The sequence below is a fragment of the Salvia splendens genome, chromosome 17, assembly GCF_004379255.2.
Source record: "Salvia splendens isolate huo1 chromosome 17, SspV2, whole genome shotgun sequence".
NCBI classification, from domain to species: Eukaryota; Viridiplantae; Streptophyta; class Magnoliopsida; order Lamiales; family Lamiaceae; genus Salvia; species Salvia splendens.
Window position 1 is genome coordinate 18,254,713 of NC_056048.1, and position 62,463 is coordinate 18,317,175.

The window sequence follows — 62,463 nt, forward strand, 5'->3', positions numbered from 1 at the left end:
TTGGGAGAGTTAGAAAAAGGATTCAGTATGCTCACATGTAAAACTTGATTGCAAAAGCTTGATCAATTTGAATGACGCAAGTATGATAGAAACGCTCAATTTCTAAACCAACTGTGAAGCCTCTCTATAGGTGAGTTATAAGCCAAAAGTAGAACACTTTCTACTATTTTTACAAAAGAAAAATTATGAGAGGCAGATTTTTAATATTGAGATGAAAATTGCACAAGTAGTAATGACTAAAGGCATTAGGACTTAACCATTTGAGCCGTGTTCTTCCTTCGTTCCACAAACCCACCTCATTAGTCAAGGCACCCCCTAGTTAGCCAATTCGAGCTTATACACTCTTTCTCTTTCCTTGAAGCCTTAAAACCAAATTCAAAGTTTCATATCACATGAGGAAAGAGGGTCAAAGAGATGGAGTTTGTCAACGGTAACGAAAGGGGATAGCAAGAAAAAGGAGGGGCAGCCAGGTTGATCAAGTTAGACAATCGGGTTGATCATTGATCATACAAAAAAAAGGGCTGGAAATAGTTGTAACCTGACCCAGAAAATCAAAAGCAAAAAAATAATATAAGGCTGAAGGTCGAAATCTGACCAAGAAGGAGCACCAAAGAAAAAAAATATCCCAATTCTGATCCAGCGAGTCTAGGCAAATCTTTGGCTTTTTGACTCATGTGATTATTCTTTAAAAATTTTATTTTTTTATTTTATATTTTTGAACTTAGAACCCCTAGGACCCCACCCTAATACGTTACTAACCTTGAGCCTCGTTACAACCTTAAAACAAAGACCTTAAGGAACTATCTTGTGCAGTCCGATTCAAGGTATTAAATTTATGGCAACATCGAGTGAACAGCCCTAACTTCTCAGGTAAGGAATGAGTGACTGAGTGAATCCAACAGTGGTTTTTGAATTGAGCAATCTTGACAAGCTGACACCGTGATCAAGCAAAGGCGAAAGAGAATGAACACAAGCTACTCACAAATGGATTGACCTCGACCTCGGGTATGATTGTTGGAAAATTATTCGGTCTAATGAATACATGTGAATACGTGTCTTTATCTTAAGGTCTTGTTTTTCTTTTCGTCTTTTCTTTTACTTAAAAAATAAATAAATCATGCCTGAAATTTGCCCTATCTTTTTCTTTTCTTTTTCTTTATACTTGGGGACAAGTATGTTTTAAGTGTGAGCAGTTTGATAGGGCCTATTTCATGCATTGGTTTATGGGTGAAATACATGCTACTTGATCGGTTTATCGCGCAAATCAAGTGTTAAATGTGCAGAATTACCACTTGACCAAGGCTTCAAGGCCGACCTGATCAAGCAAGTACAAAGGCGATAAAAGGCTCAGAATCGGAGGAGTCATCAAGGGGAGCGATCAAGCAGTTAGGAGGGGACGACGGGCTTCTAGAAGAAGAACACGTGAGGAAATGAGCTGGATACAACGCACCATTCTAGAAGGGGACACGTGCTGGAATATGAGACGCAAGGACGAAGCTGAGTCACGAATTTGTTACCAAAAAGCGTCGACATTCTAGAAGAACAACACGTAGCAATCAATGAGTCGCTCATTCTCAGAATGAGTGAATATTCCCTGACAAGATCGTTATCCAGCTGGAGGCCGAATCGAGCTTATAAATAGAGGGTGTGCCACCACAAGAAAAGGAGAGACACTTTACTTTCCACCTAGTTTAGTTTAGCATAGTTATCTAGCGTAGTCCAGCTCTCTATCTTAGTTTAGTTCAATTCTCTAGCTTAGTTAGATAGCTTAGTTAGAAGGGCGACCAAAGGGAGCGCTGCAGAATACTCATTTCTGTTAGCGTGACTTAAGTTTCCCGCTGAGATTCTTCTCAGTTTACCGCTTTCTTAGATTCCAGGTGTTAGCTTAGTTTAATTTCACGCTGTAATCAGTTTTTAGTTTAATCAAGTTATTTTCGCTTTTAAATCCGCGCATTTACTTTTCTGTTGTTTCCTGCAAATCACTTGACCCAATAGTTAGAATTCCGTTGATCAAGCTAGCTAGTTTAAATTCTGTCTAGATTAAAACAGTAGTTAAAACTCCCAAATTAAAGCGTGGCAACAGCCAACCCCCCTGTTCACTACTCACACACTCAACCCCGAACTTGCCGCTTTACTGTTAAAGTTGTGCAAAATTGGGAGTTATAAATTACTTTGGCAAGGCGGAAAGGGCGAGAGCTAGAGTGCATTGATTAAGTGGCAACGACATTTGCTAACTGATCCAATCGGTTCGGTTATCACTCCATATAACTTGATCCGCATTCTTTTCGTGTTTTCGATCTCTTTCCTAGTCCCTCCAAAGACCTACCCACATTATCAGTAAAAATGTTGATCGAACAAATCTCAACTTCATCCTCATCTTCTAGTGCCCGTGCCGACAGTGATAGCCAAGAAGCCTCCTCCCAAGCCCAAATAGAAAACCCTAGCCCGCCATCTGACCCTTGCTATACGACCACCGCCTCCCTCTACAATCTCTCCTCCAACCCGGCGTCCATCATCCTCCAAGTCAACTTCCCAGGAAACCCTAAGTACAACCCCCCGATCTCATCTTATTTTAATCTCAAAACTTTTTTTAGTTTTAATTTGTTTATGGTATGTATAAATGTTATTCTGCTCCATATCACACATAGACCTGTGTTGGGTCTAAGTGTGAGAAGTATGCATGCCTATTTTTGCTAATTTTGTTGTTTGCATGTCCATATGTGTGTTTTGGTTATTGTTTTATCTTTTGGCATGTTTGATTGTTGGCACTGTCTCACACTTAGCCCAGTGTCTGGTCTAAGTGTGAGAAGTTTTCCTTGTTTGTTGGTGTGCCGTTGCCTGTACCTAACCCTTTTTCCACTGCATCCAGTCCCTCGAGGACGAGTTCATATGTAGAGGGGAGGGGGGAGGGTTAGTTACACATAAGTCATGCATGTAAACAATTTTCAAAAATACAATATTTTACCTAGTAAAAACAAACAAAAATAGGCAGTATACATGAAATTTGATGAATGGAAGACTTGATTACTTTGTGGAAGAGTAAGAAAAAGGATTCAGTGTGCTTACATGTAAAAACTTGATCAGTTTGAACGACGCAAGTATGATGGAAACGCTCAATTTTTAACCAACTGTGAAGCCTCTCTATATGTGAGTTATAAGCCAAAAGTAGAACACTTTCTACTATTTTTACAAAGAAAATTTTTACGAGAGGCTAAATTTTAATATTTAGATGAAAATTGCACAAGTAGTAAGGACTAAAGGCATTAGAACTTAACCCTTTGAGCCTTTTCTTCTTTCGCTCCACGAACCAGCCTCGTCAAGAAGGGCACCCCCTTAGTCAGCTACTTTGAGCCCATATACACTTCCACCCGTTTCTTGAAGCCTTAAAACCAAAACTTACGATTTATATCACGTGAGGAAAGACGTCAAAGAAATGAAGTTCTTTTCAGGGGATAGCAATAGAAGAGTCAAAATAAAAGGGTAGCTAGGTTGATCAAGTTAAGCAATCAGGTTGATCAAGTTCAAAAAAAAATAAAAATAAAAAATAAAAAAATGTGCTAAGAAAAGTTCGAGAAAAAGCGAGCAGGAAAAAGTTTTAACCTGACCTACGAAATTGAAGGTTCGGAAATAAGCCAAAAGGCTAAAGGTCGAATTTTGACCAAGTATCCAATAGGAAAACAAATATCCCACTCTGATCCAGTGAGTTTAGTTAAATCTTTGGTCTTTTGACTCATTTACAGTTTAAAATTTTAAACTTAGAACCCCTAGGACCCTACCTCAATGCACTACTACCCTTTAGCCCCATTACACCCGAAACAAAGACCTTAAGGAACTATCTTGTGCAGTCTGATTCAAGGTATTGAAATTGTGGCAATACCGAGTGAACAGTCCTAATATCTCTGGTGAGAAATGAGTGACTGAGTGAATCCAACAGTGGTTTTTATATTGAGCAATCTTGACGAACTGACACCTTGATCAAGCAAACGCGAAAGAGAAGAAACATAAGCTACTGGCAAATTGATTGACCTCGACCTCGGATATGATTGTTGGAAACTTATTCGGTCTAATGCATACATGTGAATATGTGTTTTTGTTTTCAAGACCTGTTCTCCTTTTTCGTCTTCTTTTATTTTTGAAATGAGTAAACCATGCCTGAAATTTGCCTTATCTTTTTCTTTTCTTTTTCTTTATACTTGAGGACATGTATGTTTTAAGTGTGAGCAGTTTGATAAGGCTCATTTCATGCATCGGTTTAAAGGTAAAATGTACGCTACTTGATCGGTTTTATCGCGCAAAACAAGTATTAAATGTGCAGGAATGTCGTTTGACCAAGGCAACAAGGCCAAACTGATCAAGCTAGTACAATAGGTGAAAAAGGCCAGATTTCGGGGGGAAGTTGATCAAGGGGAGTAATCAAGCAGTTAAGGAGGGGACCGCTGGATGTCAGAAGAAGGACACGCGAGGCTATGAGCTGGATGGTGCGCAACATTCTGTTATCAAGGACAACGTTCTAGAAGGGGACACGTGCTGATATATGAGACGCAAGGACGGAGCCGAGTCACGAATTTGTTACTTAAAAGCATCGTCATTCTAGAAGAAGAGCACGTAGCAATCAATGAGTCGCTCACGCTCAGAATGAGCGAATATTCCCTGCCAAGATCGTTATCCAGCTGGAGGTCGTACCGAGCCTATAAATAGAGGATGCGTCACCACACAAAGAGAGTCGATCCTTTACTTTCCGTCTTAGTTTAACTTAGTTCAGTTCTCTAGCTTAGTCCAGTTTTCTAGATAGCCTAGCTTAGCTTAGATAAAGTGTTGCTTAGTTAGAGAGGGCGATTGAAGAAGCGCTGCAGAATACTTGTTATCTGTCGGCGTATTCTTAAGTTTCCCGCCGAGGATCTTCTCGGTTTACTTGCTTTATTATTTTCCGAAGTGCTAGCTTAGTTTAAATTTTACGTTGTACTGTTCTAGTCTAATCAAAGTTGTTTTCGTTTTCATCCTCGCATTTACTGCTTTAGTTTCAGTTTAGTTACGATGCACTTGACCCAGTAGTTAAAGTTACCTTGATCAGGTTAGCAAGTTTAATCCTGCCTAGAGTAAAATCAGTAGTTAAAAACTCCCAAGTTAAAGTGTGGCAGCAGCCAACCCCTGTTCACTATTCACACACTTGATACACCAACTTCTCTATGGGATCGACCCCGAACTTGCCGTTTTACTGTTAAAGTAGTGCAAAATTGGGAGTTTACAAATTACATTGGTAGGAAACGAGTGAGAGCGAGATTGCATCGATCAAGTGGCAACGACATTTGCTAACTGATCCAATCGGGCGGTTATCTTCAATATAACTTGATCTATTCTCGAAACCATCTCGTTTGAGGCCTTCCAAGGCTGATGTGGGATCATCATATCTTCTGGACCTTCATTTTGTTGTTTGCTATATCTCTTATTAAAACGACCTCCTCCATAGCTTTGTTGATGGTAGCTGGAAGGTCCATACTGCTCTGGCTGGTTCTGGGGGAAAATGATTCTGTTGGCTCCCATGGAAATACTGGTTTCCTCTTTGGTACGGTGGGACATGATTCACCAGTTGATTATTTGGCTGGCTTCCCTAGCTGCTTGGCTGAGGGCATTGGTGTTGGTATCCCCAATTTCCCTCCTTTTGTTTGCTTGACCAGTTGGACTGTCCTCCACTGGACCAGTTCCATTGAGGTCCATTTGACCAACCTGTCTGACTTCCCTACATTATGTTCCCTCTAGTGTTTGGTCTATCCTGGATCCGAGCAGGCCAGTTAGGCTTCCCTTCGGTGAGTTGTAAGTATTGTTGCGCTGGTTGCGGTGGTCGGCTTTGATTTGGATAACTCCACCTGAAGTTAGGATGGTCTCTCCATGGAGCGTCTCTCTGTTTACCTTGGATCCAGTTGCCATTCGCATTCCAGTGGCCGACGGCATGCACTTGGGCTTGCGGTCCCGCCTCATGGGAAAACTCGCAATAGTAATAGTGATCCTCTTCTGGCGGAGGCGGTGGCGGCGCATACTGCGTCTCTTTTGGTGCAGGTGGTGGAGGCGGTCTGGCTTTCTCCACTGCCTCAAGCAACTTCTTCTCCATTTGCTCAAATCGAGCCTCCAACTTTTCATCACTGCCCATCTTCTATACTACCCTCGAGATGTCTCATATGACCGCTTAGTCTTGATCAGCCTCTCCAGTATATTTTTGGCTTGGCTAAATGGGATTTTCGAGAAATCCCCTTGAGCTTCGAGGTTTAGGTCGTTCTTGCTGTCGACTGTCAGTCAACCATAGAAGATCGAATAGATCTCCCGCTCCCCCAGCTTGTGGTTGGGGAATGCTTGAAGCAGTCCTTGGAATCTATCCTAATACTGGCCGAGGGGGCTCATCGTACTCCTGTCTGGCTTCCGTGATCTCCATCTTGAGAACACTTGTTTTTTACGCTGGAAAGAAATGATCAAGGAATATCATTCGGAACTCGGCCCATGTTTTGATGGACCCTTCTGGCAGTCTCGACAGCCATACTCTAGCTTCTCCTTTCAAAACGAAGGGGATGGCCTTCAGCCTGTAATCTTCAGATGTAGATCCAGCCGGTACAGGCTGGATATCACAATATCGGCAAAATTCCTTCAGGAAGGCGTACGGACACTCTTTTGAAAGGCCGTAAAAATGAGATAACACGGCCAGTACTCCTGACTTAATCACGATAGCCCGCTTTCCAGGAGTAACGGCAATGGCATGTGTGGGCTCCTTCTCGTCATGAGCGTACAGAGAACCGATTCCAGAGTCGTTGTCAACGAGGGCCATCTCTGCTTCTGCTTGTTCAAGTGGCGGTGGTTTAGGTTGCGTGTTCTACTCTCCTTCTTCTTCGCTGGTTAGTTGATCAACGGCTGCTGTTGCTGCTAGTGCTGCTCTGTAACGAGTGGTAACGACGCCGGCTTCCTGGACTCTCCAATGCGCGTTAGTTTCTCTGTATAAAAAGGGATGATTCCAGTGTCCACCGCGTTGGTACCTTCTCATCAACAGTAAGAAAAACAAATGAGAAAAGAAAGAAAAAAGATTATATACACCTACACACTACACACAAACATAAAATAACACCATGCATCCCCGGCAACGGCGCCGTTTTGGAAGGCCTCTAACGAGAGGTTGCGTGAATGGATCAAGTTATATGGAAGATAACCGAACCGGTTGGATTAGTTAGCAAATGTCGTTGCCACTTGATCAATGCAATCTTGCTCTCACTCGATTCCTACCAAAGTAATTTATAACTCCCAATTTTGCACTACTTTAACAGTAAAGCGGTAAGTTCGGGGTCGATCCCACAGAGAAGCTAGTGTATCAAGTGTGTGAGTAGTGAACAGGGGGGTAGGCTGCTACCACTCTTTAACTTTTGGAGTTTTTAACTACTGATTTTAACTTAGACAGAAAAGTAACTAACTACTTGCTCAAGGGAAATTTAACTACTGGGTCAATTGAATTTCAGACAGGAATGAAAGTTTAACTACGTAAGCAGTAAACACCATGATGAAAAAGAAACAACTTCGATTAAAACTAAACTCAGAACAGTACAGCGTGAAATCTAAACTAAGCTAACACTTCGGAAAATATGAAAGTAAGTAAAACCGAGAAGATCCTCGGCGGGAAACTTAAGAAAACGCCGACAGATATCAAGTATTCTGCAGCGCTCCTTCGATCGCCCTTTCTAACTAAGCATTACTTTATCTAAGCTAAGCTAAGCTATTCTAGAGAACTGAATTTATAGGCTCGGCACGACCTCCAGCTAGATAACGATCTTGGCAGGGAATATTCGCTCATACTGAGAGTGAGCGACTCATTGATTGCTACGTGCTCTTCTTCTAGAATGACGACGCTTTTCATTAACAAATTTGTGACTCAGCTCCGTCCTTGCGTCTCATATATCAGCACGTGTCCCCTTCTAGAACGTTGTCCTTGATAACAGAATGTTGCGCACCATCCAGCTCATAGCCTCGCATGTCCTTCTTCTGACATCCAGTGGTCCCCTCCTTAACTGCTTGATTACTCCCCTTGATCAACTTCCCCTGAAATCTGGCCTTTTTCTCCTATTGTACTCGCTTGATCAGTTTAGCCTTGTTGCCTTGGTCAAGCGGCATTCCTGCACATTTAACACTTGCTTTGCGCTATAAACCGATCAAATAGAGTACATTTTACCCTTAAACCGATGCATGAAATGAGCCTTATCACTTATAAAAATATGCTTTGTTAACGAGTTAATTCTCATTACACGAATGTTCAAACAGTGAATTTGTAGTTTTTGAGTATTCACAACAAGTTATTTTGTTAACCCGCTGGAGTCTGAGGAAGATCCACGCGTACAAAGGTTTTTGCTATGTATAATTGCAAACCCTAGATTTTATTTATATTTTAGTGTAGAAGTCCAATCTGATGGGGTACCTGTAATCCAACTGGGCTAGCTTGAACAACACGCCAACTCGAATGGAGGAGCCCAATTTCATATTAAGGTTGCAATTTTACGGTCTAACTCTACAATTTTATCATATTATTCATGTTGATCTATAGATTTCAGACTGAATTAATCATTGCTATTTTTGATAATATATTCCTTTATTCCAGAGTAAATGTCACACTTTTCAATTAAAAAATACGCCCTTCGTCCCCTAATATGTGTCCCACTTTAACCTAGCACGAGTTTTAAGAAATGTAAGAAAAGAGGGTTGAAAAAGTTAGTGCTATGTGAGTCCTATTTTTATTACTCCTTCCGTCTAACAAGAATATGCATTCTTTCTTTTTTAGTCCGTCCCACAAGAATATGCACTGTCTAATTTTGGAAAGTCTTTTATCTCTATGAGGTGGGACCCATTCTCCACTAACCATACTTTATTTACTTGTTCTCTCTACCTCTCTCTTACTTTACTAATTTTATATTAAAATTTGTGTCATCCCCAAAGTGTATATTCTTTAGGAAAAGGGGGAAGTATATTAGTGAACTACAAATATAGTACTCTAGATAATATAGGATGCATTGAGATTCTCCTTGAAAATAAATTGCATCTGAAGTACTTGGACAAAATTTAGATTCATTTGAAATAGTTTTCAACATTCTATTTTCCATTTTGCTCAATGCAGCCTCAAGGACACAATTGACATTTACTCTGTATCATATTCTCTCTCTCTTATTTATTTATTTATTTATATATAATTTATATCTTTATTTCTTCTCTCCTTACTTTTCCAACATATTTATGATTTCAATTATCATGTCTATCTTTTTTTCTAAATTTAATTAATTTAACTCACTTAATATTATTGGTTATACTTCACATATATTTATATTATCAATAATATATAAATTCAATTATTTGTATATGTTTTCTATCAAAATTAAAGATTGTTATGGTTAATATATTATTATCAATTAGATATTATTAAATTATAATTGAAAGACTTATATTTTTATTTTCATCTTTCATTTGCTTTTACTCATAAATGATAATTATATAATATTATTATTTATTCACATTATTATTTTTAATTGAACTCGTATATATTTAAATTATTTTTTTCTGTATATTATTTTAATTCATATTAAAATAAAAATTATATGTGATGTATAACTAAAAATTTTAAGAGAGATAAATAATAAGAAAGGAAATAGTGAAAAGACAAATAAAAAGTTAGAAATCATAAATAAATTGGAAGAGTGTTAAGAATGAGAGATATAAATTAATTGAAAAAGAGAGAAACAAATTTTTTTATATGTACTAAAATACCCCTCAAATGCGAAAAAAGTAAAGAAAGGATAAAAGTATCCAAAAATAAAAAAAAGTACTTCAAATGAATTAAAATTTTATTTAAGTACCTCAAATATAATATATTTTCACAAAATATTTATGTACCTTGAATGTAATTTATTTTCACAAAATACCACGGATATGCATCCTACATTTTTTGAGATAACCTTTTTATAGTTTATTTTATAATAAAATATGAGTAAAATTGAGTCAGTGGAATGTAAGAGTGTCCACAATAAGAGGGCCGCGGCGGTGCCGCGGTGGACTATAGGGGGGCCGAAGGGAGACGCGCGGAGGGAGGAGGGTGGACGGCAAGGAGCCACATTTGCGGCGAGGAAGGGGCGGTGGGTCTCTGGCGCGGTGACCGCGGCGCCACCACGGGAATTTTATTATTATTTTTTTAAAAAAATTCGGAATTTATTTCAATAAATACACATATTTCTCTAAATTTTTACTTCACACATCCACATCCCTATCTTCATCTCTCTATATTGTTATTGTCTCAATATGCATGATGGAGATAGTGATTCCCCCGGCACCGGAGAATCGGATACCCAGGCAGCGAGTACTACAGTGGTGGTTCTAGTGCAGCGAGTATCGGCATTAGCACCCCTGCAGTCGACAGCGACTATGACAACTATTATCCGATGTCGTACCCGCCGTGAATATCCAGTCCCCCTCCCCCTTCATCCCGGGGTGGCCCGGCCACGCATCCCAGTCGTGGGCTCCGACAACCCCGCCGTGGCAACATACACCCCAGTTTCGGCACCGGAGAATCGGAAACCCAGGCAGCGGGTACTACAATGGCGATTCTGGTGCATCGAGTACCGGCACTAGCACCTCTGCAGTCGACAGCGGCTATGGCAACTATTATCCGATGTCGTCCTAGCCGTGGATATCCAGTCCCCCTCCCCCTCCATCCCAGGGCTGGGGTGGCCCTGCCACGCATCCCAGTCGTGGGCTCCGACATCCCCGCCCTGGCAACATACACCCAGTTTCGGGGTCAGTCCTCCTATCAGAGGAATGTGGGTCATCCCCGATCGCCGTATGGGGATTACGGACTCAATATGGTCGCGGTCAAATACCTCCACTCCCAATGTCCAACCCACCCCATCTCTGGCTGATTTTGATAGTTTCACATTGGAGCAGATGGGTTTGAGTCCAGGCTAACCGGAGCCCCCGGAGAGGTGTTGGCCTCGGTTGCGACGGCAGTGGGAGAGGCGGCGGCGGTGGGTCGTTGGTGTACTACTCGACAGAGAAGTCCATTGTTGTGGCAAAGGCCTGGGACGCCATCACGTCGGATGTCGTAATTGGCACAAATCAGACAGAAGCAAGCTCCGGGCCCGCGTCCTGGTGGCCTACAACAGCTTCAAGCCTGAAGACGCCCCTTCGCGGAAACCAGACCAAATCTGCAAAAAGTGGGGGAGAATTTCTAGCGCCGTCAAGAGATTCTCTGGTATATACGAGAACAACCTCCACATAGCTAAGAGCGGCCGCAACGAAGCCGACGTAAAGGCGTTGTTGCTAGAGATTTATCGAGTCGGTGAGAAACCTAGGTTCACCTACTTGGACTAATATGTCATTCTCCAGGGCTGTCCGAAATTCAAGGCCATGTGCGAGGAAGAGCGTGGGTCTGGGCCAAAGCGGACGACACTCAGCCTAGTCGGGAACTACAACAGCAGCAGCGGCTCACGTTCCATCGACCTCAACGAAGAGGTCGAAGAAGAGCCCCCCTCCATAATGTCCCGCCGCCCACGTCCCCAAGACCATCAATCCACTATCCGAGACGCTAGAGCCTCCCGCGTCGGTGCGGTCACGTCTAGATCCCGCTCGGGATTACCTGCCAGGTTTCGGTGTTGAACATGAACTTGGAGGTCCAGATGATGAAGCAACTGGCTGAGAATGGTAGATCATACGAGACCGCGACCGACCCGATCACCAAGGGGGTGTACTTCGACCTCATGTAGAGGCTGAGGGATTAGTTGGGGATGATGGCGGTGGCGACGACGACAGTGGGGGTGGGGATGGCGATGGAGATCAAGCGGCGGATTCGATGATGCCACCGAGTGAGTGGCAATGGTGTTTTTTTGTGGTTTTAGTTAATTTTCGTTGTATAATTTTTTCTTATATATAATACAATGAAGATTTGGTTTTATTTTCTTTCTAATTAAATGATGTTTTTTTCTAATTATTTTTGTCCAATAATTTTTATTCTAACTAAAATATACCAATAATTGGTAAAATAATGTAATTTGTGGCTCTGACATGGCCACTATTGGATTAGACAAAATTTTATGACTATGAAGGAATTTTTGTGGCTGTGCCTCGGTGAAATTGTGGCTGTGCCACTCTATTGTGGATTGTCTAAGTTCGTATTAATACTTACGCAATAGATGCGAAAAAATCTGTTGTCGTTCCATCAATAAATAAAAAAAGACTGGCGCAATGTTTAATTTTCCATCATTTGGCATTTATAATTGAAACTAGCAAAACGACGTCGCATGTTGTGAGTCGAGTCACTCTCCTAAAACCCTTAACATCCACCGCGCCGCCACCGCCACCGCCAAATCGCCGGTGGTACGAACCTACATGGAGAAGGAGGATGAGAAGAAGACTAAGGTATACGAGAGCTACGTGGTTGTTCACAATATAGCGAAGCGGCACAACGTCGGGACGCTCGCCCGCAGCGCTACAGCTTTCGGGGTGGCGGAGATGATTTTGGTCGGCCGCCGCGACTTCAACGCCTTCGGCAGCCACGGATCCACCTCGCACATACGTTTCCGACATTTTCACACCCTCTCTCTTGCCCGTACCTATCTCAAGGTCGCATCTCTATATGTTCAATTTATGACTATGTTCCAATCATTTTCACGTATTTTATTCAATTGTGGATGTAAATGGAGCTTAATTCGCTTCTGACTAGCTCAAACTAAGCTAAGATTTCACAAAGTTGATTCGATTTGGATTCACATATTGAAACTGTCTGTGTGTTTGTGTGATGAAGATGTGCATTTGATATGATCTACACTTCATTGGGAGAAAACAAGTTGATACCATTGATCTTTGTTGATATGATGCAATCTTCATATTTTTACCTTTCTTTAGTGGAATGCGCAATGAGAAATTCAATTACTGCTTCTGATATGGATTTGTTGTGATTTGATCAGGAGAGGGACTGTGACATATGTGGAGTGGAGATCACAGATAATGCCGTGCCAGTTAACGCCCATCCTTTCAGGAAGAGCACTGCTTTTCTCGTGGGCAACGAGGTTGGATGCTATTCCACTTCTGACAAGAAATCTCAATTCTTAACCCTAAAATCAGTGCCTTAGAGCTTCGTTTAAACTGGTTGTAGTATGTTTAGTACACGCAACCTTCTCATTTCAGATTTTGCTCCTAAGAACTTGCCCTTGCTTTCATTCAGTTTTTTCTTATTGTTGAGGTTGAATTATAAAACATGATGCCAAATGCGGGTATTCTGTAGGGAACAGGGCTTTCTCCAAAGGAGTGTGAGATGTGTGACTTCTTCGTTTACATTCCACAATATGGTGGTGGCACTGCTTCTCTAAATGTAACTGTAGCTGCCTCCATTGTCCTACAACATTTTGCAGGTATACTTATTAGTCCCATCGATTATATCTCAGTCGACGTTTAATGCTTTCACATGGAACTTTTTATCAGCTTATACAATGATAAACACTTGCAGTTGAATACATATCAATGGATAATTATATATGTTGGGTAAAAGTGTTTTATCTCATTGGAAAATATATACTCGACAATCCATATGTGCTGGCCTTCTCAAATTATAATAGGTTCAAACTTACTTCCCTATAAAAGTTTGTCTAGACGTTTTTTGGTACTCCCTCCGTCCCTAGGAAGATGACCCCTTCCTTAGGCTGGGTGGGAATTTATGTAACTTTATTTTGTATGTGAAGTGGAGAGAGTAAAGTAAGAGAGGGTGAATAAAGTAGAGATAAAATGTGATTCCATTTTTAGTAATGAGTTATTTTAAATTGGGACAAACCAAAAAGGAAAGTGAGTCCTCTTCAATGGGACGGGGAGAGTACTATATTTTAATTTAGCTAATTGTCCTACACCATACGTGTACTGACCTTCAAGAATTTTTTTCAGTTTGGGCAGGATTCTCTGAAAGAACTCGTGAAGGGAACAAGTTTATTGTTGCCGATAAACCTGCTTTGACGGGAAGGAAATTCTGTGCAGAAACAGCAGAATCCATAGCAGAGGAACGGAAACTGAAGAAGGAAAGCGCTGCAAATGGCTTCTTTTCTGAGAGTGGGAGCAATGAAAATCCTTCCAACCTTTTGGATTCATTGTTTGACTCATAACGAAAGGGACTTCCCAATTTTAAGGTGCTTTGGACATCTACCTGCTCTAGATTGCACTCCTTTCATAAAAGAGGTTGAATCTGACTTTGTATGCAATTCACAAACACCAGAAGCCATTGAAGGAATGCATACAGTTATATGTATCTGATATTAGTAAAAGTTCAAGGTGTAAGAGGTGAAGATCGAGAAATTTGATCAGTTTTCCCTGACGGTAAGACTTGTGTAGTAAATTATTCTTGTGTTAGTATTATGCTACCAAACACAGTATTTATAGAAAATATCTGGAAATTTTCATTTCTGCAATCTGAACTGAAAATGGTTGATGCAGCAATTATTTCTGTAAGTATGATTGATTTTTTATGCTTATTATTTGAATATGCTACTATTAATTTTCTCATCCTTTTTTTTTGTTGCATTGATGTTTGTTTATTGTTAGTTATTGACTTATTTATTTCCTGATGTCATCATTTTAATTTTTGTACTAAATTTAAAAAAAAATTAGCAAGCCACAAACTAAATCGGATCATATGCTCATTGTGTTCAAAAAATAAATTCAATTGCAAGAATACAATATTTCTGTTCCACGAAATTGTTAGGGCATCATTAACCCCATCCCCATTTCCGGCCCCAAGTCCCCTCCACGTCATCATTCCTCTACAGTTGCGGCCCAAGCCCCAACTGCTGTAACCCTGCAGGTTGCGGCCCGGGCCGCAACTAATAAATGACACTATTCACAACTCCAACCTATTTAACTAGTAAAATAATAAACGCTGGAAATTTATAACACGGAAAATTTAATTTCATCGAATACTGCAAAATTACAACATAGAAATTTTAAAACTGAAAATAAAATACATAAAAACATAACGTCAATTCTGGAAAACATTGGTGCGAGTCCAAATTTCTTCGATTAGATCGGCTTGGAGGCGAGTGTGTTGTTCCTCTTGGCGCATCGCAGCTGAACGGGCCATGACATTGCGGATGTCATGAGGAAGGCCCTGCACGGGCGGCTCGGTGACAACGTAGTTGCTCCCGGTGCTGGTGAGCGGATCGTCGCTCCACGAAGTGACGTTATCTTGCTCGTCCTCAACGATCATGTTATGCATTATGATACATGCATACATTGTGTCGGCGATGTTTGACCGCTGCCAACCACGGGCCGCTCCCTTCACGATAGCCCACCGCGCTTGGAGGACTCCGAATGCACGCTCGACATCTTTCCAAGCCTCCTCTAGTCGTCGGTCGTTGGCTTTCGCAAGTACGTATCCTTGAATGCTTCGACGACTGCCCGACAGAATCTAGCGAGGGAATCCCGGCCAGTAGGCTCGCTTACATGGAGATACTCATCGAACATATCTGATGTAGTTCCGTAAGCGAGTTGACGAATGGCAGACGTGCATTTCTGCAACGTCGATATACTTTCCCGGCCCACGGCATCGGTAGTTTGGCAGAAATACGGGTCACGAGCTACAACTGCGTTGACAATGCGTAGGAACAACGGCTTCCGCATCCGGAACCGGCGACGGAACATCTGATCACTCCATCGCGGATCTCTAGAGAAATAATCCGTGAAAAGCCGCAAGGCAGCATGTTCACTGTCTCGGTGAATATACATCCGGGTACGTGGTACCCGGGTTTGTTTTTCGTTCCAAGCTTGAATAACAGCTTGGTAGCGTTCAACTTCGTTGTTGATTTCTTCTTGGATTGCCGGTAGCGCCTCTGCTAACGACCGGGACATTTGATCTTCGAATATTCTTTGACGTGGAGGCATTTTTTCGAATTCTAGGAAGAGATTTGAAGTTGAATATGAAGTTGAATGTGTATGAAAATGGAGTAGTATTTATAGAAAAAAATTTCGAATTTAAAAAAAAAAAAAAATTGGTTGAGGCCCGGCCCGAGGAGCGTGTAACGCTGGGCCGGGACTCTACAGTTGCGGCCCGTCACCGTGCAACGCCGTCCCAGGCCGGGACGCGGGACGCGCGACAGTCCGGGAACGCGGCCCCGGGACAAGCCTGGGCCGTGACTCTCCTCCGTGCAACGCTCGGGACGGGCCGGGACTCGCGAGATGCGGCCCGGCCCCTTGCGTTACAGATGCTCAGGGCATCATTAACCTCGTCCTCATTTCCGGCCCCAAGTCCCCTCCACGTCATCATTCCTCTACAGTTGCGGCCCAGGACCCAACTGCTGTAACCCTGCAGGTTGCGGCCCGGGCCGCAACTAATAAATGACACTATTCACAACTCCAACCTATTTAACTCGTAAAATAAAAAACGCTGAAAATTTATAACACGGAAAATTTAATTTCATCGAATACTGCAAAATTACAACATAGAAATTTTAAAACTGAAAATAAAATACATAAAAACATAACGTCAATTCTGGAAAACATTGGTGCGAGTCCAAATTTCTTCGATTAGATCGGCTTGGAGGCGAGTGTGTTGTTCCTCTTGGCGCATCGCAGCTGAACGGGCCATGACATTGCGGATGTCATGAGGAAGGCCCTGCACGGGCGGCTCGGTGACAACGTAGTTGCTCCCGGTGCTGGCGAGCGGATCGTCGCTCCACGAAGTGACGTTATCTTGCTCGTCCTCAACGATCATGTTATGCATTATGATACATGCATACATTGTGTCGGCGATGTTTGACCGCTGCCAACCACGGGCCGCTCCCTTCACGATAGCCCACCGCGCTTGGAGGACTCCGAATGCACGCTCGACATCTTTCCGAGCCTCCTCTAGTCGTCGGTCGTTGGCTTTCGCAAGTACGTATCCTTGAATGCTTCGACGACTGCCCGACAGAATCTAGCGAGGGAATCCCGGCCAGTAGGCTCGCTTACATGGAGATACTCATCGAACATATCTGATGTAGTTCCGTAAGCGAGTTGACGAATGGCAGACGTGCATTTCTGCAACGTCGATATACTTTCCCGGCCCACAGCATCGGTAGTTTGGCAGAAATACGAGTCACGAGCTACAACTGCGTTGATAATGCATAGGAACAACGGCCTCCGCATCCGGAACCGGCGACGGAACATCTGATCACTCCATCGCGGATCTCTAGAGAAATAATCCGTGAAAAGCCGCAAGGCAACTTGTTCACGGTCTCGGTGAATATACATCCGGGTACGTGGTACCCGGGTTTGTTGTTCGTTCCAAGCTTGAATAACAGCTTGGTAGCGTTCAACTTCGTTGTTGATTTCTTCTTGGATTGCCGGTAGCGCCTCTGCTAACGACCGGGACATTTGATCTTCGAATATTCTTTGAAGTGGAGGCATTTTTTCGAATTCTAGGAAGAGATTTGAAGTTGAATATGAAGTTGAATGTGTATGAAAATGGAGTAGAATTTATAGAAAAAATTTTCGAATTTAAAAAAAAATAAAAAATTAGTTGCGTCTTAAGCAGTTAAATAAAAAATGATCTCTTAAAGATTAAGTTAGAAGCTTCTTATGGACCAAGTTGGAACAACTTGCTAAGAAGTCAAAATCAAGATGATCACCTTTTGTGGAAGCAAAGTTCAAGATGATTACTACTTTATCTTCCCTAAAGTCTATAAATATGTGAGGAGGTTGAAAGGAGAATTAATTCATAATAATATCAACATCACAAGCTCTCCTTTCACTCTCTAAACTAATTCTCTCATTCACATATAGCCACTTTGGAGCATCGTCTCCTCATTTTCTCGAAACTCCGAAAGTTCACCGGTGCCTAGTGAGTTTGAGGTGCTTCTACTCACTAGGACGAAGTCGTTTTATCTTTGGGGACACTACGCCAATCCGTGAGCACTAGCCGGAGCGTAATTTGTCTTGCGGAAAGAGGGCTTTCCTCGACTCGACTTATAGTTAGTACAGTTATTTTCTATTTTTGTTGTAATTTCCATTTCACTTGTATTTGTATTGCTCTTCGGTTGTATTAGTTAGAGTACTTCCTGTAAACGGCTCGGGAATTTTCCTAATTTTATCCAACAGTCGCAAGAAAAATTAGTCGTACTCTAGGTGATGTCGACCGAAGTTGCGATGAACGGAAACCATGGAGCTGTAGGAAACGAACACCAACAAAATGGATCTACTTTTTTTGCTGCCAAAACATCGGTGTTGACACCTGTTTCGACCTCGAGGGTGATGCCTCAGGCCGATAAGCCAGAGAAATTTAAGGTCTCTGAATTTAAATGTTGACAACAAAAGATGTTGTTCTACCTAACTACGTTAGGTGTTGCCAACTTCCTCGCGGAAGATGCGCCAGTCGTATCTGAGGAAGAGACGGACTTCCATGTTTGGAATGCCTATGATGTTTGGCATCAAGGCGATTTCTTGTGCAAGAATTACGTCCTGAACTGCTTAGAGGATAGTCTTTATTCTATCTTCACAAGGACTAAGACCTCAAAAGAATTGTGGGAGGCTCTTGACAAGAAGTACCGCGTCGAGGACGTCGGTACAAAAAAGTATGTAGTTGCAAAATTTTTGGACTACAAGATGGTAGACTCTCGTCCAGTGGTGGCGCAAGCCGAAGAGCTGTAAATCTTAATCCACGATGTCCACGCTGAAGGAATGGTCTTACCAGATCAGTTCATTGTTGCGGCAATGATTGAGAAACTTCCTCCGTGCTGGACAGATTTTAAAAATTATCTGAAGCACTAACGAAAGGAGATAAAGCCTGAAGACCTGATTCTTCGTCTTCATGTCGAAGAGGACAACACGAGTTATCATCAGAAGCCGGGAAGCTCGGAAGACTCAAAGGCAAATCTGATAGAGCGAGGAAGATCCTCAAAACGTCCCCGCCCAAATGAGAAAGATAAAGTGAAAGGAAAGACAGTTGCCCGAAAGTTTGAAGGCAACTGCTATAACTGTGACAAATCGGGTCATATGGTGAAGGACTGCCAAAAACCTAAGAAAAAGAAATCCAAGAAAGACTTGAACCTGGTCGAGAAGAACTTCGATGAGGATGACTTGGCGGTCGTGGTCTTTGAAGTGAACCATGTAGATAACCCAAAGTCTTGGTTTATCGACACTGGAGCGACTGTACATGTCTGCAAAGATCGAAATCAGTTTTCAACATACAAACAAGTCGAAGGGAAGAAGCTTCACATGGGCAACCAAAACTCATCTGAAGCTATCGGCCTGGGAAAAGTGAAACTCAAGATGACGTCAGGTCATGAGTTGAAACTGAAGAATGTGCTGCATGTCCCAGACATCCGGAAGAACCTAGTTTCGGGTAGCCCACTTGTTAGTCATGGTTTCAAGTTAGTTTATATGTTTGACAAGTTTGTATTGACTAAGTTTGTTACTTTCCTTGGAAAAGGTTATCTTTCCAATGGTCTGTTCAAACTAAATGTAACTAGACGTCACCACAGTTCGGGAATCGGCGGTTCACGGTTCGGAACCGCCGGTTCCGGTTTAAGAAAATCTTGAACCTGAACCGGCCCGTCCTAGGTTCCACGGTTCCGGTTCCTGAACCGTGAACCGGCGGTTCATGTCAAGGTCCGGAACCGCCGGTTCCTGTCCGGTTCCAGGCCGGTTCGGCGGTTCATGTATTTTTTTTGTTAACATTGTAATTCAAGTAAAAAATGTAAATATACTTGCATAAATAAAATTAGAATAATGCGATGTACAAATGCAATTTTATTGATACAAATTACAACTTTAAAATTACAAATTACAACTTAAAATTTACAAATTACAACTTAAAAATTATAAATTGCAAAAGACTTAAAGTCTTGATTACAATTTACAAATTACATATTCGAAACAAATGGGAGAAAAAAGAAATAAAGGAAAAGGACTTGAGCGCAACTTAAATTTAAAATTTAAGTTGAGATGCCTACGTATCATCAATGCTCAATTGCATTTTGGAAACAAAGTCCACTTAGTTCTCTTACCTTGCTTACCTATTTGGCTTGATCGGAGGAATTGACCTACTCTTCTTCGTCATGGAAGTAGTCCAATTTCTAATGAATCAAGATAACCGTTTGTTCCGGTATAAATAGTCATTACCTGTTCTTCTACCGTAAGGGGGGCCGCTTGAGATTGTTTAAGCAATTCGCGTAATCGTTGACCTCTTGCCAATTGATTCTGAGTAGCTTTATCAAGATTTGAAGCAAATTGTGCAAAGGCTTCTAATTCTGCAAATTGCGCCACTTCCAATTTTAAGTCTTGGTCGGGTTGTACCTTGATTGTCCCAACCGGTTCTTGGTCTCTAATTTCGGCGGAGCACCAATCATCAAGTAACATGGTGGCTTCCATGTTTTGCCCTGTGAGTCTACATCTTCTGTCGTCCAAGACGTTGCCCTCAACACTAATGGCGGACTCGGCGGCAATAGTGGAAGCCAGAACCGAAAAGATATCCTTGGCCATTGATGCAAGGATGGCAATTTCTTTCTCGTGTGATCCCCATCAATCTAGGACGTCGATTTGTTGGGGAACGGGACCTCCTTCTTCATCATTAAAGGAAAAGTGTGAGTCAAAATATAAATCTAACTCACTTGTCGAATTTGCCATCCTTCCTCCGCTGCTGTAGCCGTATAGGTCAGCCAATTGGGATTGGCGTCGGGGTCATCAACTTGGAAGAAGCCACTTGGTGGGTACTGTTGTACTTGGCTTCGTAATCGTTAAAGAGAGCCCGCAAGTCGAACCCAAAACTTCTTTGCAGAGTTGGGAGGTGGGGGAGGTTTATTTGGAATGTTTGGGCTAGGTTTATGTAGTTGTCTTCGTCCTCGTCATTCGATTGCAAAGCTCGGAGTGGTTCAAGATCAATAGAAGCCAAATTGTTGTAATAAAATTCTAAAATTTTTAAAGTACCAACTGGTCTCCATCTCATTGAAATACTTAAGCCATTTTCCAACCATATAATATAAAACACACATTAATGTAGGATTATTTGCGGAATTTTTCATTGCAGTTTTAAAACCAAATGATATATACATGCAATGTTCTAAAACACGAACGAATGTGTAATAATACAACCCGATAACTCAACGGTGGCATTTCTAAAACCTTTGAATAATTTAAATAAACTCATGCTTTGATCCCAACAAGAAGAGGTTAGATATAAATCATCTACAGGGAAAGTTCTATAAAAATCAACAAAATATTCTATATGATCTAATGTAGAATGCAACATATCATATGTAGAGTTTCATCTAGTAGACACATCTAAAGTAAAAGTTGTGTACCTTATTTTCTTTGAATGACAATACTTCTTCTACGCCTTGCCAATATGAGGCTTCCAGTGGATCAAAGATACAGCTGTTGTAATAGGTTGAATATGTCTTTACCATAAAGACAAAGCATCTTGTACACATAAATTTAAAATATGACATATACATCGTTGGTGAAAATACTTACCACTTATCACCGGGGAGCAAGCCGCAATTAATTCGGGTATACTTGCAGTGTTAGCGGTTGCGTTATCAAAACCAACCGAAAATATTTTGTTGCATAAATCATAATCATTCAAAACATGAATAATTAAAGATGCAATTGCTTGTGCGGTGTGTGGTGAAGGAAATTGTCTAAAACCAATTAAACGTTTATTTAAAGTTCAACTATTATCTATAAAATGACATGAAATTCCCATGTAAGAATTTCTCTAGAAAGAATCCGTCCACACATCAGAGCAAATATTAACTTTGTGTCCCAAGTTAGATAACATTTTTCCTACTTCTCTTTTTTTATCAAAAAACTGCCTGTTGTTAGATCTTTGAGCAGTTGAGGGGGGAATTCTTTTTGTAGCAATATTAAATGCGGTTTGCATAGTAACTTCATATTTTTTGTCATTAAAAAAATTAAACGGCAAATGCTTCATTGCCGCCCATCTTACCATAGCATCAGTAACATTTTTGGGATCATATTTAAATAGAGGCGTACCTGTTTGAGACGATGAGCCGGCAGAGAAGTTTATTTGGCTTTGGGACTTAGTATGCCCATATTCCACGGGATGTTTTACCTTCAAATGGCGATGGAGAGTACCATATCCCCACCGGTTCCAAATGGATACACTTTCTCGCAATAGTTACAATATGCTTTGAACTCACTTGTCTCTATGGTAGTGGTCGGATCATTAGGATTTGAAATCACCACCGGGACCTTCTTGTAATGTTTGGTGAAAATATCAGATTTCAACTTTGGAGGCATATTCTTCTTTTGTCGTCCTAAAGGAAGAGGAGCATCGGTCTCCTCATCATTTTCTCCAACTTGGCCGGCGCTAGATGGGGGAATTGATGTGATACATCATCGCCTTCGTCCGCTAATAGATTCACATCGTATTCAAAATGCGAAGCCGATTGTGAATGCCCCCCTTCTTGGTCGGTGTCGGCGAGGGCAAGTAACAAGGCCGCATTTCGATCTTCTTCCTCCTACGAAAATTATACAATTAAGTAAAAATACTAACAAAAATAAAACACATAGACACATAAATGTTAAAAAATAAAATTATGAATTTAATAAAATGAATTAAAAAAAACAAAAACATATTAGAACTTACTTGCGCTCGAAGAGCGGCTCGCCTTCCCACCCCCTCCGCAACTTGTGCTCTAGTAGAGGCACGTCGACGACGAGTATCACTTTGATCTTGGGCAATTCCCTTGCCCCGATCACCACCACGACGAGATAAAGACATGATATTTATGGAAATTGAAAGTGGAGAATAGAGACTAGAGAGTAGTGTGATTGTGTGAATATGATAACGTAAACAACGTGAGTAAATTATGAGTGCAAATAACGTAAACAACGTGAGTAAATTATGAGTGCAAATAACGTAAACAACTTTAGCAATTAGAGAAAATGGTGGCTTGAGAATAGAGAAATTGAGATTGAGAAGAGAAAGACTTGTTAACACAAGAATGAGGTGAGTAGAAATGAAGAGGAATGGGGTATTTATAGGGGATAAATGTGATTAAATTAAATAAAAAAATTCAAAATTTCAAATTTTTGAAAATCCGGCGGAACCGCCGGTTTACCGCCGGAACCGGCGGTTTTTGGATCGGAACTGCCGGTTTCATCAATGGTTTCTAACGAAAACTGGCGGTTTCTGACGAAAACCGGTTGTTTCTGAACCGGTTTCTGAAAAGGCTAGGGTGTAGGTCGAAAATAGGCCAGAAAAGTTGCCGGAAATCACCGAACCGCCAGTTTAGAACCGGCGGGTCCGACGAAATCGGCGGTTACAGTTTGCATGAAATTGAAACCTGAACCGGCCCGGGGGAACCGGCGGTTCCGGTCATGGTTCAAACCGTCACCGACGGTTCCGATTCCGGTTTGGAACTGCTGGTGACAGTTCCGGGCCAGTTTAGCCGGTTCGGTTCTGTTTGGGGACCTCTAAATGTAACGGTTGTGCGCCGCTCTCCGAAATTATCAAGTAATGAAAATGATGCATCTTCTTCTTACTTGCTTGAGTGCTCTGATTTGTGGCATTGTATATTGGGACATGTAAATTTAAATGCTATAAAAAGATTAGTGAATCTCGATTTACTAAAAGTCAACAAATTCAACTCACCTGAAAGATGTGAGGTATGTATTGAAGCTAAAATAACTAAGTTGTTGTTTCACTCTGTAGAACGGAGCACGAAAGTGATGTTGGATGTGGAAACTGCATTTCTGAACAGTGAATTGGAAGAAGAGATATATATGGAGCAACCTGAAGGGTTTGTTGTACCTAGCCAAGAAAGGAAGGTATGCAAACTAGTAAGGTCTCTATATGGATTAAAGCAAGCACCATTGCAATGGCACTTGAAGTTTGACAAAGTGATGTTGTCAAATGGATTTACTATCAACGAGTGTGATAAGTGTGTTTACATTAAAAAACAGATAATGGGTTTGTTATTGTGTGTCTTTATGTAGACTATATGTTGATTATGGGCAGTAATAATCGCATTATCAACGAGATGAAAAATCTGTTGAAAAAAAATTTCGACATGAAAGATATGGGTCTAGCTGATGTGATTCTTGGAATGAAGATTGTAAGAGATCACGAGGCAATTACTTTGACACAATCTCACTACGCTGAGAAAGTGCTCAAGAAGTTCCGCTCATTTAATTGTGAGCCAGCTGACAAACTTGTATTTATAGTATTGTGTTTGGTATGTTGATGTGCATAATTGTTGAGTTTCTGTGCTCAAAATGGTTATTTCCAGCCAATTACTCTGTGTTTTGGAGTTCACGTGTTTGTTGAGTGTCTTAGGCAAAAATAGGCGAAAGTGGAGCAAAAAGAGAGCCACCCGGTCGGGTGAAGAATATGTGGTCAAATTCCACCCGGCCGGGTGTCAACGCGATGCCTATCGGAGTCGGGTGGAACTTTTATGACGTGAAGACTCCAGAGAGTTCTACCCAACCGGGTGGATTTTATGTTGAATAATTCCACCCGGCTGGGTCCGTCGAACTGACGATTTTTTTAGTCCAGACGCGATTTTAGAAGGAAAAAATAAGAGAGAAGAGCTAGGGCAACTCGAGGGCATTCTCTCCCAGCCGCAAAAACACACACTCTCTCTAGGAAGCACTCTTAGAAGAAGATTGGAGATTCAAGCTTCAATTTCACCGCCAATTGTAATCCGTATCATGAATTACGTTGTTTCCCTTAGTTTTTGTTTGTTTTCTACTTGGAACATGAGTAGCTAAACCTTTCATGTAGAATTCTTGGTGAAGATGCATTGATTCATAGTTTTAATCCAATTGATTTCGTTTTATCTTGCTCTTGCAATTGTTTGAATTATTCTTGTGCTTTTTCCTATCAATTGCTTGATCACCAATTGGGAGTGTAGGGTTTCTTAGAGTAATCGGGAGATGAAATATTAAATCTTGAAAGAGGAATAATTCACACCTTAATTCAATAGAACTCGGGAGAGTTGAGATTTTGAGTGGGATCATTAATCTAATCAAACTATTAGGAGTTAGGTCTAAGAATTAGAAGGGGACTTCAATTATTACACCTAATCTACGGATTTCTCACCTCGGGAGGGGTTTAATCTACAATTGTGATTGATTTAACAATTCTGAAGACTTTAAATGGTAAATCGGTTTTAATTGGGTTAGGCTATGAGTTGTGCATCGGATCCTTGAATTATGCATATTTCTCCATCATCTTACACAACTAGCTTAATTGTTTTCTTGTTTAAGTGTTCTATTTTAATCTCTGCATTTACATGTTTTCAGTAGTTGTTAGTTTTAAAACTAAAATTTCTAATCGTCTGGATAGTCGTTGAAATTAGTTCGTGGTACTTAGGTTGGCACTTAATTGTCTCTGTGGGATACGATATATTCTTGCTTGCTATTTGCTATGATAACCCCGTACACTTGCGGGTATTATTTGGGAAAAATAAAGTTGAGTCAAGTTTTTGGCGTCGTTGCCGGGGACTATTTTGTGTTATATAGCTTGATATCGTGATAATAATCAAGATTACTACGTCAGATTTTACTGCTTTATTTTTCGTTTAATTTTTTTGAGTTCTCACATGTGTGTTTCTTGTTCAGCTGTATGCACACACGTTCTAAAGGCTTGCCTCTAGAACCTTTTGATCCGGAGATCGAAGCAACAAACCGGAAGAGGAACGCCTATAGGAGACTCACACAGAAAATTCAAGCTTCTTCGCCTAACCGCATAGGAGCATCATCAGTTCAAAGGGACCTTTCACCCATCCGATCACCAGTTCAAGACCATATTCTGTTTGATCCCGTTTCTCCTAGTCTGATGGAGTACGAAGAGGGTAACAACGGTCCACCACCCCCTCCTCCCAGTAATGCTGAGCTTCTACAACAGCTGGAGGAGTTGCGTCAACAGGTCAACCGTGGACCACCTGTGCCTGTGCAGAATCAACCGTGGACCAACTGAAGGAGTTGCGTCAACAGGCAAATCCAACTGTCCATAGCAACACCGCGGCCAATACTTTTGAGCTGAAAAGAGGACTGATCCAGATGGCGGAGAACATTGCTTTTAGGGGCAAATCCACATATGACCCTAACAAGCATATCACTAAGTTCATTTAGATTTGCAACACAACAAAGATGAATGGAGTGACAGATGAGCAGGTTCGACTAAGGCTGTTTTCTTTCTCTTTAGAGGATTCAGCAAAGGACTGGTTAGAGAGTTTGGAGCCAGGATCAATTAGAACATGGGATGCTATGGTGGAAAAATTCTTGGAGAAATTCTATCCCCCTAGTGAAGCTATAAAGAGGCAACACGAGATCATTGCCTTTCAGATGACTCCCGCAGAGAATATCATAAACGCATGGGAGAGGTTTAAATCTTTGATGAAACGGTGTCCCAACCATGGGCTAACCCCGACAGTTCAAGTCATTACATTTTTCAAGGGATGTGTGCCTGAAGCACAAAAGGAGTTGAACTTGAGCTCAGGCGGTAATTTTCTCAAGAAAGGAGTGAATGAAGTCATGGAAGTAATAGAGGAGCTTGCATCTAATGACGAAGGATGGAGCAACGAAAGGAGTAAGCTGCATAGGGTAGCGTCTACTACAGATCGTGACCCTATGAGCGCCCTATCCGACAAGTTGGATGCGTTGACAATGAAATTTGACTGCATGGCAATGGGGCAACCGTCTCAAGAACCCCAAGGAAATATGGAGGACGTGAACTATGTGAATCAAGGGGGCAACAACCGGTACTACAATAATCAACGCCCCAACTTTCAGGGTGGAGGATATAATCAGTTCGGGAACAAGGGGCATCCCAATCTCTCTTATGGGAACCCCAATAATGCTTTGCAACCACCCCCGGGGTTCACAGTTACTGTTGGAGTGGTTAATGATCCGAAGAAGATGACCACGGAAGACATACTCAAGTCTTTTATGCTACAGTCCCACAAGTCCATGGAGCAGGACAATCAAAGGATGGAGAAGGTTGAGACAGAAGTGCAAAGTATGGCCACTCATCTGAAGAACATCGACACACAGATCAGCCAGATTTCCCAGACTGTGAGTAATATTACTCAATCGGGAAAATTCCCTTCGAACACCATCATAAATCCCAATGATTGCAAAGTTGTGCAGTTGAGGAGTGGAAAAAGTTATGAGGGACGTGCAATGACATCAGAGGACAGAGTAATGGAAAAGGCACCTGAAGAGGAGGAGTTAGTCGAGGAAGTTGAGACCGAGACAGTACAGATTACTTCCCCACCTAAGGAGAACATGGTTCCAACTCTACCTACACCACCTGCAGCTCACACTCCCACTGATGTAAGGATTCCCTATCCTCAACGTGTGCAGAAGAAGAAAAAGAAGACAGATGCACAGTTCTCGAGGTTCTTGGATATATTTAGGAAGGTGCAGATAAACATCCCATTGGTGGAGGCACTACAGCAGATGCTCAGCTATGCCAAGTTTCTGAAGGATGTCGTTTCCAACAAGAGGAGATGGATGGAGTATGAGACAGTGAATTTGACTGAAAGCTGCAGCGCCATTATTCAGAAGAAGCTGCCAGCTAAACTGAAGGATCCGGGAAGTTCTACCATCTCTTGCATAGTGGGAGATTGTCAAGAAGGGAGAGCGTTATGTGATCCGGGGGCGAGTATCAACCTGATGCCTTATTCGTTCTTCCAGAAAATGAAGATTGGAGTGCTCAGACCCACTACTATATCACTACAGATGGCTGATAGAACAGTGTCGTATCCGAAGGGGATCGTTGAAGACATACTTGTCAAGGTCGGGGAATTTATTTTTCCAGCCGACTTTGTAGTACTTGATATGGAGGAAGATAGGCACGTTCCACTTCTCTTAGGCAGGCCCTTCTTAGCCACAGAGAGAGCACTGATTGATGTGCACAAAGGAGAACTTACTCTCCGACTGAATGATGAGAGTATCACATTTTCCATCTATGATGCGATGCAGAAATATGATGATGAGAATGCTTGGAGGTTCAAACAGTGTAACATGATCGAGGTGATTGATGATTGTGTGAGAGAGGTAGCCCATGCTATCTCTTATCAAGACAGGCTCGAGCGATGCCTATCGCAGTCTTTACTGGCTTCAGACAATCTGCAAGTGTCTGAATTTACTGAGGAGCTACTTCATTTTGTGGGAGCTCTTAATTCTGGTGGGGAGATTCCAAGAAGGAACAACAAGTTTTTATCTCTCAAAGATCCGGCAGATGAGGAAGAGAAAGAAGAGAAGAAAGAGGAACTTAAGTCGTTGCCTTCACACCTCAAGTATAAACTGCTGCGAGTGCTCAGGAAGCATAAGGGAGCAATAGGGTGGTCTGTCTCGGACCTCAAGGGAATCAGCCCTACTGTCTGCATGCACAGGATTCTATTAGACGAAGGATCCAAACCTAAAGCTCAGAATCAAAGGAGGCTCAACCCGATAATGCAAAATGTGGTGAAAAAGGAGGTATTGAAGTGGTTGAAAGCCGGGATTATATATGCCATTTCTGACAGTGATTGGGTGAGCCCCACCCAAGTCGTAGCCAAGAAGGGTGGAATGACTGTGATTCAAGGTGGCAATGATGAGATGATAGCCACAAGGTTGGTGACAGGATGGCAAGTTTGCATTGACTACAGAATTCTCAATGCAGCCACGAGGAAGGACCATTTCTCTCTCCCCGTTTATTGATCAGATGCTTGACAGATTAGGGGGATATGAGTACTACTGCTTCCTCGATGGCTATTCTGGATACAATCAAATCTTAAAATCGACCAATATAAATCGGCCTTTATTTGCCCCTATGGTGTCTATGCCTTTCGGAGGATGTCTTTTGGACTGTGCAACGCCCCTGCCACGTTCCAGAGATGTATGATGTCCATCTTCCACGACATGGTGGAAGATATCATGGAAGTCTTCATGGATGACTTCTCGGTTTTTGGGTCTTCCTATGATCATTGCTTGGATAATCTGACGAGAGTATTGCAGAGGTGCGAGGAGACCAACTTAGTGCTGAACTGGGAGAAGTGCCACTTCATGGTGCGGGATCGTATTGTGCTTGGGCACAAAATATCTGCTGCAGGACTTGAAGTTGATAGAGCCAAGATCGTGGCGATTGAGCAGATGCCACCACCGTCTAGTGAGAAAGCCGCGAGGAGTTTCTTGGGGCACGTGGGGTTTTATCGGTGATTCATTAAGGATTTCTCTCAGATAGCCCGCCCCCTTTCCAATCTGCTAGCCAAGGATGTCAAGTTCAACTTCTCTGCAGAATGTTTGCAAGCCTTTGAAATTCTGAAAAAGACGTTGGTGAGTGCTCCCGTACTTATAGCTCCAGATTGGTCACAACCTTTCGAGATTATGTGCGATGCCAGTGACATGGCCGTGGGCTCAGCATTGGGGCAGAAGAGGGATAAAGTGTCTAGAGTGATCTACTATGCAAGCCGGACTCTAGATCCATCTCAGGCAAATTACACTACCACGGAGAAGGAGATGTTGGCTGTGGTATATTCTTTCAACAAGTTTCGGTCGTACCTCATTGGACCGAAAACGATTGTGTTTACAGATCCTGCTGCCATTCGCTATTTGTTTGCTAAAGTGGATGCCAAGCCTCGATTAATTCGTTGGGTTCTTTTGCTGCAAGAATTTGACTTGGAGATTCGGGACAGAAAGGGGTGTGAGAATGTGGTAGCCGATCACTTATCTAGATTGGAGCACTGTTTTGAAGGGGAGAACTTGAAGAAGCCTATCAATGAGGAGTTCCCTGATGAGCATCCCTTCTATGCTCAGAGCTCCTTGCCATGGTTTGCAGATATTGTGAACTTCCTAGTAGCCAAGGTGGTTCCAGAGGGCCTCAACAGGCATCAAAAGAGGAAGTTCTTTCATGATGTCAAGTTCTATTTTTGGGATGAGCCGTTCCTATTTAGAAGATGCGCGGATATGGTGATTAGGAGATGCACTCCTAATGAGCAATGGGAAGCGGTGATCAGAAACTGCCACTCAAGTCCTAGTGGAGGACATTTTGGAGCTAATCGGACGGCGATGAAAGTATTTCAATGCAGATTTTATTGGCCTAGCATCTATGGAGACTGTCAACAGTTTGTTCTTCATTGCGATAAATGCCAAAAAACTGAGGGTGTCTCCAAGAGGAAGGAAATGCCGATGACAACTATTGTAGAGATAGAGCTTTTCGATGTGTGGGGGATCAACTTCATGGGTCCCTTCCCACCATCCTCTGGCCATCAATACATCCTCTTAGCAATCGATTACGTTTCCCGTTGGGTGGAAGCAATCCCCACTCCGGTCCACTCTTACAAGGTGGTTATCAACTTTGTCAAGAAGAACATTTTTACGAGGTTTGGGGCGCCGCGAGCCTTACTTAGTGATGGGGGTTCTCATTTCAAGAACAAGTGGTTGGAAGTCGTGTTGAGCAAATATGGTGTCAAGCACCGAATCACTTTCCCATATCATCCTTAAGCCAATGGTCAAACTGAATTGGCCAATCGAGAGATCAAAGGCATCTTGGAGAAGACGGTGAATACCAACAGAAAGGATTGGGCTTTGAAGCTCGATGATGCGCTTTGGGCGTATAGAACGGCTTATAAAACGCTAATCGGCATGTCACCTTATCAGTTGGTGTTTGGGAAATCTTGTCATCTTCCTGTGGAGCTTGAGCACAAGTCATATTGGGCAGTGAAGCAGTTAAATGCCAACTACTACAAGGAGAGAAAGGAGAGACAATCTTATCTGAATTTGCTTGATGAATTCCGGAACGAGGCGTTCGAAAATTCTGCCATCTTCAAGGAGCGTCTCAAAACCTATCATGATAAGATGATTGAGAAGCGGGAGTTCTTCCCAGGAGATTTGGTGTTGTTATTCAATGCTCGGATGAAACTCTTCCCCGGAAAGCTTAAGTCAAGGTGGTCCGGCCCTTTCAAAGTTAGAACTGTGATGAAGAATGGTGCTTTAGAACTTGAAGTTGATGATGGGAGAGTGTTCACGGCCAATGGTCAGAATGTGAAGACGTTTCATACTATGGAGCAGAAGGAAGAAGTGTTCCGACTCTCCTTGGAGCCCCAGTAATCTGCTATGAAGATGTCAAGCTAACGACTTTAACCAAAAGCGCTTCAGGGGAGGCAACCCCTAGTAGGTAACTTTATCGTTTTTTGTGTGATTTTTCTTTTGATTCTCTTTGTTTTAATTTTCTTTGTTTAGTGTCTTAGTTTTTTTACTTAAGTGTTCTATCAAAAGTGGAGTTGGTTGTGCTTGGGGGTTGTCATTGTGCAGGATTATCTGCGAATAACTGACATAATGGGTGCAGCATTTGGATTCAGCAGGAAAAAATGCCCAGAAACTTTCACCCAGACGGGTGGTTTTTTTGCGTTGAAAAATTTCACCCGGCCGGGTCGACAGTTTTGTTCGTGGACAGTCCAGAGAGTTTCACCCGGCCGGGTGAATATTCAGTTCATTAATTCCACCCGACCGGGTCGTCGTGTTTGTTAAGGATGGGTCCAGTAAGTTTCACCCGGCCGGGCGGTTTTCAAGTACATTAATTCCACCCGGCCGGGTCCGACTCGGCGAGCCCTAGGTATAAATCAGGTACACCCGGGCCTTCTCCCTCTCTTCTCACCCGGTGCCCCCCCCCCCCTCCTCCTCTCTTCCTCTTCATTTTTTTCTTCACAAAACACACATAAATTCACACTAATCTCACACACGCATCTCAAATTCACCACACCCATCTCAAATTATCTTTTGTTTGAGTGTTTTGGTCCAATTAATTTGTGCATTAGGTGGATTTCACTCAAGAGCCCAAAGAGAAAGCCCTAATTTTTAAATTCTCTCACTTTAAACAACAAAGGTGTGTTCACCTCAAATCTTCTCTATCCATGGATATGGAGTTGTATTTTGTGATGAGTAGGAAGGTTATAGCTTATGCAAGTTGAGTTGATGATAGTTATGTGCTTGACTTGTAAGATTGTAGGAGCTATAGTATAAATTGTTATTTGTGGGGTGAAGTGAAATCCTTGACTATGAAATGGTGAGTTGAGTGAATCCATTGTTCATTGCTTGAAATTGATGCTTGATGTTTGAGTTATGAAATTGCTATTGCTTGCGTGATTTATGTTGATGGAATTGTTGTTTGAGCAGTTATTCTATAATGGGGGTTGATATTGGTGATTTTGTGAGTTTTAGGGATCGAGTCTATCTCCCTCATTGTGTGATTTGTTTTAGGGATTGAGCATATCTCCTCGGTATTGTGTGTGATGAAAGTAATTGTAGGAATCGAGTCTATCTTCCTAATTGCTTTTGCCTTACTTGCTTGTTTATATGGTATGCATAGGGATTGAGTCTATCTCCCTTTTTGATGGTGATTAGACAATACAAGTACGTGAAACATCTTAAGTTTGGGGGAATTTGAATACTTTATTATTTACTATGTTAGGGAGTACAATCTTGTTCTAACATTCCTCATTCTAGGTACTCATCAAATGGCCCCAAACGCTCTAAAACCTCACAGAGTGGGTGTCATACTCCAGAAAGGTGAATCAAAGAAATGGGATGCATTGGTGGCGTTGGATAGCGTGCCATCAAGATATCCAAGCTGGGGCACGTTCAATGGCCTCGGTATCAAGCAATCTTGGGACATCCTCGTTGTGGCCGGCCATCTCACACACTTGTTCACGAGGAAATTCGGGTCGTACAAGGCCCTGACGGTAGAGTTCTTCACCACACTTAAGGTGGAGTACTCCGGAAAGAGGATTGAGTCAATGTCTTTCCGACTTATGAATGAAGCACATGACCTTACCGTCGATGAGTTTAATGAGCTCTTCCAGTTGACGGAAGAAGGTGAAGAAGGTCTTCTTGAGGACCCTCGGCCTGCGGACTACAGAAGAGACGAGTTTTGGGGAATGATCAGCAATGAAGCTGCTTTCAATCCGTCTAGAGCCCAACGCCATCAGAAACCCAGTGCTGAGATATATGACGAAGGCCCTGGTCTACCTGCCCTTTGGCCACACGGAAGCGGGAAGCATTTCAACAAAGATGTTATTCTTGCTGTGGGGAATGCTCAGCCGGAGAAGGATCAACATGGGCCACTACATGATTAAGCACTTGGAGAGGCAATCGAAGAAGACGACGGGAAAGCTTTGTTGTGGGGGAATCGTAGTGGCTTTGGCGTATAAATTCGGAGTCAGTTTTGACAATCGGATGCAAGATCAAGGACCATCGCTACTGGACTAGGAAACACTCAAGAAGGCGGGCATTATAATGGTTGATAGCCGAGTGAGGGGTATTTCAAGATAGAACCAGGGATGTGCATCAGATTCCCCGACCCGCAGCTCTTCGCAGTCGGAGGATGGGGTTACAAAGACAACTGGAAAATGAACTCCCAGGCTCATTTGGAGAAGATCGAAAATGACTCCCCTCAAGGAGAAGTTGCCCCAGACGCTAGGCCGATCTTCATAGACCCAGACTATTTGCCGCAGCCTCATATCCCCATGGAGCCTCTGCAAATCCAGGATGCGTCGGCGGCCATGGATGAGGAAGGTGATGAGATCGGCTCTGAGTTTGAAGTGGGTCAAAGTAGTCGGCCCAATAGGAGTAGACCGCGGGGGAGACCGTCCAGAGATAGCTATCTGGCGGAAATTGCTGCAGGGGTACGATCGCTTCAGGTGAGCCATGATCAGCAGGCGGCCCGTTGGAATCAGGCGAACACGGAAGCAATGGCATGGAGAGCCCAGTGCGACACCCGGTTGGATGGTTTTGGGAACCAGCTTGACCACTATGGGGAACAACTGCAACACCTGCACACTCGGCTCGACGCAAGTGATGCAGCACGACAGGCTTTCTACCAGGCATACTACGCGAGGTTCCCGCCGCCTTCGGAATAGAGGTACCTCAACCATCCACTGCTCTTCAAACTTATTATATCCTCTGTCTTGAATAAGTTTGGGGGGTTCTGACGTGGATCGGTTGCTCTTCTCCCCCACTTGTTTAACGAATATGTTCTTGAGACTATTGTTTTTTTTCTCTCTTCTTTTATTTAATTTTGCTTATTTGGTGTCATTTGGTGTAAGTCCCGCCTGTGGGACTCGAATTCGAATATGGATGAATGTAAGATAATTTGTGCTATGCAATGGGTTGATAGCTAATGATGATAATTGCTTTGTCTTGAAAATTTTGGTCAGAATGGTTAGGGACTTGCGTGATCAATTCATGATTTAATTGTGAGTGAAGTGCTTGTTTGATTGGTCAATGCTAAACCCGGTGAGATTTGAGTCGTATGTTGTTCATGTGTGATTTGATTGGGTATGTACTTTTGTTTCTAGAACTTGCTCCTCGTCATGTCAAGTCTATATAGTGGATGTGAACTTAAGAGATGAAGTTAGACATTCTTTGATTATCCTCATACACTCGTAAATCCCTAGTTAGCCCTCATAGCAAAAAAAAAATGGGTTTGATTGATGAAAAGTAGTATCTTAAATCACTCTCTAAAGTGAATGTCCTTGAGAAAGAGAAGCACATTGGTAGGAAGTGTTAAGGAAGGGGTTCGTTTTATTAAAAAAAATCGGAGGTATAAGCTAGACGAAATCTAGGAGAAAAAAAAAGTGTGTTGACGGAGATAGTAATAAGTGGGTCTTGGAAGCTAGGAGGAAGCATGATGAAATCGATCTTATCTGAGTTTTGTTTTGGTTTGCTAGCATTGTTGAGGAGGTTGGAGGCTTTCAGAGAGGGGTGATGCCTTTCACATACCTTGGGGTCCCGATCTTCAGAGGAGCAAGGAAGACAGATCATCTTTTGCCCCTCAGACAGAAGCTCATGGACAGAATCCACAGTTGGTGCCATCGACATCTTGCTTTTGGGGGTCGGCTTGCTTTGATTAAGAGCACCCTCGCCGCCATCCCACTTCACATCTTACAGGTCATGAATCCTCTGCTTGGCTTTCTGGACGAGTTGGGGCAAATTCTGGCTAGATATTTTTGGGGTACAGTTGGAGAAAATAGGAAGCTACACTGGATTTCTTGGAGACAGACTTGCTTGCCTTTTGATGAGGGTGGCTTGGGTATTCGCCGCTTCAGGGAAGTGTCAGTGCCTTTTGGTTCAAGCTGTGGTGGAGACTGCTAGCTCAAGATTATCTTTGGGCCAAGTTCATGACCCAGAAGTACAGTATCCTTCCTTGTCATTTGCATACATCTCCTTGTGGGTCGCATGATAGTCCTACTTAGCGTCGTTTGTGTCGTATTTGGTCATACATGCATAAGTATATCCGTTGGTCCTTGGGTGAAGGGAAGATCAGCTTCTGGGATGATGTCTGGCTTGGGGCTAGCCCCATCCGGAGTCTGTGCGTCCCGGAAAATGATCCTCCTCAATCTCAGGCTATTGCATCATATTGGCATGATTATGCATGGGATGAGGATATGCTGCATAGTTTATCTTTCAGGTTTGGCGTACCTCCAAATGTGATAGACCAGATCAGAGCCACGCCGATTGAGTTGGGGGCGAAGGATGTGAGGCGATGAAGTCTGACTAGCCATGTCGAGTTCTCTATGACCTCAGCCTGGGAAAGCATCTGGACTAGATTGCCGAAGAGGGAGATTTTTGGGCTTATCTGGAACCAAGGGTTGACCCCTACCATCTCGGTGTTCATTTGGAGGTTTTTATTTGGTGGGTTGCCGGTGGATGAGAAGTTGCAGAGGAGGGGGATTGAGTTAGCGTCTAGATGTCAGTGTTGTCGGTCTCCTTCAGTCGAGTCTCTTAGTCATGTCTTTTTCTTGAGTCAGTCGGCTTTTTCTGCATGGGAGTATTTCGATGCCTGGTTTCCTTCCTCGCACACACCGATTCACACGAGCACTGATATCGCACTTAGACTAGGTCACTGGTGGAGGTCCTCTTTCCAGAGGGCTACTGCCTGACATATTAGTTTTCTTGTTCCCTGTTTGATTGCTTGGTTTCTTTGGACGGAGAGGAACAGCTGCAACCATGGCGGTCGTCCTTTTCGTCATTCTCATGTTATTAGGCAGGTCACTCACCACCTGCACGTGCTTGTCTTGGCCGACAAGATCACCTCGACCCACTAGAGGGGATACTCGCCATCGGTTGATTTCATGCCTTTCTCCCCAAGACAGCGTGTTCTGCGGTCACTCATGGTCCTATGGCATCCCCCTGATGCCCCTTGGGTGAAGCTAAACACTGACGGTGCCTTCTCTACATCAATAATGGAGGCGGGGGGGGGGAGGGGGATTGGTTCGAGGCTCTGATGGAGGACTTTTGCGTTCCTTCTGTGCTCCAATAGCCGCATCATCGAGCTTTGAGGCGGAGCTGTTGGCTCTGATTCGGGGGTTCGAGATGGCTATGGAGCTTTCGACACACATCTGGATTGAGCTTGACTCAGCAGCGACTCTAGTTACCTTGTTGTCATCTAGACAGCTTGGCGCTGCGAATTTCAGACATCACATGGGTTTGATCCGGAGTATGACTTCTCAGCGACATGTTCGGTTCTCACACATCTACAGAGAAGGGAACCGAGCTGCTGACTTTCTTGCAGGTAGGGGGTTCAGACCCCTGTCCTTACTTACTATGATCCAATCTCTGCGCCTCGGTATCTGAAGGCGCTGGTTAGGATGGACCAGCTGGGATATCCTAACTTCCGTTTCTGACGTAGAGATGTGGGTTGATCCAGCTTTTTTGGTGGCTGGTTTTGATAATTTTTCTTTTCTCCCTCGTACATATATAGTCAGTTTTTTTCCACTTAATAGTACGGAGGATCTCGACTTGTGGGACCTCTACTTGGCTTCTTCATGTTCTTGTTTAGATCCTAGTCACTTTTGGGCTAAGATCATGTTGTTGGAACATTTTATCTTGATATTATTTACGGGTTGAAGGTCTGCCTAAACCTCCCGCCCACAAAGGACGTTTTTTATTAAAAAAAAAGTCAATAACCATCAAAATTCATAAGTTCAAACATCCATTCCTTATAAACATCACAATTCCATAATTCATAAGAATCAAGATCTAACAATAACATCATCAAAGATTCAAAATTCAAAATTCAAAATATCACAAGTCAATAAAATTAAAATGTAATTAAAAAAAATAAATTATATCTTATAAGCTAACTATTAAGTATTAATTAAAATATAGTTAAGAAATTAAATTACATTTAATTATAATAAAAACATAATTTATTAATTTTAGAAAACAAATCGGATAATTCGGGTATACCATATCCGATATCGGGTAACCCGGTACCCGATAATCCAAAATTCTCACTACCCGGTCCTAATTCGATACCCGAAAAATAGGATTTCAGGTGTCCAATTATCCGACTTTTTTGGATTTGAATAGTGGGTATCCAATACCCGATATCTATTTTGACAGGCCTAATATTAGAGACCAATAACTCTATTATAAAATACTGCTGTCTGATAAATTTCTGACGTTATTGAGACGAAGAGTTTTAATGGGCCCAATTACGTTTCTCCATAAAATGGGTTTGATTATCCGAACCCGTGACGCGGGTTGAGCCCGACCCGTCAGTTTGTCAAAGCTTTACTATAAACCCTATAATAATTCCCCCCAAATCCACTGGATTAACAATTGGATTTTATTTCGTTCACCGATTTTAATTTTTTTCGGATATATCAGAAATTCTCTCACTAATGCCGCGGTATTAGTTTTCTTCTACGTGATTCAGTATGTAGATTATTCGGAGTATTGTTTATCGGGTGCTGAATAATCTTTCTTGTTTTTGTTGCAGGTACTACTGTGATTATTGTGACACTTACTTGACTCATGATTCTGTAAGTTTATTCTGAAATTTTATGTTTTTCTGCGTGTTCTGTTTTGATGTTAGCTCAATTAATGACTTACTGAGCCCTAACTTCAGATATATCAATTATTATTTGGCGATTGAAGAAAGGATTCGACAATATCAGTATCAGATTTTTAGCTCCGGAGTGCATTTTCTAAATCATCAATGCGTTGATCAACTGCATTGCAAAGTCGATCATGACAGATATTCTAACTCGAATCTAAATAGTTATACATGTTTCTGGAATTGCAGATAATCAGATGATAGTTATGCAAGTTCTTCATTGGCTTGATGTTGAATTTCTTCTAATAATTTTTGAATGCTTGGACTAGCTGGTTCTGTGTGATGCTCTTTCTCTTATAATGACTAGGTTTCCTTTTCACGTCTGCTTTTTAGCCCGGAATGTGTTTTCTAAATAATCAATGTGTTGATCAACTGCATTGCAAAATCGATCTCTTATGCGACTTGAATCTAATTAGTTATACATATTTCTTGAATTGCAGACAATCTAATGATAGTTATGCAAGTTCTTCATTGGCTTGATGTTGCATTTCTTCTAATTAATTTTTGCTTGGTCTAGCTGGTTCTGTGTGGTGCTCTTTTTCTGATAATGACTAGGCGTCCTTTTTGTGTCTGTTTTGTAGCCTTCTGTCAGAAAGCAGCATAATTCTGGCTACAAACATAAGGTACACCTCTTGATGATGTAGTAGAGTATTGAATTATTTACTTTATCTTCAATTGTGCTGGCATTAGTGTTATTAAATATCTTCCGTGGCATCGCCATGACATTTATCTGTGGTGGCATTTTGTAAAAATGCCATCGCCATGCCGATTTGTTGAAGATTTGGATGTTGGACACCATGGGCTGCCTGTGGCGCCATGGTGGTTATGGTGGTTGTTTTGTCATTTTCAGTCCATTAACCTGCAACCCACCCTGTTTACCCAAGTAACCAGACCAATTTGAATAGAGTGTTTAGTCTCCAAAACGATAAAACCTGAAACCTCATCCATGTCTCGCTCTCAAACCCTATCCCTACCGCTCAGTAACTCAGTAATTATTTATGCTATTCGCTATTCTGTTGTAAATTACATTTTTTATGACTATAGTAAATAGTTTCTGCAACTTCAAAGTCGAACTCAGTATACAAAATTTCTGTAACAGTTATTTCAAACTAAAAAGAATATGATGTAGTAAAACAATATGATGCAGATTGAAATAAAACAATACTATGATCCAGTAAAAGAATATAATGCAGTAAACCAAAATTTCTGGAACAGTATGACTTTAATGTGGACTTGTTGAGGATGACTATGTTGAGGTTGATGAGGATTGAGGATTTGAATTTAGACATAATATGTATTGATGTATGACTTCACACTTTAATTATTGTGCTAAGACTTCACTTATTAGACATATTATGCAATTGTTTATGATTATATGGAGTATATTTTAATTGTTGTTCTAAGGTTTGAGATATATGAATAATATATTTATTTATTTATTTATCGATTGCCATATCCTTGTGGCGGGTTTTTGGTCGACCGCCATATGCCATTAGTAACATTGGCTGGCAATTAACATTTGCGGGGTGTCCAGGCAAACATAAGATCCTACTACCAAAAGTTTGAGGAACAACAAACTCAGATTTTGATTGATCAGAAGATCAAGGAGCATCTTGGACAGACAGTAGTATATCAACAGATTGGTGCAGCTTATAACCAACATCTTGCTGCTTTTCCCGGAGCAAGGCCGCGCCTACCTGTCATGCCGCCTCCTATGTTTCCGGGACCTCCTCAGATGGTTCCTGGTATGAGGCCTCCAATGCTGCCTATACCAGTTCCTGGTGCTCCTGGTAAAGCAAATTCTCACACTATTCATCTCATTATTTCGTTGTCAATTATTTTTATTATTTTGCCGTGCAAGATCATGATCTGGGGGAAATTCTGGTAGTATGTTTTTGGCAAGATTGTCAACAGAAGCATGGTGGCTATTCTAGATCATGAAATAATATATCTCTGCCTTGCCTTGCATTGCAGTATAAGGGGGGAATAAAAATGGAAAATTTGGATAATTTGATGCATAGGATGTGTAATAAACAAATCTGGATGCATTCAATTTAACGCAGTGATTGCTATTAGGTTATGGAAATTCTCCAATGGTCCCAATGCAGCCTCAGCCTGCTCCTTCGTTGCCTCCACAATCTAGTGGGCTTCCACCTCCACCAAGTACGAGTGCGCCATCACCAGTTCCTGGAGGAGGCCAACCCCCTAGCTCTAGCGGTGCGCCACCACCTAATGCTACTCAAATGTACAATGTGAATCCACCTGGAACTTCTGCTGCTTCTGCACCTGCTGGTGGCTATTCTTATCCACAGTACTCTCAAACCGGTTAATAGTTTACTAGCCATGGTAATGTCTTGCACTAGCAATTACCAGTTTCTTTTTCTCAATGTTATTTGCTTAAAGATAGGTCTTCTGAGAAGAAAAACTCATACTAGTCAATAGATACTGGTGTTTCTTCCTAGTTTCGGAAAAAATAGGTACCTAATATTTAGGAAAACCCCTTTTTACCCTACATATTTTATGCAGAGCCCCAGCCTCATGTCACAGTTTACTGGCTAGTGTTTTCAACTGAATTCTATGAGTTTGTGCAGATAGTGCTAAAGAAGTAGTTGTTAGATTAAACTAGTATGACATAAGAAAATAAGAATTGAAAGCAATATGGAGATTTAAAAAAAACAGAAATGTACTTATCTTGTCTCACTCAAAATGAAGAATTTACTACTCCCTGGTGAATGAAACATTTATTCAATTTTAATTTATAATCTAAGTGAAGTAAAAACAATAAATTTAATGACAAAAATAAGATGTGTGACTAATGATCTAAGAGTATGAATTAATTAGAATAAGATATACAAATAAAGAAAATATGTGTGAGTAAAGATGTTTATAAAAAGTGCTATGCAAGTCATTAATCCAAATAAAAGGCAAATTAATATATAAATTTAATAGCTTAATTTATAAAAATTAATTTGAAAAAAATATATGGAATATTAAACATATCCACATTAAATATATGAATAATTTAAATCATATAAATTTAAAACTTCTTTGAGAAGTCAAGTTAGAAAATTTGTATTATCCAATAATCACATTTTAGTTGGCTATTTATTTATTTCTTTTAATTTCAGACCATAGCATAACTTGATATACATTGTCAAAGACTAAATGAAATTTTTATATTGGAAAGAATAAATTTCTTACTTCCCGCCACATATACGTATAAAAAGTAAATTACTACTATCACTTAAAATAACGATAATATTTTATGCGTCTTGTTTGTTTTGAATAATGTGAGAATTTACACTACTCTTTATATTAAGAAGTTATACAAACTTTATAAGTTAGATTTAATTTTAAATATATATAATGTCATCTTATTCCTTAGTTTAATCTATAAACTTAGTAGTATTGTTTAATTAGAGGCGAATTAAAATATAAGAACTAAAAACTTTAATTGAGTAAATATAGGATGTAAATTGTAAGCATTACATATATGTGTTCTCGTTTAGCTTGTGAATTAATTTGGAGAAAAAGTATTGCAATAAATGATTAAATCTCAATTTTAACCTAAATAAATGGAAGGCAAACTAAACTCTCTAGCACAATTCCAATTTAACTCAAATATAAGTCTAATTAATTTATAAATTTAATAACTTAATTATAAAAAAATTTAATGGTAGTGCACTGTTTAAATGTTTTTTAAAACTTCTTCAAGAAGTTAGCATTTTATTGGGCTATTATTTGTCCAATTGTTTTTGCCTTAAAAAATTATTTTTGAATAGAAGACACATCATCTTTCCATTTTCCCTCCAAAAATGACATTAAGGATTTTTCATCAAACTTGCACTTTAGATTATGATAGATTGGAAAAGATCAATTGTTATGAAATTCTATCTGTATGCTCATTTGTGTGCTCTGACAAAATCGGACATTGTTGATTTTCATGCAGAGAATGTGCTGAGCTTAGAGGGCTGTATTTCGATTTCGAATACATATTGCATTGTTAACTGTCATTGCACACGCTTGAGCTTACCTATGAAAAGCTGCTTGTAGAAGTATGAGAGATGTGAATTGGTGAGATGGACTTTTTGTAATTCTGTGGAGATTTTCTTTTCTTTTAGGAGAATTTTCATGGTGAAAATCTACATGCTAGTGCTGAGGTTCTAACAATTTGATTTAAAAGTCTCTCATATGTATGAGACAGAAAGAAAGCAAGACACTAATTTTGGCAAAATATAATTCAATTTTCTACACTTTCTCTAAAGCTTAAAGTATTCAAAAATAAAGATTAATTCAGAAACTAAATCATCTCCTACATTATATACACTACAGCACGATGGCAACGATGAACACCTATTTATTGCCAGCAACAAGCCTACCCTACACCTTAATAAAAGCAAAATCATTTCGTCATGTGAAGAAACTGGTTTGTCTTCAACCACATTGTTGATCTAGTCCTCTTGACATGATCAGCAAAGAGGCCATGCCTGCCAATGAAGAACAAAAACGTATAACGTGGAGAAACTATATGGGCTATCTATCTCGACTGAAATGAAATGGGACACGCGTTTCATATTCTAGTCATTCAACAGCAGCTCCGAGCTGTAGGCAGTGCCACCTGCAATGATCATCTCATAAGAAACTTGCTTGTTTGGTTCTAAGGTTGCAGTTATGGAGCATGGGAGGAATTACCAACCTTTCTCAAGAAAAGGAACACATCTTCTTCACAAGCTAGAATCAACAGATCGTCTGGCAGTTGCTCGTCCTTACATACAGATCTGCCAAGTCTCTCAACGGCTGATGAGTAATGCAACAAGAATTAGTAAGCAAAATATGACAAATTGGAGTGCAGCTCATCTGGGATGTGGACGTGTCAGAAGGAAAAGCTCATACATTTGACAGATTACGGGTTTAAGGGGAAGGAGGAAAAAAAAAAAGAAAAGGACCGAATCCGAGCCTTACCACCTTCTTTGCAGTATACAGTACTCCCTCTGTCCCACTTTAGGAGTCTCAGTTGAGTTCGGCACGTGTTTTAAGAAATGTAAAGGAAAATTGGTGAAAAAAAACAGTGGAATGCAGGTTCTACTTTTTTATATTAGTTTTATAATAAAATGTGAGTAGAAAAAAGTTAGTGGAATGTGGGGCTTAATACATTTTATGGAATATTCCAACCGAGACTCCTAAAGTGAGACGGAGGGAGTAGTAATTTTTTGTGTTGATAAGACAACTAGCTTGTCCACAACTTTCAATCCACAAACAAGTAACCACAGAAGCATATATTCCTTGTGCGGGCGAACTCATGCGCAACGAAATGTGTAGCATCTAACATAAAAAAGGTTGTAGCTAAATAACATAAAGAAAGATGAGCAGAAATGAAAGAAGGATACATTTTTCTGCTGTTTGACAACATCCATGTGGGTTGTGGATACTTGAATGAATATGCAGAAGACTTCGGGGACCAACTTGCAAATAATGAAGAGTTTTGAGATTGAAAGTTGGTTACAACGGCTAGTTAACGATTTCTTGGTTGTGAAGGAGCTGGGCTGTTTTAAAAGGAAGTCAGAGCTACGGTTTTGAATAGCATAGCAAGATTAACAACTCATTCATGAGAAAATACACATTATCTGTTGAGAGGAATTAGTTTGTGTATCTCCAATTCTTGGCGAGGGTTCATAGTTGAAGATTAGAGAGAGCTGATTCTTGAGTGTGTAACTGAGTTGTGTAAATTGTATCTTCTTCGATCTGGTGAATAAAGCGTTTCTGTGATTCTCCCGTGGATGTAGGTTCGAAAGAGCCGAACCACGTAAAGAGCTGTGTTGATTTGCTTTTCGTTTGTTTTGCCCCACAATTGTTCGTTTGCCTGCGATTCTGTTCTTCGTGGTGTGTCGATATTTGCATCAGTTTTATAACAAATTGGCGCCGTCTGTGGGAAGCGAACCCACGAGATGACTACCGCGAAGTTCGACATGGAGAAATTCACGGGTAAGAATGACTTTGGGTTATGGCGCCTCAAGATGAAGGCGGTTCTCATGCAGCAGGGTTTATGGGATGTTTTGAAGAACAAATCCGACGCAGAGGGTGAGAAGGCTGACGGCAAGGCACCGGATGGGGAAAAATCTGGCGTCAAGGCTCAGGAGCTCCATGACAAAGCCTATAGCACACTGATCCTCAGCCTTAGTGATCGAGTGCTTAGAGAGGTTTCTAAGGAAGAAACCGCAGCTGGAGTTTGGGCGAAGCTAGAGTCATTGTATATGACGAAGTCCCTAAGCAATAGGCTCTTGCTCAAGCAGAAACTATTCACGTTTAAGTTCTCAGATTCAAGAAACATTGGGGAGCAGCTTGAGGAGTTTGCGAAGTGCCTTGATGATCTTGAGAATATTGAGGAAGAGATCAAGGATGAAGATAAGGCTCTAATGCTTCTCAATTCTCTACCTAAGAGTTTTGAGCAATTTAAGGATGCAATCTTGCTTGGGAGGGATTCCAAGATTACATTTGATGAAGTGCATGCTGCACTCAAGATGAAAGAGTTCCAAAAGGGAGCTGAGAAGGTTGTTGATGCAGCAAGTGAAAGCCTCAATGTCAAGTTTGATCCAAAGAAGAATGGGAAAAAGAAATCCGTGAAGAAATCAAATCAATGGAAGGATAAACCTGAAAAAAAGGAAACCAGATCCTGCTACTATTGCAAGAAACCAGGGCATATAAAGAGAAACTGCCATGCCCTAAAAAGAAAGCAAGCCGAAGATGATGGTGCACAAGATACCGCAGATGTCACTCAGGAAGTGGAAACTGCCCAGGTTATGAATGTCACTGAGGATGAGGCACCGGATGAGTGGGTTATGGATTCTGGGTGCAGTTTTCTCATGACCTCCAAGAAGAGATGGCTAATGAATCTTCATGAGGCTACTGGATCTGTGTTACTAGGCAATAACCAAGTATGTCAAGTCAAAGGCATGGGAAATGTGAGGATGGTTATGGAAGATGGGTCTCAAAGGATCTTGTCTGATGTCAGGTACATCCCATCTATAAAAAGGAACCTCATATCTCTAGGAATGCTGGAAAGGAAGGGTTTCACAACTATTCTTGCTGACGGATTTATGAAGGTTATGAAAGGAAATCAAGTTCTTATGTTGGCTGAGAGGGTAAACAACCTATACTATCTCAGAGCCAAGGCTCTCAATGCTGATCAGATAAATACAGTGGTGACATTAAAGCTGATTGATTGGCATCAGAGATTGGGTCATCTGGGATATGGGGGTCTGAAAGAGCTTGCCAAGAAGGGGCTGATAGCATTTGAAGGAAATTCGGATGAGGATGAACTCAGATCATGTGAGGAATGTATACTCGCTAAGAGTAAGAAACTACCATACGAATCTGGAAAGCACACTTCAACAAAGCCTTTGGAGTATGCACATGCTGATATTTGGGGTCCATCACCTATTCAAAGCATGGGTGGAGGAAGGTATTTTCTTTCTATTATAGATGATTTTTCAAGGAAGATCTGGCTCTACATCATGAAAGAAAAATCAGAAGCTTTCACTAAGTTTCAAGAATGGTGCTCTGAAGTAGGGACAGAGAAGGGTAGTGGTTTGAAATGCCTCAGAACAGACAACGGGCTTGAGTTTCTTTCATCCAAGTTTGATGAATTCTGCAAGGGAAAAGGAATCAAAAGGCACAGGACCGTACCTCACAACCCGCAGCAAAATGGAGTTGCCGAGAGAGCAAATAGAACCATACTTGAAAGGCTTAGGTGTATGCTATTCTCTTCAGGCATGCCAAAGCACTTTTGGGCAGAAGCTGCTTCTACAGCTGTGGTTCTGATCAACAAAAGCCCATCTACTTCAATCAACAACGATACACCAGACATGAGATGGTATGGATCTGCAAGTGACTACACCAAGTTGAAGAGTTTTGGATGTAGAGTGTATGCACACTCCAAAAGAACTAAGTTGGATCCAAGGGCATTGAAGTGTGTCATGTTGGGGTACCAAAAGGGTGTAAAGGGTTACAGACTTTGGTGCACAGAGAAAGGAATGGGGCAGGTAGTGATCAGTAGGGATGTGGTATTCAAAGAAGGTGAGATGCCATATCTGCAGCAGAAGGCCAAGGATGCTCAGTTTGAGGTGGAGCTTGCTGGTAATGAGCAGAAGAATGATGATTCTGACACACACTGTGAAGAAGCTCCAACTATGATTCAGACAGAGCAAATAAATGAGGATCAAAGAAGTCATGTTATAGCAAGGGATAGGCAAAGAAGGCAGATTAAGTTGCCATCAAGGTTTAGTGACTATGACATGTTGTATTATGCTCTAACCGTTGCAGAGGAAATTGAATACCATGAACCCTCTACCTATAAGGAAGCAGTGAGAAGTCCAGAGAAAGATAGATGGCTCAAGGCTATGCAAGAGGAGATTGATTCCCTGTACAAGAATCACACATGGATTCTGGTGTTAAGGCCAGAATATCAGAAATGCATAGGGTGCAAATGGGTATACAAGAAGAAAGTGGAAGCCTTCAAGAATAATGAAGTAAGGTATAAAGCTAGGTTGGTAGCAAAGAGCTTCACACAAAGAGAGGGTATTGACTTCAATGAGATCTTTTCACCGGTAGTTAAACATAGCTCAATAAGGATTTTGCTGGCTGTTGTTGCTCACAGAGATTGGGAACTTCAACAAATGGATGTAAAAACAGCTTTCTTGAATGGAGAGCTAGAGGAGAAGATATACATGGAACAGCCAGAGGGCTTTGTGAAGAAAGGGGAAGAAGATAAGGTCTGTCAGCTGAAAAGGAGCTTATATGGTCTTAGACAGAGCTCAAGGCAATGGTACATAAGGTTTGATGATTTCATGCAGACAGCAGGCTTTGAAAGGTCCTTGTATGATAATTGCGTCTTCATCAAGAAGAGCAAGGGGACTCCATCAGCTTATTTGCTATTGTATGTGGATGATATGTTAATTGCAGCATCAACTATGCAAGAGATCCAAGTTATCAAAAACCAGCTGGAATCTGAATTTGATATGAAGGATTTGGGGGATGCCAAAAGAATGTTGGGAATGGATATCATCAGAAATAGAAGAGAAAGGAAGCTTTGGCTCACTCAAAAGGATTACATCAACAAGTTACTGGAGAAGTTTCAGATGAAGAACAGCAGGTCAGTAACCATACCATTATCACAGCAGTTCAAGCTATCTTCTGATCAAAGCCCAAAGACTGAGGAGCAAAGGAAAGAAATGCTCAAGATACCTTATGCTAGCATTGTTGGGAGTATCATGTACACAATGGTATGCTCCAGACCAGATGTGAGTCATGCTATTAGTGTTACTAGCATATTTATGGCAGATCCAGGCATTGAGCATTGGCATGGTTTAAAGTGGATCTTGAAGTATCTCAAAGGCACATCAGATTATGCAATTCTTTTCGATGGAGGTGGAGGTGCAGATAATAAGGCTGTAATTGGTTATTGTGACTCAGATTTTGCTGTTAGTCAAGACACAAGGAAATCTCAGTCAGGATATGTATTTTGTGTCTATGGTTCAGCAGTTAGTTGGAAGTCAAATTTACAGTCAGTGGTGGCACTCTCTATGACAGAGGCCGAATATATAGCCATGGCAGAGGCGGTGAAGGAAAGTTTCTGGTTGAAAGGGATACTCTCTGATTTTGGAATAGAGCAAGAGGCTGTAACCATTATGTGTGACAGTAACAGTGCCATATGTTTGTCCAAACATCAAACTTTCCATGAGAGGTCTAAACATGTGGATGTCAAGCTTCATTTCATCAGGGATGAAGTGAGTAAAGGGAGAGTGAAGATTGAGAAAGTATCCACTGAAGAGAATGTTGCAGATATGTTAACAAAGGCAATTCCCAGCTCCAAAGTCAAGCATTGTTTGGAGTTGATCAATCTAGTTAGATACTGAAGTTTGGGGGTTTGGAGAAGATGATCAGATGTTGTTTCATCCAAGATCCAAGGTGGAGATTTGTGGGTTGTGGATACTTGAATGAATATGCAGAAGACTTCAGGGACCAACTTGCAAATAATGAAGAGTTTTGAGATTGAAAGTTGGTTACAACGGCTAGTTAACGATTTCTTGGTTGTGAAGGAGCTGGGCTGTTTTAAAAGGAAGTCAGAGCTACGGTTTTGAATAGCATAGCAAGATTAACAACTCATTCATGAGAAAATACACATTATCTGTTGAGAGGAATTAGTTTGTGTATCTCCAATTCTTGGCGAGGGTTCATAGTTGAAGATTAGAGAGAGCTGATTCTTGAGTGTGTAACTGAGTTGTGTAAATTGTATCTTCTTCGATCTGGTGAATAAAGCGTTTCTGTGATTCTCCCGTGGATGTAGGTTCGAAAGAGCCGAACCACGTAAAGAGCTGTGTCGATTTGCTTTTCGTTTGTTTTGCCCCACAATTGTTCGTTTGCCTGCGATTCTGTTCTTCGTGGTGTGTCGATATTTGCATCAGTTTTATAACAATCCACATCCAGGTGCTGGCTAAACAGCTGTGGTATCCTTGATTCTCTAATTCCAGTGCGTAGGACATCAAGTTCTTTAATTAACGATATTGCAGATAGATTCTTTCTACAGCAGGATTGTTTGTGCGAGTTAAATATAAACGGTTCTTTCTTGCACCTCCACCGGTAATATTTTTCATCATTGGAATTGATTTCTTATTAACGAGGTCAGCATCGTTCCTTAAAATTCTAGCATTCACAGTTTTCCGAGAGATAAGTGAATCTAAGAGAAGTGGCCAGTAGTACTCCCTCCGTCCCCTAATAGGAGTCGCTCTTTGACCGGGCACGAGTTTTAAGAAATGTAGAGAAAAGTTGGTTGAAAAAGTTAGTGGAATGTGGGACCCATATTTTTATATTGGTTTTATAATAAAATGTGAGTGGAGTGAGTTAGTGGAGTGTGGGGCCCACTACCATTTATGGTAAAAATGAAGAGTGACTCTTAATGGGGGACGACCTAAAATGGAAATTAGCGACTCTTATTCGGGGACGGAAGGAGTAGTATTTTGTAGAAATACTTACTGGATCTTGTTAACCTTCCACTCGAGTTTGTTTTTCCCTTGTAGTTTGTTTTTCCCTTGCAGTTTACCTAATACATTTTTTCTCTTGCAGTTACTACATTGATATCACAAGTATTTTGATTGCTTTTAACTCACTTAATCCAACCCTTCTAACTTCCTCTATAGATCATTCTGCTTGCTTTTAGTAATTGGAAATGTTTTCGGCAATTCAATCAGTATACAATTTTATATTTTCATAAATGTGTCTTATGTTCATTTTCTGGTTTCTGCTCATTTAGTATCTTATTCTCTCTTAAAAGTTTATGCACTTTTTATATATTTAATTTGACCGGTTTAAGCTGAGTAAATTCTCATGAAAAACCATGATACCATGATACCAATGTACCAGTTGAGTAGATTGTCTTCTCAGCTGGTACGAGCAATCTTGTATTTATTTGAGTTCCTCCCACTTTCACCGTTGCATTCATGAATCAAGTGTAGTTTTAGATGGTAACTAGTATGCACACCGTGCGATGCACGAATCAATTGATTTTAGGAAAAACTAATTTAACACCACTATATCATTACATAAATTTGAAAACTAAAAAAACAAAGCTTGCAAAACTTAACATCTACAAATGTTTACAACAGACATATATATAGCCTATGTATTTGTTCTAAAGTTTTCATCCTTTTTTTTTCTTTCTCTCTTCGAGAATTCTCTACTTTTTCCTATATATTCTATTTATTTCTAGATATTTCTATTATAAATTATCATCAATTTTTAATTGCAAAATTCACGCTTATTGTTTATTCAAACACATTTCGTACAATAAACATAGTAAAATACGAAGACAATGAATCGCAGTTTAGTTGAAAGTATTTTTTCTCTATCCCATAGATTAGGATTTCAAGTCATCACGAAAATAGATAGAGAACAATTATTGATCCTCTTTTTCTAAAAAAATTAATATTAAAACATTGTAAAATAAGTAGGTTCCAAAAGCATAAAAATTTAAGAAGGTTTATCTCTCAAATGTATGCTACCACTTCAATTTTTTAAAGATTTGTTTAATAAAATTTGGATCCACCTAAAATTTTGGTTTCAAAATCAATTTATTTTATAAATGGAAGAAAATAGTGGCATCTTTAAAATAAATAAACGGTAATTTAGTAAAAATTAATGTAATTGATATTCTCTTCGTCTTATAAAAATAGTCTTATTTTTCATTTTTGTCCATCCCACAAAATTAACTAATTTCTATATCTGGTAGTTTTTTTTCTCTTATGAGGTGGACCTCGATCTCCGCTACAATATATTATCTTTTCTTGCTATATTTTTCATACTTTACTAATTTTATATCATGTCTGTGCCGTCTCCAAACTCCTTATTTTATGGGTTTCATGGAGTAATAAATTCAATTCAAATAAAACCAGTATAGCACTTATGATTTAAAATTTGAAGGCATTGTATTAGTAATAAAAATCTAAAACAAAATGAATGTTCATTGAAAATAATTGGGACATATTTTTTGTGTCACAAAACGTTCCTAACTCAAGGAACAAAATGAAATTCAATACTTGAAGGAATAAATATCACAAAGCACAATAGGTAATATGCTTAATATGGACAACGACCTCGTACTTATATTAACTTATTAGATCACTTAATCAGGTTTTTACTTGTGTTTTATGTTTTCAAACATTATACTAAGAATTGATTGCCTTTATCTTGCTACTATTTGTGGTTGATAGATATGGGAAGCAGAGCGTTTTATGTTTTCAAATATTATAATATGGTCCAACATGATCTCTTAAAAGTTGTATACATTGGGGGTGTTCGGTTGGCAAGATTAAATCTCATGATTAAATATGTATCATGTTTGGTTCATAAGATTGAACCCTTCAACTTAATCCTAGATGGATAGTCTCATGATAATTAGCCATAGCCTCCCCCCTCCAACTAAGATAATCCCACAACTTAATCCTAGATGGATAGTTTCATGATATTAGTCATGGCAACTGAACGCCACCATTAATGACTATCTATTGAAAAATCTAATTAAGTGATCTACCAAGTTAAATAAATTTGAGGTTAAACTATCATCCATAAAGAGTATGTGAACTATGGGGTATATTTAAGTTGCCAAATAGGTTGTCAATGCTCATCAATCATCATTATAGACTTATAGTTATCTAAGTTGCCAAATAGATGATATTTCGACCGTCTTTCTTCGATTCCATGGAGCATCTTCCAGTCCACTTAGCATATGAGGCATTGATTGCAGGACCGGTGCATTTCCGATGGATGTATCCCTTTGAACGATACATGCGCAAGTTCAAATTAAATGTAAAGAACAAGGCCGTTGTGGAAGCATCTATATGCAACGCATATTTGACTGAGGCAGCATCACATTTCTGCACTCATTACTTCGAGTCACATGTCCGTTGTCGAGGTAGAGATGTTCCTCGTAATGATGATGGAGGTGGATCAACTCACCCTGAAGACATGCTTTCAATTTTCACATATGATACCAGATGTGCTGGGAAGGGACGCAGACGGTTCTTGTCAGAAATGGAGTACAAATCAGCACAAACTTGCATATTAGTTAATACTATAGAAGCGAAGAATTTGAGCAGTAAGTTTGTTTTCCTTAATTTTATTGAAATAATTAGATTATTTATTTAGTCATTGGTTTTTTATATAAAACAGTATGTTCATCGAGCAAGTGTGTGGTTGGTTTCCGGGAATAACACCACCGCAGATAGAGCAACAATTAGATGATCACTCTGCATCATGGTTTAAAGAATATGTAAGTTTTCTATCCACTATTATTGTTGAAATGATGTGATATATTCACTAATTGAATTTTGTATACAGGGTCAAAAAAAATTGCCTCATGATAGTCATTTGTACCATTTGTCACAAGGTCCACTGAATGGGGTAATGAGTTACAATATTTGTTTCGTCAATAGATACAAATTCCACACCGACTCTTATGGGAAAATTAGATCTATGGTCAACAGTGGAGTATGCATCAGAGGGTCGAATTATAGCTACGCCGAGGATGACTTTTATGGCATTTTGAGAGAAGGTGTGGAGGTGGAATATCGTGCATCGCCAATAAAGAAAGTTGTATTGTTCAACTGTGCATGGTATAATCCGGCTCCGCCCCCACGTGGTGGTACAATTGTACATCCAAAGTACAAAATTGTAGAAGTGAATATTCAGAAGGAGTATCCAAAATATGATCCATTCGTCTTAGCTCAACAAGTATCTCAAATTTACTTTGTCTCTTTTCGGAGCAAGAAAAAAAGACAAGGTAGACTGGCGAGCAGTGTTGAAAGTTCGAGCAAAGAAATTTGATGACAGTTATGCCATCACAGAAGAGGCAGATGAAGATACAGCTTTCCAAGAAGATGAAGTGGAAATTCATGAAATTTCTGATGATATGGAATTTGTAGAACCTTCACGTCATGATCCTAGTGGTGAAATGATTCCAATTTTGAAAGAGATTGCAAATGATGAAGAGGATGATGATGATGACGAGGACGAGGACGACGACGATGATGAAGAGGAAGAGGAAGAGGAAGAAGAGGAGGACGAGGATAAAAAAGAAGAATAAAGTTTTTAATTGAGGTTTACATCTCATATTATTAGTTTATATTAATGCAAATTTATTATTTATTTTTAATCTATCAATATCTAAAGGGACAATTTTTGGGAGTCTATGTGGCACACATTTAAGCGGGAAAACTATCTATTGGGCAAAAAAATAGTAAATATTATTGGATAGAAATTGGCCCAATGAGATGTAGAAAAAAATGGCTTCTATGAGAAGTTTTAGACATTTATAAACTTAACTTCACTAACCCTGGCTCTCATTCTTTCTCTCTCTCTCAACTGATTTTCTCCAAATATGAGTTTGGCGGCAGGATCATACGAGCGTTTCATTTGGGGCTACAAACTGAACCGTTCACTAACCCTAACCCCGCTCTTCTCCTTCCCCTCCCACCTCTCCACCATCAAAACCGTCGCCGTCGCGGTCTCAGGCGGCAAAGACGACTGCGTCAAAATCTACGACCTCGGCGAGCGTTGCCTCAGCTCTCCGATCTGGGGAGTTCAGGCCAAAAAATTAAAGACGGAGAAATCAACAGAGATAGGAGAAGCCGACTTCGGCGAACTCACCGGGGAAGCGAGGAACGACGGCGGGCGAATTTGAGAGAGAAGCCGCTGCTGCTGTCCCCTCTCAATCGAGGGCTCGACTGGGAAATTTGGTTTTGTGAAAGAGAGAAAGAAGGATTGGAGGAAATGGAGGGGAACGGAGCTGGTGAATCTCCGGCGAGCCAGGTGAACGGCGACTCGCCGAGAGAGAAGAGAGGGTGAGCGAAGAAGAAGAAGAGGCGCCGCTGATTTCCTAGAATAGGGTTTTGATTTGGGGAAGTTTTAATAAAAAAAAAAGAAACAAAAAGAATGAGAGTGAAGGAGAAGTCGCGTACAGCAGGGAGTATAAATTGGGCCTCCTCACCAATTAATTAGGTTTTGCCTGGAGTATAATGTTTTTTAGGTTTATTTGTGTTAAAATTTTAGTCTAAGGAATGTATTATTTAGGCTTTATTTTTATTGGATTTTATGATTTTGAAAAAATTTATGAAAATATAGTTTTAAATTGGGTGTTACGTATATATCATTATATTTATGTTTTACAAATTAGGTTTTAATTTTGAACTATTAATTTATTGGACTTTGTATAAATATTTTTAATTTAAATTCATCTTTGTAATTATGTTTATGTATTGTTATTTTGCCTTTTATTTGAGTTAAAATTAGAATTGTGCTAAAGAGTTTAATTTGTCTTCTATTTGGGTTAAAATTAAAATTTTATTCATCATTGTAATAATTTCTTCACTGAATTAATCTATAAACTAAATGGCAACACAAATATATAATTTAATTTTCCTGCTATATTTATTTAATTAAAATATTTAATATTTCATCCTCATAAAAATAAAGACATTTTTTATATTCAATTCAATTGAATGACCGAAAGTTTTAATTATTCATGAGTTTAACTGAATATTAAAATAATACTACTATCTTTTTACGAAGTTGTAGTATGTCATTGAAGTGTAATTGCTCTATATGTATTATATATTTTAAAGTGTTTTAGTTAATATTTATTTTAAAATTTATAGTTAATTAATTAATATATTTTTTGAATTATCTAATATGAGTATACTGTTATTGTACGTTTCTTATTCCAATTTCTACTCTTTGATCTTTACTCACACATATTTTCTTTATTTGTATATTTATTCTAATTGACTTATATTCTTTGATCCTTAGTTACACATATTCTTTTTGTCATTAATTTTATTGTTTTTACTCCATTTGGATCATTAATTAAAATTGTATATAGATAATACATTCATTAAGGAGTAGTACATTTTTTTAAAATCTTCACATTGCTTTGAGTTCTTCTTTTCTATATTTTTATTATATTTTGTATTCATTATTTGCGCTTTAGTTTAGCCTTTTTAGGTATAAAGTGGGTTTAGTGGGTTGGATCTAATGGAGGATTTTAGATTTAAATAATTTGTAATTGTAAATTTTTATTTGAATAGAGTTTTAGTTTGGGTGTTGGGTTCTATTATTATGTATTTTAAATTTTTTATGTATTGGGCTTTGTAAATATATATTTTTTAAATTAAATACTTTTTCATTAACTTTGATTTAATTTATTAGATTATATAATGTTTTTAAGAATCTTACTTATATCTTTGGTCATGCATATCAAGTTATTCCATGGTCTGAAATTAAACATAAGAAAATAAGTAGTCAGCTAAGATGTAATTAATTAAGAAAATATTTAAAAAAAATCAACTTTTTGTGTTTAATTTTTATTCTTACAAATTTGTAAAATCTCATTTTAGTATTATCTTTAGTCTAAATTACAAATGGAGTTTTATTTAACATTAATTGAACTCCTACTTTAGATGTAGTTTGATGAAGTTAATTAGTTTATAATCTTTTTGGATAAATATGATGTCCGTGTTTATTTGTTTGAGCTCTGATAGTATATCCAAGTTTGATACAATCTCTAATTATTTTGCTGAATCATTTGAAGTCGTTTGGTATTCCTAATCATGCATAGCTTTTGAAGGTTGGTTTTCATGTTTTGTTGATAAGGAACATTGATCATATGAGTTGTGTAATGGAACTCTGTTGATAATCACACGTTTTGGTAATCATGTTTTCGAGGCGAAAGTTTTGGTTGGTCATAACGTTGGTGAAAAAGTTTTGATTCCTATAATTTCTTTAACTTCTGATCCAAAATTGTCATTCAAGTTTTACGCACTGTCAATTCCCTTTGACTATTGTCTCATGGGTGATTTAATTTGAAATATTTTAGTACGCAACCGTTGTGATTAAAGACATTAAGGTAACTATTGTTAATATTTTAATTATAATATCCGTGTTCCAAATTATTTTTTGAATACATATGTTTTGAATACATATGTTTTGTTGATTAAAATTAATGAACTATTTATTTATTTAAATTATATGATTTTTTCGTCTCATGTCCTCATTTGCACATGTATTTTCTTTTATTTATATATCTTATTCTAACTAACCCACTATTTATCATTAATCGTATATCTCATGTTTGTCATTTGTTTTATTTTATTTTACTCCACTCATATCATAAATTAATATTGCATAAAATCGTTTGCCAAACATAAATATTACATTTCTCTTTTTGTTACTGTTTATAATATTTTTAACCCTTTATAATGTTATGAATACTTATTATAATTAACACATTTTTTTAATCATAAATATTATTAATTCTCTTTATGATCGCTGTTCCTGGAATTCGTGAGTGCTTGATGAGGATCGATTTGGTATAATTGAATTCGAAGAAAAATCAGTGGTAATTGAACTAGGGTGAGTTAACTGTATAAGTTGCATAGTCATGAACGTTGTATTGTACGAATCAGATTAGGTTCAATCTGTATACATTTTATTGCTACTAAGCTTTGGTGTCTTCATCAGAATATCTCCGGTATTCATCGATGATCAGTCATTTTTTTGGTGTCTATTACTGCAGAGAAAAGACAGGCAGAGTCTGGTCGCATCAGAGAGAAATATCCGGATAGAATTCCAGTGAGTTAAACAATTTATTCCACAGTTGAGGCGTAATTATATGCATTGTTTGAACTCTGATAATCACATAGTAGCAGTCAGATTAAAAACTCCCCCTAAATTGGCTGACATACTTCCCCAATATCTAGGGCATCACCACTTTCCTAATCAGAGTTCTTGAAGCTTTTAGTTAGTTGTTGTTTATATCTTTGATTATAAGAAAGAGTTAACTGTGTCTAATTCTACCTTTTTCTGGTCTAATTCTACCTTTTTCTGGTCTAATTCTACCTTTTTCTGGTCCAATCTGCATACCAATTGTGTCTAATTGTACCTTTTATGCTATTTATGTGGTTTGTGATTGGGTATGGTATTGTGGATTGATTCTTTGGGGGTTTAGTCGTGGTAACTGGATGAAGGATTGGATTGAGCACCAAATGTTTATGATGTTTTGGTGATAAGTTGGAATTGAGGCTTCAGCTTTCTGTAATTTGCAGCAACACTTTTTAGGTTATTTACTTGTTGAGTTTAGTGGTTGGGGTTTGGAATTGGGATTGATGGAGAGGATGTTCTCCCTTTAAAGGTTTGATGTCTAAGCTTATTATTTACCACTTTGGTTGTACTATGCTCCATCATATATTCATCTTATCAATTTTATTTATCTTATACACCTAATCTAGCAAAGCATATCTTATTTACTACTCCCTTCGCTCATGAAAAATAGACAAGTTTTGTCATTTTTGTCCGTCCATAAAAAATAGTCTAGGTTCAAAAAGGAAAGTTTTCAACCAATATTTACCCTACACATCATTCTAAATGTGGGCCCCACAATCCACTAACACTCATTTCACTATCTTTTCCTTCCCTCTCTCTTACTTTTCGTATATCTCTCTTACTTTACAAATTATACATTAAAACTCATGTCATCCATAATCTTGTCTATTTTTCGTGGACGGATAGAATATTATTTTTCTAAATCGAGCAAAAAAAACGACCCAACTATCATGGAGGTAGTAATATTTCTCTCTTTACCAATTTACCATATCTATCTCTTAATTTCGCCTACCACTCATGACGTAATAATGTTAATGCTAGTCCAGGGGAGCACTACACTCCCTATAAACTTATACTTCTAACATCCTACTATATAAACCGTTAGATATACAGATGTGGGGTTGTGATTTCATCAATTGAGATTGCATTTTTTAGCATTTTTGTTGCATTAAAGGATAAATTAGTTAGTTCATGTATTTAACCCACTCTCCTAATTTGATGCGTGATATTTGAGGGATCATTCAATTACACGATCCGTCTGCTCATTCAACTCCTTTCTAACCTTTCCACTTTCTTTCCAATTCATTCAACTTCTCATTCTGCCGTGTTCATCTCCAAAAACCTCCAAAAACACATTCTCAATTCAAAACATTAACCCAATCCCGCCGCTCACCATAGTTCTGGCGACAGCAAAGTCCAACACTTTCATCAACATAGCTTAAACCGCTTCCATCAATCGACTACAAATTCGATAATGTCTAAACGACGAGAAATTTCGAACACCACTGACGTCGAAGAATCTTTGTGAATTGGTACTTTCCTGCTTGTCTCGGATATTGTTTTGTGAAGTTCTGTTTGCTGATTCAATTGATTTATTTGTTTAATTTCTTTTTTGTGTGTATTTAGATGTTCTTCGTTATGTCGATTTGGTGTGGTGTTTTTGCTTAGCGTTGTATTCGTTTTGCTTATTGCGACTGATTTGTTGTTTAATTCTTTTTTTTTGCTTAATTTCGTGATAAATATGTTTTTTGTCGGATGATATTTATGTATTGAAAAGTTTTGCTTAAGCAATTCGAAATGTTGCTTTTTTTAAAAAAAATTGCAAACATAAGTATCACATCAAATTTGAATAGGGTACAAATTCGAAAACAAAGTGATGCGAATTAAATAAAAAAAATCGAAAAACCAATCTAAACTCGAGATTCCATTGACGAATTGAAGCATAATGAAAAAAAAACTCACAAACTAATGAATTGTCTGATTCCATTGACACATTTCTTTGGAGTGAAATCAAGATTTACGATTTGTATTTCAACAATATATAAAACGGGGTACAAGGGTTATGTGCATATGCGTGAAAACTTCTCAAATAATCTGTGTAAATGAGTTTTTTGTAGAAGATAATGAAATATTGTAAAAATTGTTAGTTGATTATGGAAGACAGGTTCAATCTTCTTCAACCGTAGAAAATAATGAAATCTATGGAAAGTATGATTAATTCAATTGCAAAAAAAGTAAATATTGTAACTTACCATGTGGGAATGACAGCAGTTAAGGGAATTAGTGTAACTGATCAAAATATGCATTTTGTGCTTACCCTTTGTGCAAATAAATATGAATATTAAATTAAATTGCCAGCAGATGATGTGGCACAATCATGTGCATCCGTAACAGATATCAGATAGTCTATATTGGTGGCAAGTTGTAAACTTAAAATGTGATATTTTTGAAGTGCATCCCTTGCATTAAATCTTTACTCAGGTCACTGAAGGGTGTAATTAGCCCATTATTTGTTGAATAAAAAAACATGTGCGGCCCAAGTAAATTAGTACTACTCCTTATGTCCTATTAAGGTATCTCACTTTCTATTTAGTATGTCCATTAAACATGGTACTCCTATATTTTTATTTTTAGAAAAAAAATCTTTAATATTAATATAAAAATTATAGGATAAATGGGAAAAAAAGCCATAAAGTTTTATTAAATTCTAGTTTATCCTATAATTTTAAAAATGACTAATTATATCATAATTTTAACATTTTTCTTAATTGCCTCATAATTTATGAATTGGGAGAAATTATGTATGCCTTTGGCAAATGAAATATGTCATACAGACAAAACATTCAACTATTTAAACAACATCAATAATGCATTTAGTCAATTATGTCTATAATTTTTACATATGTACGAATTACGCTAAACTCAGAAACGTGGCATATAAAATATTTTGCTATGGAGAATTGAGAAAATTGTCAAAGCCATTATATGACATGCCGTGTTTCAACAATCATATTTTTATATTCATGAATCCTAAAAATCTTTCAAGCAGAAAAGCTCTCTCAAAAGACAATTTCAGACCAATATTGGAGATCAATATCAATTTCATCTAATCTAAGAAATAATTCAATACTCCGCTAGCCAACATATACTAACTTGCACCACAGCACCAGTACCTCATACCTCATACTCTGCTAGTTCCTCGCCTCGCCTCGCCTACCACGACCAGCTTGGTTCTTGTGTTTGAATGCCGCTTGTCGTCTCAAAAAGTCTCTCTGAGCTTGTGTTTGAATTACGCTTGGCCGAAGACTACTGAGCCCGTTCTTTCTTCTAACTGCTTCACCACATCTTCTAATTCTATGTACCGTGTATCTTCAACTTGAGAAGCTCATTTTTTTCAAGCGTTTCAATCAACGCGCCAATAACAGTGTCTGTGACGCCCGATTTAATCCCGACCTGCTGCGACGGGGGGAGAGGTGGCCGAGGACCTGTTTTAATCACCTCAGAATTCGAAACCTTTGCAACAGCTGAATCAGAAACCGCGTCAACTTCCCCTTCTAATTCAGTTTGTACATTATCCAGCAAAGCTGAATCAATTTCTCCTTTCGATTCGAATTGTACTTTCTCCAGCAAAACTGCATCACTTGAAAATCGCTGCTGAGTATTTGAGCGCGACGAGGAGGAGAGGATTAAGCGAGAGAAGGTGAATGACGGCGCCGCTCGGAGGAGAGGAGAGGATTTTATGGATAGGGAGTATACAGCGGCTGATGCACTTCGATTGCGAGAGTAGGAAATATCAGCGGCGCGGCGGGGTGGCGGATAAGACGTGCAGTATTAGGTGCGGGGAAAACGAAGAGAGCGCAGCCATTTCTGCTCAAAATTATTTTTATTTTCGCTTAACATACACAACAAAACATTCAAAGTCATTTGTCCTATAATCTCATTTTGTTATTTTTTATGTCCTTAATTTAAAATTTCATTTACTTTATTTAATTTTAGTTGAATAACCAATCATTCAACTAAATTATTAATAATTATATTTTATTATAAAATTAGTATATAAAAGTAAGTTTATATTTCATTAATTCTTTTTTTTACAAAAGTAAAATAATTTATTAAAATCTTATATTAGATTAAAAATGAAATTATAAATGGCGGAAGCATTTATAAAGATATTTAACTTACAACATCCACAGTAGTGCGGATGTCTCGGCGGAATCCAAAAACACCTCCTGCCACGTCATAAGGACTTCCCACTGCACAGTGGCTGACATCCCGACGGACTTCCCACAATAATAAAAATTCACAAATTCACCAAATTAAACAATTTACGGAATTAAAATTTCACCACGATTACGGAATAAAAATTTCATTAAATAAAAAAAGAAAGGTACATTTCAACAAAAAAAAAACTAAAAAAGTACACTTCAATAAATACAAATTCCATCAACGACGACCCCTCCGCTGCCATACTTCTTCAATTATATCGTTCTAGAGTCGAATATGGGCTTGTTTTTTGCGCATGTCGGTAAATGCACGGACTCGCTCGACCTCGTCATGGGGTATCCCCATACGTACATTGCCGGTGGCCACGCCGTGGCTTGGACCCGCAGCATCAGCATCATCATTGGCCCAATCCGTCAGTGTTGGACCTTCATCTTCGACAATCATGTTATGCATGATAATACATGCGTACATCATATCGGCGATGCTGTCAGCATACCACAGCCGTGATGGACCCTTCACTGCCGCCCATCGAGCCTGGAGCACACCAAATGCCCGCTCCACATCCTTGCGCGCTGCCTCCTGATGACCCGCAAAATATACCTTCTTTTCTTCTATTGGACATCTGATCGTCTTCACAAAGACGGGCCACATAGGGTATATCCCATCAGCCAAATAATAGCCCATGTTGTGTTGGTTGCCGTTGGCGACGAAATTGACGGCCGGACCGATGCCCATGCACTGGTCGTTGAAAAGGGGCGACGACTGGAGGACGTTGATGTCGTTGTTCAACCCGGATACTCCAAAATAGGCATGCCAAATCCACAGCCGGTAGTCAGCTACCGCTTCAAGGATCATCGTGGGATTCTTGCCCTTGAAACCCGTAGTGTACTCCTCTTTCCAGGCAGCGGGGCAGATCTTCCACTCCAAATGGATACAATCTATGCTACCTAGCATCCCCGGAAACCCATGCCGAGTCCCGTGCATATCCAGCAGAGCCTGAAAATCTTCGGGGGTAGGCTTCCGAAGATACCTATCCCCGAATATCTCCCTAACTCCCTGAAAAAAATACTTTAGGCAATCGCGGGCAGTCGTCTCGCCGATGTGGAGGTACTCATCGAACATGTCAGTCGCGCCTCCGTATGCTAGCTACCTGATTGCGGCAGTGCACTTCTGAATCGGAGTGTGGCCGGGTTTACCAGCCGTATCCTCCCGCACCCTGAAATACCCGTATCGACGCTCTAAAGCGCCTACGATACGCTGAAAGAGCAGACGATGCATCCTAAAACATCGCCGGAACATGTTCTCTCCAAATCATGGCTCCGGAGCGAAGTAATCCTCATACAACCGACGGTGTGCAACGAGGTGGTCCCGGGTAATATAGATCGACGATGGATGGGTCGAGGTACCGCCGGCGCCAAGACCGCCTGTATCTCTCTCTCCGCTGCCTCTCGCACACGTGCATTGGTGAGAGGAGAGAAGATATGTGAAATATGTGCGAATAGATCACGCCAAGAAATATATCAAAATAACAACTGACCGAGTGGATCAGTTTGCAAGTGTCGCTGCAACTTGATCAAGGCGCTTCTCTCTTTCACAAAAATATTTATAACTCCCTAACATGCATCCTACTTTTAACAGCAAGGGGCAAGTACGGGGTCGATCCCACAGAGAAACTGGTGCGTTGAGTGTGTGTTTAGTGAACAGGGTTCAGCTGCTGTCATGCTTTAAGTTGAGAGTTTTAAACTACTGGATTAAACTAGGCGGAATGTAAACTAACTACTGGATTACATGACCCATCATGCTGGAAAATAGCGAATTGATCAAGTAAGCGACAAACTGGAATAAAAGATTTAACTACCTAAACATGCTACGAATCTACGAAACACTTTGCCATTCAACATAATGAAAGTTCAACACTGGATCGGGGATTTTTAAAGATAAAGATGAGACTAGAACAATAGACGAAAATTCCGAAACAAAATAACTTTGATTTTTAACTCAGAACTCAAAACTGAACTGTGAAGATGCGGAATACAAAACAAGGACGATTCTTTAACTACGCAACAAACACGAAATTAAACTAGGCAACTAGATGTAGAGTATAAGAAAACGAATAAAGCCGAGAGATCCTCGGTCGGAAACTTGAGACGGCGCCGAACAGATCTTGGTTT

The 62,463-nt window shown here is 39.9% G+C and overlaps 4 protein-coding genes across 6 annotated transcripts; all 4 read left to right on the top strand.

Annotated features, from left to right (window-relative positions):
- Window positions 1-12,211: 12,211 nt before the first annotated feature.
- LOC121773330 (putative TrmH family tRNA/rRNA methyltransferase) lies at window positions 12,212-14,544 on the top strand. Its single transcript, XM_042170158.1, has 4 exons — window positions 12,212-12,621; window positions 12,966-13,067; window positions 13,283-13,409; window positions 13,933-14,544. The coding sequence occupies exons 1-4, from the start codon at window positions 12,388-12,390 to the stop codon at window positions 14,145-14,147; spliced, it is 678 nt and encodes a 225-aa protein (XP_042026092.1). The 5' UTR covers window positions 12,212-12,387; the 3' UTR covers window positions 14,148-14,544.
- Window positions 14,545-26,130: 11,586 nt separating this feature from the next.
- On the top strand, window positions 26,131-28,686 carry LOC121774410. Its single transcript, XM_042171293.1, has one exon. It carries the CDS (start codon window positions 26,131-26,133, stop codon window positions 28,684-28,686), a length of 2,556 nt encoding a protein of 851 aa, XP_042027227.1.
- Window positions 28,687-30,609: 1,923 nt separating this feature from the next.
- Window positions 30,610-31,074, top strand: LOC121774411. The gene has a single exon (XM_042171294.1). The coding sequence runs from the start codon at window positions 30,610-30,612 to the stop codon at window positions 31,072-31,074; it is 465 nt and encodes a 154-aa protein (XP_042027228.1).
- A 6,428-nt stretch (window positions 31,075-37,502) lies between these two features.
- LOC121773821 (U1 small nuclear ribonucleoprotein C-like) lies at window positions 37,503-42,115 on the top strand. 3 transcript variants are annotated; one of them, XM_042170736.1, is made up of 7 exons: window positions 37,530-37,657; window positions 37,748-37,790; window positions 37,877-37,991; window positions 38,446-38,487; window positions 39,399-39,654; window positions 39,941-40,210; window positions 41,814-42,115. In XM_042170736.1, the coding sequence occupies exons 2-6, from the start codon at window positions 37,783-37,785 to the stop codon at window positions 40,192-40,194; spliced, it is 675 nt and encodes a 224-aa protein (XP_042026670.1). In that variant the 5' UTR covers window positions 37,530-37,657; window positions 37,748-37,782; the 3' UTR covers window positions 40,195-40,210; window positions 41,814-42,115. The 3 variants fall into 3 exon arrangements, with proteins under 3 accessions (XP_042026671.1, XP_042026670.1, XP_042026669.1); XM_042170735.1 differs by lacking the exon at window positions 41,814-42,115 and having other exon boundaries at window positions 37,536-37,657; window positions 39,941-40,442; XM_042170737.1 differs by lacking the exons at window positions 37,877-37,991; window positions 41,814-42,115 and having other exon boundaries at window positions 37,503-37,657; window positions 39,941-40,442.
- Window positions 42,116-62,463: the final 20,348 nt, after the last annotated feature.

What these genes read in the sequence shown, in the direction of transcription:
- LOC121773330 (XM_042170158.1), top strand. Translation starts at nt 12,388, where the DNA reads ATGGAGAAGGAGGATGAGAAGAAGACTAAGGTATACGAGAGCTACGTG. An exon ending in TTGCCCGTACCTATCTCAAG is followed by an intron (nt 12,622 to 12,965) that starts GTCGCATCTCTA and finishes TGATTTGATCAG; the next exon opens with GAGAGGGACTGTGACATATG. An exon ending in CTTTTCTCGTGGGCAACGAG is followed by an intron (nt 13,068 to 13,282) that starts GTTGGATGCTAT and finishes GGTATTCTGTAG; the next exon opens with GGAACAGGGCTTTCTCCAAA.
- LOC121774410 (XM_042171293.1), top strand. Translation starts at nt 26,131, where the DNA reads ATGAATGGAGTGACAGATGAGCAGGTTCGACTAAGGCTGTTTTCTTTC.
- LOC121774411 (XM_042171294.1), top strand. Translation starts at nt 30,610, where the DNA reads ATGTCACCTTATCAGTTGGTGTTTGGGAAATCTTGTCATCTTCCTGTG.
- LOC121773821 (XM_042170736.1), top strand. An exon ending in ATTCTGGCTACAAACATAAG is followed by an intron (nt 38,488 to 39,398) that starts GTACACCTCTTG and finishes CGGGGTGTCCAG; the next exon opens with GCAAACATAAGATCCTACTA. An exon ending in ACCAGTTCCTGGTGCTCCTG is followed by an intron (nt 39,655 to 39,940) that starts GTAAAGCAAATT and finishes GATTGCTATTAG; the next exon opens with GTTATGGAAATTCTCCAATG.